Genomic DNA, 69,519 nt, shown 5'->3' with positions numbered 1-69,519 from the left:
AAAAAAAAAAAAAATCGTTTCTACACTTATATCGCTCTTTTCCATGTCAAGTTGGTGCAGTGGGCGCTAAGGCGCCCCTACTATCACGTCAACTTGCTGCTAAGAGTCATGTATACAGGTCGTGTGTGTCAGAAGAAAAGGCAAGGGGGAGGGGGGCGTGGGGGATCAACTTGCGACTGCAGAGGCTGTGCGCAGGTTGTGAGTCTCAGGAAAAGCAAAGGGGAGGGGGGCGGGGGATAGACTAACCTCTGATATGAAAGATCCCAGGCCAAACAACACAAACTGCTGCTTCCAAATAAATTGTATTTCATTCATAAAATTAATATAGACCCCTTATAGCTACATGTAATTTATTGGGTTATGTGAAAATGCCAAACAACAACAACAACAACAACAAAAAGTCAATGGTGTATCATGGACAAAAGGCCAAAAAAAACAACAGGTGCCCAGTTCAGAAAGAGAAGGAGAGAAGAAGAGGAGAAACGTTCAAAAGATAAAGGTATGCAAGTCTCTATGCGTGACGTTAATTGTGCATGTAATGAAACAGTAGCCTATACCCTATTTATTAGCCTCTTGCTAATATGTTGCCACTTAGCCACAGAAGTTTTTTGTTGTTTTTTTTTGTTGTTTTTTTTTTGTTTTTTTTGTTTTTTAGTTTTGCTGAACTAGCAACTATTAGAATTTTAGGCATCATGTCATGGAATTAATTTCACCCATAGGCTAGTTTGTGTTTGCAACACAACAAGTGCAAGTTCACATTGGCCTGTTAGTCTGTGGATTTGGTAAACAATACGTCCTGACTGTGGAATTTTTAATTTTTTTTGCTATACGTGGGTCTATGGTAACCTAAATAACTTCCTATACACTGACATGACATTTTGTAAGCTATATGTGATATAGCTTTATGAGTAATTTCGAGTATGTTATTCTTAGTTAATAGGATGTTAACAAATGATAGGCCTGATGTGGTGGGGGTGGGAGACGGTTCGCCCAGTGCGCAAAACTAGCCAGGACCGCCTCTGCCTGGACCATAAAGAAATGGTTCACACAGAGCCCAGATGTGAACCCGCTGATTACCTTTGTGGTGAACCGGAGCAGCCGACCTCATCAACCAGCATCAGTGCCTGACCTCAGCGATGCTCTTGTGTCTGAATCAGAGCGAATCCCCACTGCCATACTCCAAAATGTGGTTGAGAGCTTCCCAGAATAGTAGAGGACCAACTCCTCAGTAATGCCCGTGGTGCGGAAATTAAATGTCCAACAGGTACATGTGGGAGCGGTGTTCAAGTGTCCACACACATACAGCTGTTTTGGATTCTCCTTAACACAGAGCACACATTTATCCTTGGGCAATTGTTTTTTTTTTGTTTTTGTTTTTTTTTTTCTTGTCTTAGATGTCAAAAGCAAGAAAATTTCAAAGCTGGGGAAAAAAAAACTATCTCAGAACTCCTGTTTAGGTAGTTAATCTATCAGAGACACTGTACAAATATTGCTGTGACACTCACAGCAATATTTTACATTTTACAAAATTAGCTAAGTATGATATGTTTCATAAACCAGCTTCACAGCATGCAGCTTCACCAGATGCAGGCAAAATCTGCATCTGGTGTAAGTTGCATGATGCAAATGTGGCATATTATTTCAGTCCAAAGTATATTCCTAAAATATGATGACTGTATATGATCATATTAATCAAACTGCAAAATCAGTGTGTTCAAATAACAGTTCACATATATTAGCAAGTTGGATGTTTATTTATTGTGGCAATGGAGTTATGAACGCTGTGTGAGAGAATGTGAGAGAATGAAGGAAGATGTTTTTCATGCAGAAAGTGATTGGATAAAAATTGGTACGCTGAGTTCAGTCAGGGACACAATGTGAGCTTGTAAAGAATAGTTCACAAAAAACCCATAAAAAACTCAAAAAAAGAAAAAGAAAGAAAGAAAGAAAGAAAAAGAAAGAAATAGGTGTTCAGTTGGCTTCCATGTTCCAGTGTTATTTTGAAGAACTAAATAGTTGCTATATTGAATACAAGAAAAAAAAGCAGTATGGATGATGGACCCATCTGGCCCAGCTAACAGACAAAAAAAAAAAAATAAATAAATAAATAAAATATATATATATATATATACATATATATATATATATATATATATATATATTATTGTTATTATTTTACCAGACCTACAGGCTATTTTTTTCCTAGATTTGAGAAAACAGATTAAATTAAACAAAATGGGAAGCACATTACAGGACTGACATTTTTTGTTTTTCTGTTCTGTGCTTCTGCCTGATTCTATGACTTCAGTTATACTTCCTTATCTCTCTAAAGCACTTTGTAACTTTGTTTTGAAATGTGCAATATAAGTAGCATTATTATCAGTATTATTACAGTAATAAAGCCAATTTTAATGTAATTTTTTGTCATCATTGTAAAACATAAACACCTTACTATATTTATTTCAAGTGTAAACAAAGGTTACACAAACAGAATTGGATGGTCTTTTTCTCTGAATGAGCCACAGACATTTCATAAAGACACTGGATAAGAGAAGGAGGCAAGTGTCTTATGATCTTATGGAGGAGCTGAACACTGAATTATGCAGCCTTGAATGATCAGTGCTGACCATTTTATGCTGTTAAAGAAGGTTAAACCATGACGTGTGCCAGATTTGAATACATATGGTAGAAACAATGCTGTATAGAAGCCCCTCAGATTGGTGTTAAGTCCCTTCCAGCTTGCAGTTCCTGTGGTAATCAGCGTTAGTGATCCTTGAGGAAGTCTACCTTGGTGTTTAGATCTAAGAAGGACAAAAGGGCAGGAGCAGTCTTCCCGTGTGCAGGCCTGCACCTTGACGTTTTGATAGCTACCTAGCAGAGAGTCTTCACCGGCAGGCTCAGTATTAAGGATCCAGCTCCTTGATAGCCAACCAAGGTGTTGACAGCACTGATCCACTGTGACCTTAGGACCTGTAGGAGGCACCACTCCCAGCAGAGAAGACAGCTGAAGCTTCGCCGGAGGAATTTTGCTGTCTGAGTTGGCACAGGGGAGCGGCTGCTGCCCTGGCAGCTCATGTATGACACTGTCGACATGATGTCTGCGTCTTGGTTCTCGGGGCAACCAGGGAAAGCCGGTGGTGTTCCCAGCATGCCACTGACTGATTCAGGTGAAGCGTGAGTCTGGGCCTTCTGCTTAGGGGAGGCTTTGGCTGCAGGGGGCCTTCTTCCTCCAGGCAGTTACAATTTGTAAAAGATTTTTAAAAAACAAATTTTGTCCACAAAGAGTTGGAGCATGTGTGTATGTTTGGGGGGATTATGATTCATTACTGCAGTCAAACAACTTGGGATCATCGGAGACTTAATTTCTGGTTTAGGCATAGAAGTCCAGCCTGAATGGCCACTGAACAGATACAGTGCTGATTTGCTTTGTGGTGATGACAAGCTAAAATATTGAAATTTGACCAGTGTTTTAACAGGTGTATCTCGTGTCCTATTTCACGCACAGACATGAAAATGTGTGAATCTCTTGACGTGAAACACTTTGTTAAAGAAACTATAAAATGTTCTCTGTGGAGACCAGTTTTGTTATCAACTGAAAGGTGTGAGAGTACATTTGCTCACCTGAAATATATTTGATTTACCTGCAGTCACTCATGCTCTACATTATTATCGAAAACATATTTGCAAACCTCTACTACAGAAGTGTACTACAACTCCTTTTTTCATCTGCTGGCTTGAAATAAGGAATTCATCTGAAGTGATTACAGTGGGACATTGAAGACAGTGCAGCGCTTTAAGGGAAGATGAAAACTCAGATCAAACTCACATCAATCAAAATTCTATTGAAGTTTCTTCCAAAAAAAAAAAAAAAAATCCAACACAGATCAAGTTTGCCTCTGTACCTCAGTCGCAGCTTTCTCCCAAACTACTGAACTTCACACAAAATGCATCACATCCACAGCAACAGTGACAAGGCTGCTGAACAAAGCGACGTTGCTGAGGAAACTATGGATGATAATGAGATAAATATCATACTTTTGGACTTGTGGTTTGTTGATCCTGCAAACTTCAGTGAAGTGGCAGCTGACACGGGGGTGAGAAGACAATGACTGAATGTCCATTTTGGGGTGAATCATGTCTTTTAATTTACATCACAATAAATCTGTGCAGAATGTACACCAAGTGATGACTGTGTGGTGAATAAGAGTTTGTGCCGTGATAGACAGATCTGTCTTTGAAGAAAGAGATCCATATGGATTTCAGGTCCTGCTGTCTCTGTACTATGTTATTCAATCTCTATTTATTCTCTGCACTAATAGCACCAACATAAATTCCTACTCTTTTTTTTTTTTTTTTTTTGCATTCAGTGGATAAAATGATTCTGGATTTGATCACATTTGCCACCATACAGCTAACCTTATGTATAGCGGAATGGAAGTGTTGGATAATAGTGATGTATTTTGGAAATTTTCTTCCAATTAGGTTAGCAGGGGATAGGCTAACAGGATGCCACCTAGTAAAACACATGGAAGGCAGCGTCCCACTGTGTGATATTCAACAGCAAGGGTCACTGGAGGTATGACTGCTAGCAAATGGCACCATCTGCCACACACCTAGCCAAGTCTCCAAGGCCCGGCGGGGAGAAACCCAGGCACTGTGTTTATTTGCACCTTACATCTGAGACTCTGTATAGCTTGATCACTACGCATGACTTACATTTTTCTCTCACTTTTTCTTCTTTTTTCTAAGTGCTTAAATGTCACTTGATTAAAGCACAGCATTATGTGTTATAGTCATTGTACAGTGCTGTGTACATTACTGTGGTGATGCAAATGAGTTATCATTTTGTTATGTAATGTTACCGTGGAGATAATAATACATTGAAAATTTCTATCTGTTATTACCAAAAAGATATACAAGTTGTCATTCTTATGTGTTATCACTATGGATGGTAATCACTACAGAGTAGATAACAGATTAGTATTTTCTATGAATTATTGCAGTGGAGGTAATAATAAATTGTGATTTTGTGATGTGTTCTTACAATGAAGATCATAATATTCATTTATGTATATATTTATTTATTTTATTGTTAAGTTATTATGCGTTATTGCTATGGAGGTGACCATGATTGTCATTTTGTCATATGCTGTCACCATGGTGATGACAATGAATTGCATCATGCTCCTCTATATGATGTAATTTGCATGTGGAGTGCTGATCAGCTCATCTTGATTTTACTTTTGATTTGATTTGAAAGAATCATATTTGTTAACAAAAAAAAACAAAACAAAACAAAAAAAAAAAAACTATATATGTATGAATCCGCTGAAAAACACTTATTTACAACACAGTAAACAGTTAAGCAAAAACATTGCTTATTCGGTGACTCCTATAGATTTGAAAATTTGGGATTATGGTGTAACCTCCAGTATGAGGCTGTAAATAGATTTCCAAGTCTGAATGTTTGATGACACTTTTGTGGCACTAGGTGGCGCTCCAAACAAAGCAAAGTCAGAAGAGTGAATCTGGTCCAAGTAGCCTCAGGAAACAGTGGAAGCAGCATGAGGAATTTCATTTTCAGTATCTTATATATTCCCACACATTTATTTTTAACCGCAATTTACAACAATATTTCTATTGGTCTATTTGCCGATTTCCTCTCTGGATTCCTGCTGCACACGAGCTTGCTGCTGCACAGAGAGGCTTTCATTCAAACTTTAAAAGTGGATTTATTTGTCATTTGTCAACAGGATAGAACAAAAAACACATAGCAGCTTTTGTCACATTAAAAACAGGTTTTAGTGTTTGAAAAGTCAGCATTCATTTAGCAGTTACTTTTAAAATGCGGGCACCCAGGTAGTTCAGTATATAACAAATTTTTCCATTTTTAATAAACAGGATTTTTCTGAGACAATTATTTGCATTTGATAAGTGTTGAGTTACAGATAGTTTTGGCTCTGGAGCTCAAAATGAATTGACAAATGGGCGGGCACTGATAAAAACCACGGGCAGTTTTGATTTTTACTCCGAGTAAGATTAAACGCGCTGTGTGCAGCATTTTCAAACATCGCTATATCACTGTCAAATTAATTGTGATACCCTTGGCACAATTACCATAAATCAATGAAAGCATGGTGGAGACGACTCGTAGCATTGTATCTCACATGTGCCGCTGCTATCTCTAATTCTCAAACCAAGATTTTTAAAATCAAGGTCAGTTATTTTGCTTTACTGAAGAGGATAAACACGTTGGAAGTGGTTTTTCCATCAGCTTTTCTCTCCTTGGGTTATCTGCCATTGCCAGAAACTCTACAAGCTTTCGCTCCATTTGCTGAGGAGGAACAGCGCCCTCTACCTGTTTCATGAAGCAAGTTTCCAGCCAAACGACCACGCAATTGCATTATACAGTGCAGTATTGAGGCCAGTAGAGGCTACCACTCTGCTCGATGATGATGATGATCTTATTTCTTTACAATAATTACACTAATGTCTCCAGATTAATATTACGGTGATACTGAAATGCTATGCATGGTACCTTTAATGCTTGCTATGTTTCACTTCTCGCTTTAACAAAGAACAAAGGGTCACACGGCGGATAGATAAAAACAAAAGTGCTCAACAGTCCCAGTGGCTGCAGTGTGTGTGTCTCGCTGGGGAAACTGGGGTACTTTGAGGGACAGCACATTACCTTCAGCCACAGGGAGCTGCCTGGTGGTCTGCCTGTGAGCCCAGCTGTTATCGCTGATCCTGGGGTGAAGCAAGAGGAGAGGGCATAGGAGCTGCATGGCAGGAGGGTTGAGTGGCATCAGAACACGACATCTGCCAGTCCTAGGGGTTAGCTAGCCCACGGCTGGGCTTCTTGCTGGCTCAGTAACATGCTCGACATTGTCTGACAGCATTTAGCTGGGTGTAAACACGCAGCTGGAAGCAAAAGGCTTGAGGGAACCAGAATCGTGGAACTACTGTAATGTGAAGTTACATGCTGCTGAGGTACGGGGAGTTTTAGAAAGTCGGTTCAGGTTGTGAGGGAAAATTTGGCACAGGGATATATATTTGCTTGGCATGTTTCGTGACCTTGTTTTGGTTCAAGTTAAGATTCAAAATTAGAATGTGCAGGATCCAGTTTGTCACATTTGTCATTTTTTTCAGTTACGGGTTTATGTTATTTCTTCTCACGCTCAAAGACCTCTGGGTATTTGGGGTCTTATATAAAATTAATAATCTGTCAAATTAAGCAGAAAATATAATAAAACTATTATTTCTTTGTACAAAAATAGACCTTTTTCCCACAGCAGCCATATTGACATGACATAGCAGGGTAAACACAGTGTTCCTAATAAGGCTCTGTTCCATTAATGTTGAAGGGTCAGGTACACACTTAAATGGAACAGAGCCCTAATTTATGTCATTGGGAACACCTGTGTTTACCTGCTCTTTCATGACATTATGAAAAGTGAGATTTTTTTTGTTATAAAATTCAAAATAGCATTCAACTGACCATGGCTTGAGTTCCATATTCTGTTTGAGTTTTGTGCTATAATTTTGTAGGAATAGGTATCACTCTCTTCAGATGGCAGGTGTCTTGTTTTGAAGCAGAATGGTTCACACTTAAATGAAAAACCATAAGAGATCACATCTTCTGCAGAGCCTTGGCAATTGATGTTTTCCTAAAATTTTGCTGTAATGGAGAAACATATACTCACCACAGGGAGCCATAACAGCCAAGATAGCAAATCAAATTAACAAACGGATATGAATGTAATTTTCCTGTTTGAATGCAAAATGCTCAAAACTGTCTCATATCTATCTGTGCCACTGGATCAAGTACCTTCTCTTAAATTGTAGTCCCAAAAATCCTCACATTCCAGGAAAAGTCACCTCTGTTTTTTCAATTCAAGGCATGGCAGGGCACAGATTAGGGTTTGCTGATACAGGGCTGCTCTTTTCATAAATACCAGCCAGGGTGTGTTTTCTGGAAAATCTGAAATGACGCTGTGTTTTATTTGTACATTTTAATTTTTAATTCAATTGGTCGGTTGTGTAATTCAGCTTCTCCAACACTGAATTGGTGTTTTGTGTCAGTCCAGAGTTTTAGTGTCTAAATACTGCCTCAGAGGCTTTTCTACTTTGACATGAATAAAATTCTGCAGGAAGCACATGTCATATTCTGGCATAATAATATTCAGATTTAAATATATTGATTAATGACACGTAATATCTGCTGTCGGCCACTGTGGTCTGATGATATTTGAAAACAATAAAAGCAATAATACATTGTTTGAATCGGCACTGACCTTCAAAACCCCGTATCAGTGGAACCCTGGCAAACAGCAAAAGTGCCTCCTCTGACGTCATCAGTCACATACGGTCTCTGCTGCAAACATGGATGAATATACAGGGTGAAGGCATCTCGCTCGCCCCTCATTTGTGTGCCGGACAAACATTCACACAGTATATTCTCTACAAAACTGTCCATTTTAAGAAGTTATTTCGTCTCATACTCAGCTTTTAAAATCACCTTTTTTTCTCAAAAAAGGTGAAAAAAGCCTGTCAGTGGGAAGAGCTAATCCCACGTGTTTCCAATGCTGGTTTTCAGTCTTTTCTTGAATCATGTGTCATTTTCTTGATACTAGTGGGGTTCTCTTCCTTATTCTGCCTTGTTTCGCCATATTTATATTCCCTGAAAGAAGTTGATTGGAACTTGGAAACAAGTGGGATTATCTCATCCCACGGGCCGATATTTTTGCACTTAAGAAAAACAAGATTTTACAGTTTAAAGTGAGATTAAATGACTTGTCATGGATTTTTTTTTTTTTTTGCAGTGCAAATCTCACAAAGAATTCACAGCACTTTACAGTACCAGCGTGTACAAATACCAAAATCATCCAAGTTTCTCCACTACGCCAGTGTTTATATGAATGCAGCTCTCTCAGATTTAATTTTTCTGAACAGCAGAGCCCGGAGCCATATCACCAATCAACACTTGTCCACTCACTGAGACTGTCAGTTTAAAATCAACATTTATTAACACTGGAAAATCTGCTGTGCAAGTAGGACTGGACCCGACAGGATCAAAGCTGGAACCTCATAAATCAGTGCTGTGCTCGACCCTCCCGACCCACAAATTTACCTCCTGCTTCACAAAATGTCTTATGAAACAAAACTAAAGCTGCAATCTATTGCACAACCACACTGTTTTATTACAGAGAAAGAAAGAGTTGAACATAACACGTTAAGGCTGCACTCCTCCGTGCTGACTGTGGGCCTCATCCCTCGGCCTTCAGAGTGGTGAGATTTATTTAAACTGATCAATACCTTGTATTTCCCTCAATCATTGTCAGTGTTGCTCTATTGTTTTAGCTCATGAATTATTGATGGCTGTCTCCCATCACAAATGGACGTACACATGCACACACATGCACACACAGAGGAACCATCAATGTGTACACACTCACATACACACATGCTTTCTTTTTCCCCACTGCTAATCAATATTTCATGCTGCATACTGGGTGGCTAGCTGGCTCGACCATGTGAGATTTCTTCACACACACAGCAAAAAATTGTCAGTGTTAATTTAAGTTTGATCAAAACAGTGTCAGTGTTCATATAAGTCCACACCCATCTTTTTTTCTCCATTTTTTTTTTTTTTTTTTATTTTAAAAACATTTTTTTAAGGCTGGAAATTTTTATTGTGCATTCAGTCTCATGTTGTCAAATCGTGGCTGTAATCAGCCTGAAAGTCGCATACTCAACAATGTCTCCAGAGTTGATTTTATTTTTAGTGACAAGTTACTAGATAGTTGATATGGCACATATGGCTCTGAGGCGCATTTTTAGGACTCTCTCATGTGTTGAATTAACTCGGATGGATGTGGACTGATAGAAACTGTTGATTTTAACACTAAAAATACATCTGACAATCTAATAAAACTCTAATAGCCAATCAATAACTTGCTGAAGTCCTGGGAAGCATATGCACCGTAACACTTTTGGACGCAGAGCACCAGGTGTGGAAATGCTCACAATTCACCACCAGTTATTACTACGATACTCCTGATGCCATAATGACTAATAGACACACATGAATATTGTGCAGAAAAAAATACTTTGCTGAAAACGTTTATGGAAAATACACCAAAATATTCGGCGAGGACCTCGTTCTCCTGGTGTTCTCCACCGGGCTAAGTGGCCTGCTCACATGGAAGGAGCATTTCTGTGTTTTGCACAGAAAAGCATCATCGTCTTACAAGCCGCTGCTCATGAAACACGGCCTCACTTTTAATATAGCGGGAGAGATTACACTTTCAGTCCAAGTTATTGTAGAATGTGCACAGAGCTTAGACTGATAGGCTTTTCTTACACATTCCCCATGTTTGTTGCTGTCGGCTCTGCAAAATACAGGATCAGGGCAAATCCCCCGGCTTCAAAAGAAAACCAACTAGATCTGAAATTTACACAATTAATTCCTCAAAGATGCCCCAAGAAAATGTAAGCCTCTTAACTGTTGATATTTTCTAAGAGTCTGGGTAAGGTTTTGAGCGAGGAAATATATCGGCCCGTGTTGTGATGAAATTGAACAGCTTATGGCCTATCCTTCCTGTTTGTCAGAGCAGCAGTTTGAGCTAAATAGATGGCTTAAGCTATTTACTTGCCCTGCGCTACACCGCTTTAAATTATATGAGGGGGGAATGGCAGAAAAGGCAGCATTTTGTTTGATTCATCTGTTTAATGACAAGGTGATGTAAAGGGCCTTGTAGGCCTGTGTTGCTCGCTGCCCTCTCTCTTTGGCTTGTGCTCCTGCTAGACCTGGAAATTACCTTTTATATGAAGCTAAAATGACTTTCTTGTTGTTAGAAATGAATGCTGCATGTGAAGACCATTTTAATGTAATTGGTAAAAAGGAAATCACTTGCAGCCTGGATTAAAATTGTTGGCTTGGATAGGATCCAAATAAAAAAAATATGGTAAAAAGAAAGAAAGAAAGAAAGAAAGAAATCTGTTGAAAAAAAAAACATCATGATTTATGCACGACCAGTTACTCCTGAAGTTACAAATTAAAGCAAAGCATTCCTTTCTAAAATTCATTAAAAATGGAAGGTGGTCAATTCCATATTCATAAAACTAACTTTTAATGAGTACTTCATGTTCTGTGCAGAAACGCACTACAAAGATTACATCTTTATCAACATAGAAAAATGCAGTCTAAAATTGAATATTTGTGTTACTAAACAGTAGTCTGTAGCCTCTGACGGGGCTTTGTCCTTTCTGAGAAGGTTTCTTTGATATCCATTTCAGAAAGGCATCCCACAAATACTGTACGGTCCCAATAAATACACGTCCGCTCCCGTTCAAACATCCCCACAAGCCTACACATTCGTCATGCCTTTCTTCAGTTCGTGGTGTGTTAAGTCTTTACAAATATCTAACTGGCTCTGGCTTCGTAGTTTACTGTCCCTGGCCATGGCCTCAGCTCTCTGCAGCATAGTCTGATGTAATCCGTTTAAATGCGTTGCGGAGGCCAAGTTTGAGCCGGGGGTGCCGTGCAGGGGTCCCAAAGTGCCATAGTTAGAGTAACCGGGGATGAAGGGGGAGCTGTAGTAAAGGTGTCTGGACAGCGCTGTGCTGTGAGGGAACTGGGTCCGGGATGTGGATGTCGCGTGGGCTGGGATCTGCTGTCCCGCCCCTACACCCTGCGAGGAGTCACTAGATCCTTTGCATTTGTCCGATGAAGTGGCAATCTCAGCGAGGGACCACAGTTTGGGTTTGGGGGCCGGGTTTTGCACATGAATGGCGTTGCTGGAATCACTGTTGCGCTCCTTGGACGCTGGGCTCGCTGTGCACTCTGACTCTGAACCTCTGTGCGTCCCGAGTGGCGCCTTTTGGTGAGGGGCCCCTGTGGCGTTTGGGTCCGGGATGTGGGGCATCCTCCTGTCCCCAGGGTCTTTAAAATCCGAATTGCTTAAGCCTCGGTCTGTGTCGCTGCTGCTGCCGGTGTCCTCTCTGTATATTATTCCGCAATTTCCCACTGAGGCTGGATGCTGCCCAGCTAGACACAATGGAAGAGAACGGGTCAAGAGGAGATTAAGAACACTTTAAGGTCAAAGGCACACACTGGCACACAAACACACACACACACAAACAGAGCTGGTGCAGAAAGTGATAATTGCAACCCAACCAAAAATCCTGCAGAAGAACCAAAAGACAAACACGCTTTTCACTCCACTTCACCCACCAGATTCATTCTTTGACTCTGTGTCATTATTCGGCTTCAGCGGCTCCTCGTCGTCATCGTTCCTCTCCAGGTCGATGTTGTCCTCTTCTTCCTCATCCTCGCTCCTGTTCCTGGGCGTCCAGGTCATCTTGTTTTCTTTCTTCAGCCTCCGGCGGGCGTTGGCGAACCAGGTGGACACCTGGGTCAGGGTCATCTTGGTGATGATGGCCAGCATGATCTTCTCTCCCTTGGTGGGGTAGGGGTTCTTGCGGTGCTCGTTCAGCCAGGCTTTCAGCGTGGCCGTGGCGTCCCTGGTGGCATTTTTCCTGTAGGTGGGGTCTCCGTACGGATAGGGCCCCAGGGCTCCGAAAGGGTGGTAGTCCAGGGACCCGGTGATGCTGGAGGAAGGGTCATAACCAGGGCTCTGCAAAGTGAGACAGCTTTTATTTGGATGCAGAATACAACCAAAAAACTGCTGGTGCGCTGCCTTACGGTGTACTTATGCAGAAATCTTTAAATCTCTTGTCTGTTTTATCTGATTTTCATTGCATTTTCGATTTTAATGCTGACACTCTTCTTTTATGTAATTCTAAACGTATTTTCAGTATGCACAATTCTGTTCAATTTTGACTTTATACACAAGGTTTATAATAATCCTGTTTTCTTGGCAGGTGTCCCTTGAAAAGAGATTCTTAACCTAAGTGGGACCAACCCTTTAAATACAGACAAATATATATGTTTTCATTTGTTCATTTCACTGGATATTAGGCTATGACATCTTAATAACAAAGTTGTAATATTTCATATTGAAGGGCTAACATCTACAGCACGTTTTCACACACCCGCAGAATTTAGGGAGTCTGGACAAAATGCGTTTTTAATTGTTAAGTGTACTTCTCTAATATATTTTCTCTGTATTCAAATCTGGAATAATTGTCTCTGGGATTTCCTTGACAGATTCTAAGGGCTACATAAATAAACATTAGATCAGGTTTGATGTAATTTTAATGATCCCCGTGGAGAACTGGCTACATTTTCTGGAAAAGCTATACAAAAATAAAGATTTATAAAAGCACAGATTAAAAATAAAGAAAAGGAAACTAAACTGACAGCGTGGACAAACGACGCGGAGGGAAAAAAGAGTTCTCATTTGAATGATGCTATATTTAAACATTAGGGGGTACACGCAACACCCAGGAGGGAGGCTCTTGTTTTTATGCGGTGATGTTAGGACTTTTTCCGCGCTTTGTGGCATCAGTCCACAAAACACGACTTTGGCAAACTCCCTAAAAATCTGTTTGACACCAAAACTTCGAAACCAGCTTTTATTAACCAAACTTCTGCGGATCATGTGGCGCAAATACGGATGACTGACATGATGCTGCTATTTGTTCAAAGTTATTAAATGAAGGACTCCAAGCATGTTTTTCTTCCTTTAAAACATAGTTGTTGTTACTTTCTGCTTCATCTTTGCTCTTTACATCAATGATAAACACAAGATCAAATTTCGACTCTGAGGTATTGCGAGTTCCAGATCTTTCCCAACTGATGCAAATAAGTTTTATAGCAACATCCAATTTCTCTTGGCAATAACGGGAGACGCAATTGTGCGCAATTACGCACGCTGGGACTTTTTTTTTTTTTTTTAAATGTATAGTATAATTTCAATAGCAAAACCTCTTCCGAAATTTACTCAGTAACATTTTCAGTCTACTTTGCTGTAGATTCAGATTGCTGGACACTCACCACAAATGAGCTGAGAGTCGCTGCGGCCCTGGGCTCCCCGCCGTACGGGAGGTGAGAATTGAAGCCCGGTGAGGTCGCGGATCCCGGGTAGGGAGCGAAAGCCGAGCCCGAAGAGGAGCGGCCGAGCTCCTCCGTCCTCGGTCCTAAAATCACCCCGGAGCTGAAGGACGGGCAGGAGTGCAGAGCCAGAGAGACAGACGGCTGGAAGAGGAAACCCTGAGGATAAGCCATGACGGTGCGCTTCGCTCAGGAGACGCGCACGGGACCCAGAAAAAAAAAAGAATGACGCACGGCTGAAAATCACATCTGAAAAGGCAGCAAAGTTTTCCCCGCCAAGAGAAGCGAAAGAGAAGCTGCCGCCGCGTCCAGGAGCATCGCAGGTGGTTGAGTTCAGCTGGGTTTCTACTCACTGATTCTACTGAGCCCGAAGTTACCTCCGCCTGCTGAACTGGTGAGAGAGAGAGAGAGAGAGAGAGAGAGAGAGAGAGAATGACAACTCACTGTAGGACTGTCAGCTCCACCCCCGTTAACACAAGCACCGAACACACATCACACACACACACACGCACACGCACAACCCCCTTCCACACACAAACACACTATTTTTTCTCTCCATGTCTCTCTCAAATACCCCCCCCCAACGCACGCGTGTACTTGTGACTCAGGTGTTGGCGATTGAATGTATCACTGTCAGGATCATTTAGTTGATTCCATTGATTAATATGGACTACAGTGAAGGCATTAATTGCTCATTATGAAGCTGATCACCCGGAAGATTTGCTATCTTCCATTTAAGAAGGTTTAACACTAACACAGCATGCAGTGTGGATTAGCTGGGAGGTGGGCCTCTTGATCTGCAACTGATGAGTTTTGTTTAAAAAAGTCCATATCAACCATTTCCTTATTTATCTATTTTAAAGGACTGCAGATAATTGAAGACCCTGGTTGGCTAAATGCAACACTTGAATCCTCTAGATTCTCAATAATCAGCTTTGGATATAATGGATTTTAATGCTCCAAACTGTTTTTTTTTTTTCATGGCATGTTTACATCTGTGGTACCCCAGCTTGGCGGACCTGCAGATGATATGCGGTGATCTGTAGTGGTGTGATGCCCTGAAAGCAGCTTAGGAATGTTGTAGGTCTAATGGGATAAATCTCCTCACACTGCAGACCGGCCTGCATGCTTTTGACCACCTACTGCCTTGTATTTCCAATTGGGCTACAAAAATGACTTCAACTGAAGGTAAAATGGGCCTATCAGGTGTGTTGACTGTGTTGCTGGGTTAATACAGCCTCTTCTTTTGTAAACTGAGCGTGTGTTTTTAAGCTGGACACACACACCCTCAGTTAATCTTATTTGTAGGTCCTATAATTAGAAGGCCAGGGCAGACTTCTCTCACAGTTGGAGAGAGAAAGTGGTGTTGCGTTAGTCTTCCCTCCTGACAACAGCTGAAATCCATTTTTTTTTTGTATGTCTCTTAATGATGATGATGTCACGATGCTGTCTCCTGTCTGGATGAAAAGCACACCAACGTATCGTCCAGGACGAGGCTCTGTGGAAGGGATTTCCAGGTGAGTGCGGAGGAGCAGGCCCTCAGGTCACAGGCTAGGCTGACGGCTGCTGTCGAGAGCTTCATTGATTAATTGTTTCTGATGCTGATTACTAAACTATCCAGTGGCTATTTAAAGTAGCAGTCTAGTCTGTCCTGCTTCTGTCGGTTAGGAACATTCTCTTTTTTTCTTTTTTATCATAAACTCAGTTAAAATACAGCACGTTTTACTATGTCCAGTACATTACCAGTCCCACTGAGCCAGAGGGCTTTCATTCAAATTTTGATTGATTTTAATTTGAATTTATTTATCTGTTTATTTCTTATTTTATTGTGAGCGAGTGGAGATATAAACAGGATTTTAAAAAAAACAAAAAACAAAAAAAAACAGAAATTCAGCATTCAGCATTCATTCAGAAGTTGCACCTAGGCAGCCGGGTAAATTTCCAGTGTTACTCAATGTTGATTTTCCACTGACAGATATTAGTCAGTAGATGTGGCTCTGAGGCTGTTTACTGGGAAGATGTGAGTGTATTCCATCCTTTAATTCAAACGAACTAGCAGTGATTACTGTAACTTAAAAAAAAATAACAACACAGTGCAGCTGTCAGTTTCTATCTTATAACAGACCTGGAGTAATATTCTCCCCTTAATGATACAATTTCCCTGAGCAGTGAGTGGCGCCCTGAGAAGAGTGCCTTCATTTGAGGTGAAGACTATGACCTGAGATGCTAAACGAATATTGATTTGGCATAATGAAGCCTGAGTAATGTGAAAACATTCTCCTTAAGGAGTCTCTCTAAGCGCATCATGGGCATGACTGCACTGACGGCAGCGGGATGAAATGGTGCAGGTGATGAGCAGAGCGTCGGTGAATCTCAGGCAGTTTTTAAGCTGCTCCCGTACAGATGGGTCGAGCAGATTAGGGATGGCATTTTCACGCTTTTTTAAGCATCTTTCATTTACACACTCCACTGTGGGTGAGGTGAACACACCTCTTATTCTACACTGCTCATGAGGATACTTGAGTGGCTTCTCTTTCAGTGTGCTGTTAAATATTGTGTGAGCTTTTCTGCAGCATGAAGTAATGGCTTGAGAAGCTTAGATGACTCTTTCATCAGCTCTGAGTCCAGACCCCCAGTAGTCATGCCCAAGGAATGACACTGTACTGTGGTTTTATCATATCAAAAAGTTATGTTAACAATTTGCATGTACAAAGTTGAATATTCAGGGAAATATGCAGTACAGTTCCCCCCATATTCTCTATGGTGCTTGCTCTTTTGTGAAGATTTTCACATGAAAGGAGCGCTCGTTTGTTTTCCCCCTATACCTCATAAATTAGCTTAGCCCGCAGGGCAAATGTCCAGAGGTTACTTAAAGACAGTGTGTTTAATTAATTGGAAAATACTCTTTTTTAATAGTTATTATCCAAGTATGAAATGTAGTCCTTGTTATCTGTGCTCAAACATAATTACCACCCATGGGATTTTTCTATTAAGTGTTAGAAATATTGCAGCGTTTTGTTTGGAAGTGAAGAGACTTCACTATGTGGCTAATGGAGTCAGATGACAGGGAAGAAGAAATGAAATGAGTTATATTACACATCAAGCATATTTTTTCCCATTAAAACCAGCCATTAAAGTGCTACATTTTTTACAAATATTGCTCATTTCTAGAATATTACACATCCATTTTGGGGAATCAAAATCATTATTGGAAGTTCTTCTCTGATTTTATTTGAAATATCTCCAGTCTGTAAAAGCAGCAACATTTGCTCAGCTAATGAATCATTTTATTTATACTATCAGTGAAAGAGTCAGCTTAGTTTGTTTGGAATCTCATCAAAAGTTACAGCTATAGTATGAAAAGTAATGTAGGGGAGACTGGGGACAGTTGCAACACTTTTTACATTACCCTCAGTTACTCAGAGACTATTTGGACTAGGCACACCAAATTTTTACATATTAAACCTACATCTGTCTGCTATATACCCATACCATTTAAAGATGGCTACATATAACATATCAATCACAATATTTATTTGAATAAAGGAATTCAAACGTTGCAACTGACCCCAAACCTGGGGACAGTTGCAACACGGATCAGGGACGGTTGCAACATATTAAAAAATCATTAAATTTCACCAATTATCTTCTGATTTTTGCCTGAATAAGCACAGTATACAGTATTAAAGTATTTACTAAGTTTTGTTTTGTGTAAAACATAGGCCTACCCTGAGTTAATGTGTAGATGTTACTGAAGCTATAAAAACTCAATATTTCAGTTTGGGACAAAAAGAATGGAATAGTTTGCAGTACAAAAAACATTTATTAAACATGTTAACAAACAGTTAACAGTTTTAGTTAACAAAATTAACAAAATTAAAATTAACATATACAACAATAACTAATTGCTCATTTTTGCTCAACAAGTTATTTGGGGAATTATTTTGTTTATCATTAGCATTAGTTTCTCATTATGATTGCCTGTTCTGTTCATCATGAGCAATGAAATATATTAATTGTGCCTATTTTGAGCTAAAAATCTTCAAAAATACTGTTGTGTGGTCTGTTTTGATATTAGCATAGGGACAGTTGCAACTGTTGCAACCGTCCCTGTGGTATCAGTCATGACAAAACACCATGTGCTAACTAGCCACAGTGACATTGACACATGTAAACGGTGTCACTGAATAGTCAACAAAACAGTGATTCAAGCTAGGTAGGTTTGGATTAATTCATACAAAAGACCAGGACAGTATGACAAAAATACAGCTCATGAAAAAATCTACTTTCATACCTCCAAAACAGTTTTGCCTTGATAAAAGCTGGACCAGATGATCAATATGGCCACTCTCTTGTTTGTGGGTAGAGGGTCTAACTGAGCATGTGCAGTGTGAGTGTCATCACTCTAGCATGTTTCTGATTGGAGAAATAAGGCTTGTTGCAACCGTCCCTTGTTGCAACTGTCCCCAGTCTCCCCTACCATATTTTAATGTAAATATTCCATAACATGCACAAGGTGTACCAGCCTCATTTGACCACTCATCAGACCTGTTGCCTTTTTGGACACAGGCCTGGACTGATCAAATGATGGCTGGGCTGTCTGAGGGAAGGGTGTGTCGTGTTCAAAGACCTGAACCATCCAGTGATCCCGCAGGGGACCATAACTGATGAGATGTGCAAATTCTTTAAAGCAAAATTCAAAACGAATGCAACTCATGCCTACCTAAAGGAAATAATCACATCCTGTTTGACAAACAGTGATTGGCCGTGCCTTACTTTTGGACTGTATCATTTGAGAGTTACAGAAGCAGTAATGGGTTTGGGGCTTTAACCACAAAACTGAACACTAGCTTTTACCAAAGTGTAGGTTTAATGCATAACTTTGCTTAAGATACATTGTATGAGATTGTGTTGATCATTCTTTTCTTTTTTTTCTAATGGTGGAAATCTAAAAGAAAAAACAAACAAACAAAAAAAAAACCTCTTATTTTGTCTCCAATGACAGGCAACACTAAGCACAATGGCAGAGGCTTTCCAACAGTCCACTCTGGACCAGCAGGCCTTGAATAGGGAGCCTGACTCTCCTAAAGACAACAAGCTGCCACCCTCATCACCTGATGTGGCACAAGATGATCATGTGCCAGGTGTGGATGCACCACAAGACGAGGAGCTAGAGAGTGTAATCCAAGATGAAGGTGGTCTACAGTGCCCCTTCCAACAGCACCAGAACCCTGAATGTCTTGACAAGGATCAGGGTAATCTTCATTGCACAGACCAGAATCAGTCGTATCTTGGAGGTCCAGATTGCCTGGATGATGGAAACTGCCTTAGTACACATCATCGTGATCCAATGCAAGGCCAGTGTTGTAATATAGACCAGGATGCTAAAGAACAAGATAATGTGTGTAGTCTGAACTCAGTTAAAGCTCAGAGGCATGACAGCCCTCTAGAAAATGAGGTTAAAGTGGAAGCCAATGATTCACCTCAGGACCCACAGGGAGTAAATCAGTGTCCAATAGAAGTGCAAGATGGTTATGACCAAGGATTACCTTTACCTGTTCCTGTTTTTGTCCAGGATCAGCTAAATGATGATTCAGCCCAACAGGATCAGGGCCAAAGTACTGATCCAGGTCTACATGGAGACCAAGACCAGTTGACCGCTGACCAAAATCCACAACTTCTTCAATTAGGCTGTGATAGTTCACACAACGTCCCCAGTTATGTTACCTCAGAGAAGCGGGTTCAGCCTGCAGGTTCACATGATGATTTGATTGAACAGCATTATTCCCCCCGTTGTGTGTACCGAGGCTTACCTCAGGATCAAGATCAAGCCACATATCAGGGAGAGGACCGCAAGGTGCCGTTAGTTCACCAAGCCGGTTCCAACCCCGAGCAGCACCTGACTACTGCCGCAGCCTTCGAGGATGGAGCCGGGGAGTCAGGTGGCAGCACCCCAACGCTGGTAATCACTCAGGCAGAGGAGGTGAGTAAAGCGACAGTGCCTGATGGGAAATAATATGCACATCACCCTCTCATCTATATTCATGGACTTCAACTGCTCCACTCCACTCTAGTGCTTGCAATGCCAAATGTCTTCTCTTCCTCAACCCCTTTGTTTTCACGACTCACAGGTAGCCCTTTCTTCTCCGTATTTGCCAGCTTTGTTCTTTGTTTAAACGATGTCTCTGATCAAGTTCAAAGCCCAGCTTTCCTGACAGCTTTTTTCATCAATCTGCTATTTTTCTCTGTTTCATCAAAACCCTTTTTCCAAGTGGAATGATTATTTTCATATTTTACCTGGGTTTGTGGGTTTAGGGTTGTAATTATGCATTCCTGTCTTGTTTCTGCACGTCACGTTTTTGATTTGAGATGTGCTGAATGTTTTCAATAATGTATTTGTTCATTGTGAACTATTTTAAATATTCTTGTTTCCAGAACAATGTGTTTTGAATGGTAAAGCCTTCCCAGAAAGATAAGAAACGATCGTGCTGGTACTTTCTTCTCAAAGTCCTGCATTTTAACGTTTGAACAGTTTTCCCTTTTGGTTTCTCCAATACATTGGTAATGGCACATAAATTGCAACAATCGAAAATCTTCTGTTCTGTCAATAATGGGAATTCCTCTTACTAGCAGCACAATCTGTAATGTGTTTACTGTTATTAGTTAACATATACAAAAATATTTAATTTTGAAAACAACAAACTCCAGCATGCCTCTATTATCACATCCAGTAAAATCAAAACTGTCAGATAAACATAATTGCTTGAATTTGGACAGATTTTCCTTTAGAATGCAGAATGCAAAATACAGTAAAGGTATTCTTAGAGGATAAAAACATCTAAAGTGAAAGGAAAATATTTATGTGCAAATGAGTGAAGGAACTCCTCTTAAGTGGGCATACGCTTACTGGCACAAAGCACTTCATCACATAGCTGTATTTTTAATACAGGGAGCCTCTGAGGGGGGTAAACGTGAGAATTTCAACCCTTTACAGCGTTTCTGTGATAGATTCCATTACCCGCCCTCATGTGTACATGCTCACTGATCCGAACCGCCTCCAAATAAGTTTCCTCAGAACCTCTGTGGCACGCGGCAGAGGAGCACTTAAACCAAATTGACTTTACTGATCTGAATTATGAAGATACCGATATCATGCATAAAGTTATTTACCCCTCAGAAGAATTCAAATAAGTAATTCCCTCAGATCGCGATACGGGGAAACTAATATGAATGCAAATAGGATTAGGCTAGTGCATTAGTGTCTGATAAACAATTTACAGGCCTGAGTGTTCACTGGGGGATACGCACTCCGCTGCATGGGAAATGGGGAGATGCCAATCCAGGCAGAGAGAGTGGGGGTCCATTCACCACCTTATCATGGTTAACCCTCGATCTCCTGCTATTATTAGCCTTCACCATCCTGCTGTTATAGCGTCACATATCTGCCATGCCTGCTGTAGCCATAACAAAAACTGCAACATCCACCAGATTACTGAATGTCATAAGCAACTGAATTTCATCCCATTGGTGAACTGTAATACATTCAAATCAATTCCAGTATGTACAATCCTGTAAGAGAAATCTGGTTCGAAGACAAGCAAAATAATAATAATGAAAATAATAAATGAAATAATAATCATGATAAACCATCCCCCACAAACAATGCACACCTTGGGCCTTACTGTACCAAGAGTCATCATTCCTCCAATTTAATCAAAATTGATATCATGTTTTAGCTTGAAAATTTGACATTATTTATAGCAACCACTTTAAGACAGACAGAGTAATACATAAACTGTTAAACTGATATGCAGATTATCAAGAGTTATCCAGATTTAAATTGTGTTTTTAGGTTGGGGTGTATCCCCCTCAAAAAATGGGGGGAAATGGCCAATTAATAGCCTGTTTGTATGAATAAATAAATAAATTAATAAATAAATAGAATTTAAATGATTCCTTGCCAAGGCACCACAGCACCACATCAATTTTAGTAATTAACTGAGAGGAAAAAAAAATACACTAAATTCCAGCCCACAGTCGCCAGGAAAAAATGTTCTGTGGCAGTTCTGCATTATTTGATAAAACATTGACATATTTCTTGGTTTGCACAAATGTAAAATGGCAACATTATATTCTGGCAACTGGGTTGCTATATTCCCCTACAACACAAGATATAATAAAATGTGCGAGTTAAATCATGTTAATACAGGCCACTTCTCTCTTCCAGAGTGTTGTTGTCCTTTCAAGCTTTTGACAGACAGTTTTTGATTTGCCACAATCTGCAACCATTTGATCTGATCTTGGTTACAGTGGGCTTTTGAACAGTTAATATTTCATTCCTTCTCACCATGCAGAAAAAATAGCTAATAACAGTTGTGAGGTTGTGTTTTGTTTCCTTTTTGGCGTTTCCAGCATTGCTTGCCATAACTCACAGACTGTGGCCTCTCATTTCCAGATCAGACCATGATCAAGGCCATAATAAACAAGAACATAATGAGAGGCTTATTAACATAGCCTCAAACACATCATGCCTCAAATCTGCCATTAAAGAAGCACTTTAGATACACTGAAAAAGTTTTGTTCTTTTATTTTTCTTGGCTGGTGACATGCAGTGGACTTGCAGCTGAGTCGACTTAATTGTTTGGTCCCCCCTTCAAGCTTTCTTTTACGTATCATACTGCTCACATCTCTGACACATGGCTCTTCATTTTTGTGTGCTTGCTAATGGCATGTATATGGCATTTAGGTAGCAGGGCACTTTGATGATACACAATGTGACAGTCACCAGCACCAATTAAAGTCCGCTCCATATCATGTTATACTGAGATCTTTTCCTCTTCTAATGACAGCCAGCCCCCGCCAAACAAACCTCAAGAGGATCCCAAACAGATCATTTGCCATACATCCCCACTATAGAATACAGCAGGGTATCATGGTGTCATTTTGAGAGCTTGCTCATTAAACACTGTACATCAAACACATATGCTTTTAGATGTACTCTTACTGATCCTTATTACTTCACTGTCCCATGGAGTGCTTATCATTGTCATTTGTTGCTGTTGCTGTCCAGTTTTAGTTTAGTAGATGATTGGACAATCTTGATAAAATTGATAAACACTGACATGATAAGGGACAACACAAAATGTTTAAGACTAATGTCCACTGGGGTCTATAGTCTCATAAGACAGACAACAGACAGAGACAGAGACAGAGACAGACTATACTCACTTCACTACTTTGCTGCTTTCATTTCACTCAAAACTTGTATTTTCTGACTTCTGAACTGTCATTTCAGCAAAAATAGATGCCAGCATGAAGAAGAAATTCTGCATTTTCCTGTAAGTGGGAAACCAAAATATCACATGCATTTTTTTTTTTTTTTTTACAGTAAAATGACCAGTTGCAATGTGGCAGTTATCACTGTGGGTCCTCTTTCCACCATACAAATTACAGCCAGCCTGTTGTTATTCCCTGCTTTGAGCTTTCTAAATTTCTGCAGTGGCCCAATAACAAGCTCCTCCTCTGCCCTCTTCTTCATCCCCTCACTGCTTCAGCGTCATTAAAAGTGCGTCTGAAATCGCACGTTCTGCACATAAACGTATCCAAATTTGAGATCAGTCGTGTAAGTGCCTCTGTCGCTGCAATCAGCACTGCGGTCACGGGCCTGTGCTCCATTAAGGGTGTTAGGGTGCCACCCCTCCAGCAATTCCAAATAATGAAAAATTTTGTTTGTTATTGTTGTGATGTGTGTGTGTGTGTGTGTGTGTGTGTAAATTTTATTTGTTACTCTCACATAAAAGTGTAATATGTAACACTGCACATCAAAAATAACTGGATCGGGGGTGGAAAATTTCATGCCCAAGCAATGTTGCCAGATTGGGAGATTCTCCACCCAGTTTAACATTAACACCACAGTGGGGCAGGCACTACAGGAAATAAGGTCGATTTTTGAAGATACTGCTATCATGTGAAACTAGATGACCTGAGGAATCTGTTGGTGCCAAGCATGTCATGCTAGGTTGTAAGCAAGGGAACTAAATATTGCTCCAAAGTAAGGTATTTTCAAGAGGGTCCCTTGACCTCAGGATTTCTGGGTTCTATGGGCACCCAGACATGCAGAGATGCCCACCCTATGCTAATCCCATGCAGATTGGAGCAAAAGCCATGGAGCTTTTTGCATGCAGTACAAATGTGTTATTTTTGCCGATTCTAAAATGGGAGCCACATACTGGGGCCTCAGCAGGCTTGGAGTTGCATAAATTGGGTTTGACTGGAAAGCTGAAATTCTTGTGGTTTCAATGAGCCACATTTGATTAATGTGTGTTGATGTTAGTCCCACAAGATAGTCACTGCAATTTCCAGCTTGTCATTTAATCGCTGAGAAATGCAGTTCTTACAGAAAACTCCAAATGTGAAAAGTTTTTGGTACCAAATCTGAGCAAATCTTGTCTGTCCCAGTGTGGTATTTTGGAGGGGGTTTTGACCATTTTTGTCAGTTCTCAAATGGTCATATTTCGCAAACAAATTGTACTTTCAATCTCATTCAATAGATTTATGACTACCTCACCTGTTCCTATAAATGTATTGGTTTTCATTACACTGATGAAGGCTTATAGTTGAAACTGAAGGGAAAATTTCCAACCTCTTCCCATATGAAGTCAGTGATGCTGTTATAAAACTCAGCTCTCCATTCCACACTTGCTCAAAGATAAAGACCAATCACAGATGATGGTAATGTAACTACAGCACCATACATGTTTTTTTTTCACATTTCAGATGGTGCACAACCTACACCTCCAGTCATTTGGCCCTGATCACGAGGGCCAGTATCCGCTCCTGTGTTGTCCCCAGAGTGTGTAATAATGCAGTTAAAAATTCTTTTTTCTACACTGGGATCATGGCATGGAATTGTCTGCCCACTGCTATAAGACTCCTAACATCTAGAGAAATTTTTAAAAGGCAGGTCAAGCAGCTTTTATGGAAGAAGGTGAATGTGCCTTGATTCTAGATAGTTTTTCTGCTTTTTAATTGTTTTATTTGTGTATTTGTTTTATTGGGATGTCTTCTGTTCCCACCAATTTTTGTATGACCTCTGTCTTGACTTTGTCTGTTTCTTGTCTATTTTGTTTCTTGTATGTAACACCAAGGACCATGCTGGAAATAAGTTTTGTACTTTTGCATGTCATCCGATGGATTGCTGTTTTATTCGTCTTAATCCATAAATAAATCTATCTATCTATCTAACATGTCCTTTTCTACTGGCACTTGTATCCACTAAGTGCAAGCTACGGAAACCGTTCAACAGATATTTCACTTCAGATAAAAGGTCAGAGCTGTACTTTTCATCTCTGGGCCTTATCAGCCCCTCTGCCACACTGAGCATTTTTTTTTTTTTTTTTTCCTGACATTGCTGGTGAAAATGTGCATGGTGACTCCTGTAGATGCTAAGTGACCATTGAAAACCTTTAAATGCGGCAGTTATTAGCTAAGCATGTTACTATCACTAAGTGCACTAAAAATGCTCAGGTTGCTCTGTAGGTAACACATTAGCAGTGCAACTTTTCCATTGAAAATAAGGAACAAAGGTTACTGAGAGACACAGAGCCTTACATACTTCTCCATCCCTTTTCCCCGGCTCCTCTGCATTTTCTGAGCACTCGTGACAACACCGAGTCGCAGTAGAGACTGCACCTACGGCTTGGGCACCACTGTGCACAGTGAAAAAGCAATGTAAACCTGAGGCCTCCTTGATAACCTCATGTGTTGATTAAATCTGAATTAATAGCCATGCAGGAACCTTTTTTGAAGTGCAAAGTAGTGTCATTATTATTTACAGCGAAAGCACGGTAGCACTTGAAATAATTAGTTGAAATCAAAATGATAGGTGTGCTGTATCAGGCTTTCTGCTTGTGCATGTGTGCCTCCATGTGCGTGAGTCTAGTATGCTTGCCTTTGTATGTGTGTGTGTGCCGTCGTGCGTGCATGATAGGGACAATAGTGACTGGAGAGGTATAATTAGCTCTCTTGGGACGGCAGTCCTAAACAGTTAAAGGACAATCACGGCTCTATGAGATGTTAAACTGCCGCTGCTGATGTCTGTTGCCAACTGGGGCCTAATTGTACTCAACAGGCCCAGGCAGCCAATTCATTTTGTTACCCACATGAAGATGAACACTACTTTCAGGGAGGCAGACGGACATTTTGTTGAGTTGTAAACACTCTCTCATATGCTAATGCAGTGGCACCTCGACGCTGTTTGAAAGACATGGGCACAGATTGGAATTGATATCTGGTGGTTTATATCTTGTAGAGTGCACACTGTGAAGGTTTATTGTTTGTATTCGGAGGATTGCTGGGGTATTGCTCTCATTCAAGTCTAACAATACACATAGGTAAGAAGGGTTTGCTCATATTCACATCACTTCATCTCATATTTAGATTACTGTACCGCCAGTGTGATAGAAGCACAACAATGTGAAAGTGATTGAATTAGGCAAAATGGAATTAGAAAACATCCTCAATATATAGAAAGGAGCCAGTGCACTGATGGGTCAGTGAGCAAAAGCATTTCTGACATCTGGTTTGGATCGCCTCATGTTACTCCCCACTGCGTAAACCATTCAAAAAATAAGTTTTAAAAAGAAGTGCACCATAGAGTATATATCTATACCAGATAGAAACTTACTGATATGGCAAGTTTTTGTTGGGGTAAAGGGAACTTGGAAAAAAATGCTGTCTTTTCTAGATATCTGTGTTCTGCACAACTAGCGCATGAATTTCAAGGTTATAGGTTATAGGTATATATAGGTTATATATTTTTATTTATGTTGAGTCACATTGATATAACAGGGGTCCTTTAAACATCATCAAGTCATCAAAACAAATGGAAATGAGCAAATGAGCATTTCATTAGTGATCAAATAGGTGTAATAAATCTATGTATTGGAGGCTTGATATTTTATGAACATTAAACTTCTTAAGTGAATTGTGCCAACAACCTTTTTTGCAGGTGTACCTTTTGTCCAACAACAGTGAGGTGCGTGCTCATGGCTTTCCTGTGTGTCTTTGGCAGTCTTGGTCACTGCCGCTGACCACACCAGTTGGGCTGCCAGTCACCCCAGCAGCAGTAGCAAAGCCTCGGGAACTGCAGAAGCCTACAGACCTGGCGATCCCAGCGGCAGCAGCCGTTCCCACAGATCCCAGTCCCAGTTCCAGTGAGGGAGGCGACACTGCCTGCTCGGACCTCCTGTCTCTAAAGAGTGACTCCATATCCCTGGCCAGCGAGCAGACCATTTCCAGGAGGGTGAGTCAACTGCAAAACTTTTCGTGAACCCACTTCACCTCAAGCTGCCTTATCTACCTCTGCTTCAATCCACTCTTCTCTAAGATGCCAATATTAGGAGACATGAGAGGGAAGTAAGATAGTTCACAATGTTTTCTTCATGGCATCATGTTCTGAGGTCATATTGGGACAAACCATTTCTGACTGAGAGGAGTTTTATTTTTTAGATTTATGAGTAACTTAGTTGACAATAATTTCTTGGGTATAGGCTTAGGTGTACATAAAATTTGGTGTACAGTTGTGTACGCGGTTCACCTTTCGCGGCCTTGCAGTTTCGTGGATTTTTTTTTTTTTTTTTTTTTTTTTTTTTTGCAGCGCATTGTGTTCTGCATCCTGATTGGCTAAGGGACTGTAGACCATTGTCAATCAATCTCCTCCGTGCCGTGTCTCCTGTACAGTACCGAATGCGTTCATTCTATAATACTGGACTTATTTTTCTACGAAGGCTTGAACTTTGAGAGTTTAAACAAGAGAGAAAAGTGAGAAAATGTTGATGCCTTTCTGAGAAAAGTGTATAAAGTGTGTAGTGAGGGGTTTTACAGCCTGAAAACATCTAGAATAATTGTTAAAAAATAAAGATGACTACTTCGCGGATTTCGCCTATTGCGGGTTATTTTTAGAACGTAACTCCCGCGATAAACGAGGGACCCCTGTATTGGCAATGAATGCCCATAAGTCATGATTATTCCATGTTCAAAAAAGCAAATCACGAAAACAGTTTATAAGTAAGCCCGTATGTTTGTTTGTTTTGCCAGTTAGAAGGGTGCAATGATTGTACAATAATAATATTGTTATTTGCTTTGATAAAATGTATATGAGTTAGGTTGCATAGGCACAATATATTTGAGAACATTCAAAGTTCATTCAAAGATCTTTCAGAAATCACTGTGAAACCTTGAATGTCCAGTAAACAATATTCCTGTCACATTTAGATAACAGCAAACTGAGCTTTTTTTTCCCAAAAAAAGAAAGGAAAACAAGCAAACAAGCAAGCAAACAAACAAACAAAACAAAAACCCTGTTGTTTCCATGCAATTCCACACTCCCCAGCATGACTCAATCCCAATAGCTGGAAAAATATTTCAAGCTACATTTATGCTAACTCCAGCTGCAGCTGACGAAAGCCATGAGGAACCAGCTGAAGCTCCTACACAAAAAAGACCCCCATCTTGTCAAGATGAACCTCCTGAACCGAACAACACCGATACTCCCCTCTTAACAAAACATTCATGTTCCTCTGCAGAGCTATCAAGTTTCATTATCAGCCAAAAAGGACCGCTTTATCGAGGGGTCACTTGAGGGAATATGGAACCTGACGAATGAGCGGCGAGGCTGTAGCGTAATCATAATTCCCTTGACCTCTCGTGACCCCTGCGCGCTTTGACAACGCAGGGCATGGTACAGAACAGGCGGTTCCTTTCATAGCCGCTGCCCGCTCCAAAATGGCTTTTTCATTTCTCAAACAATCATACGGCTGCGACTCTGAATGAGAGGGCAGATTACATAAGCCAGGGGTTCCTGGGGTGAGATAAGTGCTTTTTCTCCAAAAAGCCGGCGACTAAGTGCACATACTGACAAAGCCGTTATCTTTCTCCGCTCTCATTAAATTTCTCCCCTGAATGAAAGCCTGAATTGAATGCATCCATTGGCAAAACACCATTGTCGGAAAATCTCAATTAATATGTTAATGTGTGCAAGATTTTTCATTAGTTACCACAAGGCACATTAGCATCATCCCTCCCCTGAAAGGTTTCATTGATTTTGGTGCTGTTGTTGCCACCCCTGTATGATTGCATTTGTAAGTTCAAAAAGTGTACAATTTTGTTTCGAAATGAGAGCTAAAAAAAAAAAAAGTGACACCTACTCTTTCAAAATAGAAGATAATTTTAGCCCTTGGTTGACAAAATGATAATCCTTGAGACTGAACCTACTGTATTTTAGAAAATACAGTATACACACACACACACACACACACACATACATACATACATACATATATCTATATCTATATATCTAGATAGATAGATAGATAGATAGATAGATAGATAGATAGATACACATACATATAAGGAATAAAGAAAATTCAGATTCTATCATCTGCAAAACAAAACATAAAGTGCAAAACAATTTTTACAGCAAAGGTCATAACTTTAATAGTACAATGATATGTTTTACCTTTTGTAAGAGTATCTCTCAGCTATTTCAAGTGAAGTTGGAGTAAAACTCTTTATGTATAGTGTTTATCTACTTTTAGGTCTTCTTGCGAATCCACAGTGGTGTGATCCCCCCCCACCCCCCACCCCTCAAAAAAAAAAAAAAAAAATCAACAAAAAAGAAAGAAACCAATATGGCAGTTTCATCACTTTCAACCAAATTCATATGCTGGAATGGGATTAAGGAGTCAAGTGTCATTTTAAGTAATATAGCTTAGTCATGCCTCAGCGAAGCACACTTCATCAGCCATCAACAGAGCTGGTCTTTAATACATTTCTATCCGTCTCACTAGACTGTTTAGGAACATTTAATTTTCAGACAGACTCACTGAGTCATGACTGCAGGGCTGCCACTTGATTTGAGAAGAGTAATTAAAAGGGAAGTCTTGCCCTCATGGATTTCTGCTTCACTGTAATAATAAATCATTTATTGCTAGAGGTGTTCCCTATGTAAATGCCTTAGACAATTGGCTAAGGCACTTAAGACTCCGAGATTTTCAGAAAAGACACTAACCGGAACAACATACTTTAGTTTAATCTTTAGAATTGCCTTTTTTCTCATTAATGTTGCTAATAACCCTAATCAAAAGAGCTGAGAGCACCATGACAGATAAGACGGCTTATCAAATTGACTGGATGATCAAGAGCTTGTCTTTGCAGGCTCCTGATAAAACAAAAACATACGGGACCCAAGATTATTTAGTCTATTAAAGCGCTATTTTTCTCGTGTCTTGTTTTTCAAAAAGGAGGTGGCAAAGATGAACGATTACAAGGATGTTTTTTTTTTTTTTTTTTTTTTTGCTTGATGTTATCTTTCCTTTTATTATGCGAGAGGCTAACATTAGTGATTGTTGTTTTTTTTTTTTTTTTTTTTTTAATAATTAACAACAGACATTTGAGCTTTCAATGGTGACTTTAAAAGGTTAATTCAACCAAAATGAAAATGTCAGCGGACAAAGTTACAGTCATTCACCGAAGCCTATTCTCTCTTTTTTTAATCGAGCATCTCCTCCTCCCTCTAACTAGCCTTTACACCAGCCTCTCTACACAGCCTCCCTTTTCAGTCTCATCTCTCATAACCACTCAGCCACTATGCAGAATTTCACCGCTTGGCAGTTTGACGGAGTAGCTTGTAAACGCGACCAATTAGGAGAGGCGATTGCCATACAAAAGGGCCACTCCTGAATGGCAATGAGAGGTTGGACGCTTTCCTCCCGCCTCCGTAGCTGTCAGTGGATCTGAAGGGACAGGGGGGTTGGGGGCGGGTGGGCTCATTGTGTTGGAGGCGAGGGAGGAGAGACAGATGAGAAAGAGAAGGAAAAGCCAACAGGCCGTGTTTTGACAGGATGAATAGATAGAGGAGTGGAAGTGGCTGGGAAAGGCTTTTGTTATGCTAAGGGAAGGCTACTTTGTTCCAGGGGGCACAGGGGCCCATTCATGTCGCCTCAACACGGACTAAGTTGATTTTATTATCTTGTTGCCTTCTTCTGTAGCTGGGGCAGTGAAAGGGTACGGGATGGTGAGTCGGGTGGATGGGGTGACGGGGGAGAGGTCATTCTGAGTGGGTGAGATCCACATTCCACTGTATTGTGCATATTTCTCGCCACCTTCAGAGAGCTTTAAACACACCACGATAACCTATCACCCCAAAACCCCCATCACCCTGAAACCGAGCTAACAGGAAAATCTGCCCAAAAAAGGATTTTTTAAGGTTGTTATGCAGCAATTAAAAGCTAAAATGACAACCACAACGTCAAATCTGTTTCCGTTTTCTTTCGATGCGAAGCCTATATTGTGGATAGCGACGGTTCTCGTTTCACATTTACCTTTAAGGCATTTAGCTGACACTCTAATCCAGGCTAATTTACAATGAATGCATTAACCTTGAATTCCTAGATTACCATTAATGCAAACAAACAAGTCTCATTTTCTTGTACGGAGCATGTATGCAATTATAATATCAATTATACTAATGCAAATGCACACTACCACTTTTGTTTTCCCCTTATTTCAGCTTTATTCGCCTATGGAAGGGGGCATTATCACTTTGCTTCTTCACAGATATGGCTGTTCTTCGATTACTAATGAGGGAAATCGTAGCAAAGTTCGTTTCTCCTTCTCTCTCTGCTGGGATTCATGTTCCCTCCTCGCCAACAAAGCGTTGCTTGTCCGTCCATTTCACACAGCGAGTAAGTGTCCATCATAACACCAGGAGTTTCCACCATGGAGCTGCCCTGCTGCGTAGGGATAAGAAGACCAGCGAGGAGGGAGCAGACCTGCATCAAGTCGTATTTGCACAAAAGTCTTGGCGTTCTGCCCCAGAGGACAATGCATCGCAGGCCCAAAGGTTTGGACAACCATAGGAAATCAAAAGCTCACCTAACATTCTCAGAATTATCCCGACACAGAAAACACCACGCTCGTACTTCAGGAGGATCTGAGGAAAACACAGGTGTTTGGTCCAGGTTCCTCTCTGCTCTGTCAGTCTCTGACAGTCAGCACTGCTAGAGATATCAGGGCTCAATTTGTCACATCCATGTGTTTTTATTCTCTGTGTTCCCCAGGACAGACCTTCATTTCAGGCTGGGTTTGACTCTCAAATTGCCTGTTTGATACTCAGCTTGCCTTGCCTGGGGGCCCCTTTTGCAAAACGACACAAACATTAATAATATTTACCAGATTATACGAAGAACGGCTGCAACTGCATTTTAGTTTAAAATGCTTTGGTGACATTTGGAAGAGTTTATGCAACATTAAACATGTAGCTGGAACCTCTTCCATCATGTAATTACTCAAATGTTGGAATGACTAATAAAAAAAAAAAAAAAAAAAAAAAAAAACATAAACATAAACTGCATCCACCAGGGACAGAATGAAAAGCAGATTTAAGCTCTTTGTGTGAAATATACATGTGAAGGATCAGTGTTATCCTTCTACATAACGTGTAACTGCTTTTGCACACTGCACACACCGCTGATAAACTAATATGCAACTTCCCAAGTAACAGCAAGGGGACACTGATGAACATTTACTCACTGATATGAATTTAAAAAAAAAAAAAACCCAGTGGGAATAAATTTATTTTCATTGTACTTCAGAAAATGGTCAGCGTGCCACTCAGCAGTTTATAGAGGACCAGATTTGGCCCACGAGCCGTAAATTGAGCAGCACTGCCAAAAGACTGCATATTCAATATTACAAACCAGGAAATCTTTAAAAAACTAATAACAGAACACATGTATTGCAAAAATGACAGCAGTAGATGAGTGATACTAATAACAGAAATACAAAGATGTCTTTTTTTTTTTTTTTTTCAATTTTGTTTTAACACAAATTCCAGATCTAGTGGACTTTCACTCCTCTTGAGAGCAGCTCTCTTTCTGTTCATCACTACAATAAGCTTAACGCCCAGAGGAAAACAGAGACATGAGAGTAGTTCGCCGTTTAAAAATCCCCAAATTCCTTGCTGAGTGCCACCCCTAACAAAAGCTAACGTGTAGGCTGCTGTACTTTGTTTTCCGACGCCGGGAGAAGAACACGAAATGCTAATTGCGAATCGGAGAGGACTTGAAACGAAGGAACGGGGGAGACGATGACGGAAAAAAAAGGAAACATGAAAAGGATTTATTCATGTATCTGGTGGAGAAAATGAAAGAATAAATCAGACAATTGAGCGCTCCTCATTAACAAGTTGAGAGAGGACCTTTGCAATCTGCTAGACTGACAATAGACAGTAAATAAAGATGTCAGGTTGAGAGATGAAAGCAGCCTCATCTTCGCCAAGTCCTCTGAAGTGTGTTTTAGGAAGCCTTTGAGAATTCCAACAGTCTTTTTAGGGTTTTAATGGATTCATTATATATTACCCCTTAGCACTCCTTCAGGGAGGTTCACTCTCAGTCTTCAGGAGTCTTATATAATGACTCACAGTGCAAACAATTACACAAGGGGGGTTTGTGCTAAATTACCCCAAAGATAATTATAACGCTGTTAGACCCAAAACACTGCATTTCCACTGTTCCCCCATCACATTAAATACACAAACCATTGCACTTAATCTCTCAATGACAGACTGAGCAGGTTGACCAGGATGGGGGCCGAGATCGATTTCATCTATCAGCTCCATTTCTGAATTCTAAACAAGTGAAGGATCTTTTTCATTAGGTGTTTTTTTTTTTTTTTTTTTTTTTTTTTTTTATGAGACTGCTTCACTGGTCATTTTTGATCACAAACACCCAAATCAGTGTAGATTCATAAATTTAATGAATGAAATAAGTTCTTTTGTGCTTTTAAAGGTGGGCAGGTCGCTCAGCTTCCCGTCACAGTCTTGATTCAGGCCTGTCATGGCCTATTTTTCCAATAATAACTTATTTGCTACTCATTATTCCCTGCATTCAACACAAAATTGCTCATCACAAAAAAGTTCTCATCATGTCGCGTTTGAGATCGCTAACCGTTGCTCAGTGTGGTGGATAACATGTTAGCATCTAGAGTACTATCATTCAGCATGGTCCGAGTTATTCACATTAAACTCAGTGGCAGGGTTAGCAGATTGGAGTGGGTAATGCGGTAATGTTAGGGATTTTCGTGGTAATCCCTCATAAACAGGGATTACCACTTAAGTATTACGACTTGATCTGTTTTGGCACCGGAGCTGTTTTTCTTTGCGTTAAGAAACAAACATCTCTTAAAGGAATGTCTGATGAAAAAAGTTTGAGTTGCGTGGCCAATGGAGAATTATAGCTCCAAAACACTGGAGCTGTTTCTGTTGGAGTGCAGATGATCAGTGACTCGGACCAGCAGCAGCAAAAGGACGTTAAAACATCTCATTCAAAGTCTTTTCAAAGTCTTTCTTCCAGAGGTGGTGTATTTAGCAGTTTCTTTGCCAATGTATATTGCTTTGGGATGTACTGAAAATATGAATGCAGAGTGAGCACTTGCATCACACTGCGTAAAGAGTTTGAGAATCTGAAACAGGCGTTTTCATATCGCTGTTGTTTGTCATATTCGCTGATGATCTCCATTCTTAAATGCCTTGCAGTTTCTGGAAAACTTTATTCTCCATGACACTTGAGATAAGAACCAGTGAAATGATGATGAAAACAGATTTTTGGATGATTTCTTTTTGGGTGAAGTACTTCTGTAAAAAGCTGTATAGTTTGCGAACACTTTTGCATCGTGTGATGCAATCTTCATCTTCTCTTAATAAAGGCCAGTGGAGCTTCCCGCTCTCAGAACTTCAGCTTCCTTTGCCTTTCTGACATTTGTAGTTAGCATCCATTGTGCTGCTTGCATATGGAAATTGTCGATCAAGGAGTGTTTAATATGCATTTTCATTGGCTTTCACCAACAATGTGTCCCTGCAGACAATAGTGTCTCGGTAACAAGGTGATTTCTAACTTTAGCCACACCACAGCTGTTCCTCTTGGCAATAACTTGGTGTATTCCATTAAGTCTTGAGATGACTGAGGCACAGCTTGTGAGGATTTGGGGTGAAAGTAAATACTAGGAAACAGTTCCTAATGTTTTGCATGAGTGTAAGTTGTTGCTAAATGCTAATAATATTTGTGTTTCAGAGTGAGGAGTGCCAAGAGGATGATACTAGAAGTGTCGCTGCATCTTCTGTCATGGTAAGCCCATTAGAAAAGAAAAGAAAAGAAAAGAAAAGAAATGAAAAGAAAAGAAAAGAAAAGAAAAGAAGAGAAAAGAAAAAAGAAAAGATGAGAAAAGAAGAGAAAAGAAAAGATGAGAGAATGTGTGTATGTGAGGCTGTGTTTGTGTGTGCGCACGTGTCTGTGTACTCATGTGTGAGCAACAGAGACAGCATGAGTGTGTCTGTTTGTGTGTATGTCAAACTGTGCTTTTCTATATTTGTTTGTGTATGTGTGTTTATATTTGTGCTTGTGTGTGTGCAGGCCAGAACAGACGTGCTCTGTGTGTGTGTGTGTGTGTGTGTGTGTGTTTATGTGAGCACACATTCCACCACCCTGCAGTCACAGTGTGTTCACTGAACAGGGGAGAGCCGTCAGCATCCAAACAAACCAAGATAAAATGGAGCCATTCCCCCAACGCCGTTCCCATGGCGATATCCCATAATCACTGCCGTCCTCCCCCGTGGCCGGATGCTGAGCCGTCTGCTTATTGGCTGTGACGGCCTCCTGCTACTCCCTGACTAGACCCAGCAGGGAAAATACGGAGCGTTAACTGGGATTAGACTGATAGACCTGTACAGGGCCGATATTGGCTTTTTATTAAAATTCAGATATCCGCCAGTCAGTGGCATCCACCTTCGGTTATGATATAGTTGTATTGATTACATATTGATTGTAGCTTCGATCAATACCATACTGTACCTGAATTGATTCCAGTGAGATATTTTGATCTAATACCACATAAGTACGAGTGATTATTCTTCTTATAATTATTTATGAAGAATGACAAACAAAAAATCAGGAACAGGGAGTTGCTTGGAAGCCATGATGGATGATAATTATAAAACTGATTTCCAGATCTGCCACTCTCTGTTGCTGTCATGTTTTTGAAAGCAAAAATGTCTGCCTGACAGCTCAAATATCAGTGTCAGGATTCATAAATTTGACCCCTGTGTTTCTACACAACCAGCTCTGAGGCCCGGCCACATCTCCTTTGTTTTCATCTCGGTATAGCAAGATGCTTGTTGTGCAACTCTGGGAAGCCATGTATGAGAGAAATGAGCTGCTCGTCCTTAGCTCTTACCAATGGCTATGAGGAATACACGGCCATGTTGGAGGAAAGAAAGGAATGTCTCTTCCTCCCTGACAAAACAAAGAAAATGCTTGGTTTTTGGGCAGTGGTATAATTTTCAAACTAAGGCTCGTCCTTTAATGGCCTCTAAGTCAATGATGTGGAAATGTGGTGAGTCTGAGCACTGACTTTGAGTGTGTGCTGATAAAGCTACACACAACAAATGTCTCACCAGGAATCAGTCGTGTTTAATATGCACAGCGACTGCAACATGACATACAGTTCCAGCTAAAACTCCTAATATCAGGGAACAAATATGCCTCATAGCGACTCAAATGTGCATCTGTCCAAATGAAGTCGGAAACTCAAACGGCGGTACTTGCCACAAGTGTATTGATAATGTATCACAAGAGGACACAATGCAATATATTGCATTATCAGTTTATTCTTCCACCTCAAATGCAATTCCCAGAATGCTGTTTGGCACCCCCAGAGGACAGGTTTAAACTTGTTGCAGGGTTCTACATTTAGATGGAGACAGAGGTCTGTTGTCAACGGCTGATTTTTGTCTTTCTTCAAGTTGAAGGTGGATTTGTCCTTTAACACGCAGGCTTAGACAGTGTACGTGGCTTTTTCAAGTCAATGTCAAGGCACCCAGTGACCCCATTCATTCACACTATTCCCTTCCTCTCTCTCCTGGTCTATCCCTTCATCATCTCTCCTCCTCTCCCCACTCTGTGTGTTGTCAGGCTGAAGGACAGCCTCCCTCTGTGAGTGGTTGAGGCTGTGTAATTAACGTGGCGCTATCAGGTAAACAGTGAGGGACGGCCTGGCAGGCCTCTGATTAAAGGCATGGGTGGTGCTTCACAGCACCCTGCTGGCCAATAAACACCACTAATGGCATGAGGACCCCCGCCCTGGTACCCTGCGCCAGGGCACCGAGACTAGAGGACATCAAGGACGGCTGTTATTTTGTGGAGAATGCCAGTTCATGCTGCAGCACGAGTGGGAATATTAACCTCAGCTGAGTGATGCTGAAGTCGAGACAGCTTGCCAGAGCCTCCTCTGATCATCTTCGACTGCACTGCTCTACCATTATTAACATACCACTGCACTCCTGCCCCAGTCATGTGATGAAAGAATTATCCAAAATAACTTACAGCAACCGTGGGCCAACACAATTTCTTGCTCTTTTTTCTGATTGTACTTTTCAATCCCAAACAAAGACAGGTAGAACAGATAAATACTGTAAATGTTATTATTCCTCTGTGCTAGTTTTGTTGCTCCCACTGAACAATTATTTGAAGTGCTGTACTCACTCCTTTGCTAAAAGTTGTAAATAATAATAACATTAGAGTGGGAACATTTATTTCGGTTTGTTTCTATGTTGTTTCATGAGATAACAACCATAAAAAAAGGTATTTTATATGGTTTTATACCGGCTGCATTCAGTACAGAAAGCACAATATTTTTGGATGTGATCACCAAACTGAATCTGCTTTGCCTTAACAAATATAACTGGTAGTTTATAGAGACCAAAATGTTTTGCTATTTCTTTCTTTATTTATTTATTTTTAATTAAAATACAGCAAAAGATTTACATGCATAGTATTTTGTAAGTAATTCCGCAAAAAGCACAAAAGTATTTTTTTTAATTATTTGTTGTTATTATTTGTATTTTAACTAATTTAACTGTTAATTGCGAAATAATTAAAAGCCACAATGCAATGCATTTGTGTCAAATTCAATGTGCAAAATTTCATTCTGGTTGAATGAAAGTGAACTCACCTGTGATACGTCACCTTAAAATCAATCAGAAGCTGCAACCCGCTAAAGAAAAATAATGATCGACATGGATCTTCACCTTCCTCCACCCTCGTCCTCCTCCTCTTCCTCCCGTCCCTCCAGTCTTTGTTCCACAGGGTGCAGCTGGACCCCGTGGAGAGGGAATGGCTGAGATACTCAGCTGTGGGAAACATGGCCGCCCAGCGCCGGCTCCTCGCCCAGGACTCCAGCCTCGCCTTGAAGAAGGTACGGCTCAGTCCACCGCGCTGAGAGAACCAGTCAAACAGCAAGAGCACCTCACTTCCTTAATGTGATGTGCTTCCTGTTACAAGTTCATTCCAAAGTGTCAACCCAGAGGGGCACTTTTCATTGGTTGGAATTTTTATGCTGCCTCCTGGTACATGAGGATGTCACCATTAAAATGATGTTGTTTCTTGGAAAGTTAGGGATTTCAGCATCAGTTATTATAGAGTTAACATTATCACATGAAAAATCAGCTAAAGACAAAAAGTAATTTTTCATTTCATTGTGACTTTAACCTCTCCTGCTAAAGAGATCTTCCAAGGTGAGAGTTAAAAGTTAATTAAAGTTAATTAAAGCAATTGCTGGTGTATAATTTTCTAGTCTCTAGTGCAAAAAAAAAAAAAAAAAAAAAAAAAAAAGAATGTCATTACATTGCTTCAAAAATTATTATTATTATTATTATTATTATTATTTTACATTTATTGCTCTAATCACATGATGCTGAGTAGGTCTTTCCTGGGAAAAACTGTCTACTACAAAACCTTCCTTTCTGTCTCTCTCTCTCACACACACACACACACACACACACAAATCATAGAATCATAGAATCATAGATACTCTCTCTTTCTATCTCTCTATTTCTCACACACACATACGCGCACACACACACAGACTCAGACACAGACACACACACACACACACACACACAAAACAACCACCCTCCTGTCAGTAAATTCCGTTACTCATGCTCTCTCTCTTTCACATACACAAAAACATGCCTGAAACATACACCACCACCACCACAACACACACACACACACACACACACACGCATACTGCACCTGTGTAGAATCAGATAAGGTGTCCCGTGCTGCTGAAGGTTGATGAGCGTCCTGCAGGGCTGCTGAGCTCAGAAGGAAACATGGGACAGCAGAGGTTAAGCAGAGCTCTTATCTCTCATCGCGCCGTCCCGTCCGGTTTTGTCTCTCTGCGCTGAGAGCTGCCAACTCTCCCTTTGTCCAGCCATCCACCTCCAGAGAGCTGCCAGATCCCACACGTGATATCGCTGACCTTGCTCATGCGATGTTCACATTAAAAAACACGTGAAACGCGTGAAAGACGCCACTTGGGCCAGTTACTCACAAAATGCATCATCCCTTCAAGTTTCATTAAATTTGTAACAGTGTTGTTGATGTTATGGAGAGTTGCGCCCTCATCAGCAGCAAAAAGCATCACCACTAATGGCAGATGATAAGACAGCCAGACACAGCATGATCAAAATTAAAAAATTAATGCGTCTGTCTGTAGTCGCCATTTCACACTGATGTTCAGCGGAAGAAAAGGGGGAGAAGTCTAGCCTAAATACGATATGGAAATGGAAGTTCATGTCTCACATTTGAACTCACTTTCCATCTAGCCACCCTCAATACTGCTGCATTTGCACCTGTCCAGGCTGTGGCTGGACAATCTGATTGGCCATCTGTCTAAAGGGCCTAAACTAGATGGTGGCACCTTACCTGATGCACAGATCAACACTACACTGGTGCTAAACCCAGTGATAAATGACATTCAATGAGCAAAACAAAATGTTTGGGATTCCGTCAAAGAAGAAAACAACCAGGCCCACACTGCAAAAACTCAAAATCTTACCAAGATTATTTGTCTTATTCCTAGTCAAAATATCTCATTACACTTAAAATAAGACATGATCACCTCAGAAGTAACTTGTTTTTAGACAATTGTCTCTTGTTTCAAGTGAAAATTTGCTTGAAACAAGTGAAAATTTGCTTGTTTCATTGGCAAAATTTGTTTCTTGTTTCTAGCTAATTTTCACTTATTTCAAGTGAATTTTCACTTTTTCCACTGACAAATTTTGCCAATGAAGCAAATTTTCACTTGTTTCAAGTGAATTTTCACTTGAAACAAGTGAAAATTGTCTAAAAACAAGTTACTTCTGAGGTGATCATGTCTTATTTTAAGTGTAATGAGATATTTTGACTAGAAATAAGACATTTTTGACTTGAAATAAGACAAATAATCTTGGTAAGATTTTGCGTTTTTGTAGTGCACGTTCTCCTCCTTTTCATTGGATTTTTGTCCAAACACATGAATACCTCTACTGAAAGGCTCCGCTTTTGCCTAGCTTCATAGTTTACCACTATCGAGGCGCACATGACTGATGCCCGCCGATGATGCTTTCTTGTGTATTGACTTGTGTCGTAGCCTTTGACATTCAGAAGGCGTACAGCAACATTTACACTAGAAGCCGCCATTGTTGTCTCTTCTCACTGTTGTCACTCTTAAACCGTGCCTGTAGCTTCCAGTGGGACGCTGACTGGTCTGAACCACCATGGTGAAGCCCCAAAAGCATTACTTGTAGCCTGGCAAGATAGATTCTTGTGTGATCATGATCTCGCAATTCCCGCTGCCTCGTAAGGTACAGTGACGCGGCAGGGAGGAGCGCTGCCGTTTGGATACCTCAACTCGAAGATTCAGATAAAAAAAAAAAAAAATGCTGTTAGCGTTTTATTTGTTTACTTAGAACAGGTGGGTTGTCAGTGACTCGTATCTACATTGCATATTTCATTACTCTGTGGTTGCGGGTTGATCTAATCCATCACAGTGGGCTATGCTCTTTGACTATGCCCCTTCCACAAACAGCTCCAGACCTTATCTCACATGTCACATCTAAATTATTTATTTATTATATATTTTAACTTATTGGTTTTTAGGTTATTATTATTTATCTATTATTATTCACTGGTCCTGGGTGACACTTTTCGTTCTTCCATGTTTTTTAACATGTTTGAATGACATTAAAGTATATCTGAATCTGAATCTGAATCTGAATTTGAGATATTACAAGGTCCGGTGACACCAGGCAAGGAGAAATCCTACAGTTTCTCCATTGACAGAGGCTGCAACACACCAGAATACAATGCAGCCAAAGGCATGTTGTGTTTTGTGTAAGGGGCAACTCCCATTTTTCCTTTTTTTTTTTTTTTTATTACAACATTGCTCTTGCTCTCTAACTCAAGGCTGAATGAAACTAACTCATGCCCATTCCCTCTGTGGGATGTGAGAAGGCATTCTGGGAAAAGCAGGAAGATCACTAACTGAAGGAGGAGTAGCTGAGGCGGGAAGAGGGAAAGGTGGTTACAACGTGCCATCACAATGACTCCTGGAATGTATTAAGCATTGCAGATTGATGATATTCTACTGTTGGTGTGGCTGAGGGGGAATATTCCTTTAATTTACAGACAAAAAGTCAGTCAATGAATGAAGCTCGCTGCTTTTTGCTCAAAAAAACTTTTCTCACTGTTCTTCCTTCTTGCCTCCTTAAGGATTTCATCACTGTAAGTACGCAATAGACTAATATGTTACATATTAAATATATTTGTGTATGTATTCGGACACTAGAATGTGGATTTAACTGTTGCTCTTGGCCATGAGCTCCCAAAATATCTCTTGATTTAGTATCTTTGTATATCACAATACTCCAATTCCAGTGCATTTTATGTGGCAAGTGACAAAGGAAATAACTGATTAAAGGTTAATAAGTCATTTGTTTTTATTTATCTATCACATGAGGCTCGAATAACTCCAACCTGCTAGCTGTGTATCACTGTGCTGCCAATGAGGAGCTGGTAGCCGGGAAACCAAAACACTCTCATTACTGCTGGTTCCAGAGCAGTTTTCTATACTCGGACTGTCGTCATTAAAATACACAGTTTACCCGAAGCTTGGTGATGAATCTCACTGTTCTCCCACTTATCTGCTAACATGTCTGTGTTAATTCCAATCCCACCGGCCTGCAGGCTGGTCAAATCAATCTGACGGCGGCGAAACCCGATAGAAGGCATTAGAGTGTTGAGCAGCTACAAAAAACAATGGGCTTAAGGAAATTAAATGTTCAAAGAGAAGTAAACAAGTTAGTAATCTCCTTATTGAAATGAATGAAAGGGAGCGAAAGACGGGGTGAATGGGGGGTGGTGGTGGTGGGTGGGTGTCCTTCCACTTCCGCAGGGAAAAGTAATGATCCTGTTAGTTTGAATGAGAGTCTGCTGCGCATCAGACAGCAGGTGAGGATGAGGAAGATGGATTAGATAGCCACAAATCCCATCAGGAGCTCTGATTCCTGGAACAGAGGAAACGGCAGGTACACATGAAGGATGTGTTGCACAAATTTGCCTCCAAACCACATCGTTTTCTTATTTATCTTATCTTACTTATCTTTCACGTATATCAAAATGGTTGTGTGCTATAGCACTTTTAAAAACCACAAAGATTTATTCTGTAGAATAAACAAGGATTTGTAAACACGGCTTACAGGTGGAGGTCAAACTATTAAATTCACCAAAACTACAAACAGGACTTCAAGAGAGAAGTGTGTTTGAGACATTTTCTTCATTTTATACAAAATTAAAATCATTTAGTAACCTATTGAATGGCATGGTAAATACAAATTGGACATTATACGCATCTCTGTAAGCATGATATTACTAGGACCAGATGCCTCCTACAGAGAATTTTAGTATATTTTGATCCTTTAACATTTATGAATGTAATTATTAAGCTCACAGAAGTTTTATATGGTTAACACTCAGATTTATACCCTGACAGAAAGCAAAAGGAAAGGAAAGTGTTACCATATTCAGTGTACTGAGTCTTTGTTTCTCTTTTTCCAACTGCTTCACCATCTGACGACCTTGTGTGATGTAAACCTCACTGTATACAAAGGGGGTAAGTTGTCTTTCTCCTTTTGGCCATGTTCACACTAATCATCGCAATGCAGGCTGGCAACCGGGACAGAACAACACACTTCTACCTCAATTAGGAAAGCGCTGATATCGCACAGAACAACTCCTTCACCTCTGTCTTGTCGTCTTGATAATAGTTTTAAAGAGTTGCGGGTGTTGGACGGCCGGACGTCTGCTCGCTCTTTGAAGCGCGGAGAATGTTAATAAAAAATGTAGCTCATGTAAATGGGATTCACACCGATGTCCAATTTTCTGGCATGTTTGTCTACAAAACCAGCAGAGAGCTGGCATTGCTTTGCACGGCGCGTAGCCCTCCTTTCAAACACCCTGACAGGTCTGAGCAGCGAAACACCTTCCAGTCTACTGACACTATGCTAAACACTGTCCTACATACACAAAATCCTTTTTCAGCTCAGACAGTGTTGGGTTATTTTTATCATCTCTCATGTTTTCTTCTTTTTTTTTTCTCCTCTCTTGGTGTCTGCGTTGGGTTAATATTAGCGGTCGGACGCCACTGCAGGATGTAGAATCCATGCTCATTAGGGAATGGTGTGATTTCAGCAGCTGACGTGGCCGCACAGCCCAGACAACGGGGATGTGTAATGATATTGTAATTACATGGTAATTAATATTTGAGCAAACACTCACCCTCTCTGTTAGCCTAAAGCGAAGGCGCCCAGCTCCCCGCTCTCTTAACCAGATGGGAGGTGCTGATAATTTCCTCACAGAATCAGCTAGAAGATCTTTCACTCGCCTGCATGTTTCAGATGTTTTTTTTTTTTTTTGCATGTGTGTGTGTGCTTTGACTTTGTGCATTTTGAAGACCCGATTTCACAGTTTGGAATTCAGGATCTTGAAATTAGCTAACACACTGATAAAGTACAGTTTGATTGTCCTGATTTAGGCAGCTCGCACAGTCAGGGAGCTTACAAATCTGTGCAGATTGGCCCGCAATATTTGCCGATTGATCTGTGATTTTTTTTCCACAGAAGCTTGTTTGAGAGCCGTTTACCCAAGTCCCAACATATGTTCTTCAGATTCATTGTTAAGTCAAAGTGTGATTCTACACCCAATAAAAGAGATGGTATTTCAAACCGGCACATATGGTAGTACTGTTGCGGGCTGGCTTTGAAAACTCCCCGTCGATGCCAGAACTAGAATTTCACACGGCATTGAGGGAGGCGGTGTGGACTCTAAGCTTCCTATTCAAGAGCTTTGCAAAGGACCCCTCCATATGGCCTTGCCTAATGCGCTGCCTCAGTTTTGTGTACCCCCCCTATTAGCTGCATGGACCTCCCCATGCAGAAATAACAACATCAATGGTCTAACCCTCGCGCCACTTGAGAGTATTACACTCCTTTTCATGCTTCACTTGATCAAAACGGAAGGAGTGAAATTTATGCCTTTTTGATGTGCTTTTTCCCTGCTGCTTTCAGAGGAGCTGCGCTAACTCATTCTGCCTGTCACTCTACCACCCACTAAAGGGCCAACAGATGCCCGTCGCATGGAGGCCGACTGTTGGTAGGCAGTTGCCAGTTTGTGCTGGGTCACTGTCATTGTGCCCCGTGACGCAGGGCTATGGCGTTTTCTCTTGTTTAAGGGACACCAGAGCTTCCCATTGAGACAGATAGGTGTCTATCACATCCACAAGAAATGTGTTAGATGGAGTGCTTGTAGCTCTTTTTTCATAACTCACGTGCTTCAGTATTCTGATGTTGATTTTTTACTATTTTTCAGCAGTATTTAACCCCTGAGCTCTGATTTCCACTTAAATGTCCCCTTCAGTAGCTTTAAAGTTTTTTTTTCATCATACAACAATGTCACACATACATATTCTGTATCTGCTGTTTGTAACACTTAACTGAAGCTACATCATGGTTATATTGAGTGAAATATTCAAGTCCAGATGCTGTTGTTTTATGGCTGCAGCATCACATCATTTACACATATTTCCCTGGAATTCAGCAGGACATATTTGGTATCTTTAGAAACTTTGGGATCTCCACTAGAATTTGGCATAAAGCTTTTTGGGTTTGAACAAAGCTGGGCCACATAGCATGCATCTGTTGCTATGTTACTATGCTACGGTGGTGTTACTATGTTAGTGCTACTGGTCCTTCCCATTCTTGCTGCTGGTGACATTTCACAGTCAGCATAGTTACGGATATCACAGCTCAAAGGTCATATTCTAATAAATCTAATAACATGTTCTAGGAAATGTAAAGTAGATGAGCCATAAGTCTAAATCAGTGGTTCTCAAACTTTTTTCAATAATGTACCCCTTTTGAAATATTAAAAAAGTTGGGCAAAAAAACCCTAAAGTGGTCCAATACAGCACCAGCAGTGCCTGACACAACAACCTGATACTGAGGATATTTTATCGATTCTGTTTTTGCCTCATAGTCACTTCATATCCCTTGTTTTTCGGCTGTATTGCTGCTACATTTCAACCACAGATCCGTTTTATTGATATTTGGTCTTGGCGTCCCGGTCATAGTGAAAAATGTCCTCACTTGACAACCACGACAGCAGAGTTAAACCACAAACACACACATTTGACACCTCCCTCTGAAAACCTGGAGTCAATACTGGGTATAAAATGTGGTTTAACAAACCAATATTTACATTTTTATTGAACTTATTGCTTTATGCATGACTCATATTTTTTAAATTAACATTTAAAAAAAAAAAATCTCACATACCCGCTGCAGTGCTCCAATGTACCCCTAGGGGTACACACCATTATTTGAGAGGCCATTGCTCTAAATGACACTCATGTTCTCCTTTAAAGGATGGTAAACCTAGTTAAACACTGGGATTTTCTTGTTTGATATTATTTTTGAGTATGAGCTTCATCATCCACCAGTGTTTGAGACTTCCTAAAAGTCACTGGCTGTAATAAAACGGAGTTGTATTTTCTGCAGTAATCCATTTCAGCAGGGCCGTATGGGTTTCAGTTAAGCTTGGTGGAGGATAAAAGGTACAGCTGAAGTGTCAGTGAAATGGGGTTGGGATGAATAAAACAGGTCTATTCTGATTGGATTGCTCCACTCTTACATGTGAAACTAACTTTTACTCCCCATTAAAATCACTTGTTTGACTCAGGAGAACTAAACCAATAGGCCTCTCTGCATAGAGAGGACTTCAGATTCTATACACCCAATGATTACAATAAAAACGATTTTAATAGGAATTTACATATTTTCCTTTACCATCCCTCTACATGTGGAGCTACATGTGGGAATCCGGGGGTGGGGGGTGGGGGTTCTCTTCTTTGTCTGCTGCCCGCTCTCTCAGTAAAGCATCAAACCAAAGTGGACAAGTATCACTTACAGTTTCTCATAGCAGTGCCATCAGCGTGTGTGTGTATGTGTGTGTGTATGCATGACGCAGGTGGAGGCCCAAACAGTCTCACCGAGCGACGGAAGACGCCACCGGGCGAGGCAGGCTTCAGTTAGCACCTTCTAATGAAAACCGCTGCTGTTAAAGCAGCTTGGCAGCACCCCCGCTTCTCCAGGCTCAGTGGTCAGTCTACATTAGCACATCAACACAGGGACGCCGCCAAAATAACTTCCATTAACCATCCCGGGGACAACACGTTTTTTTTTTTTTTTTTCCCTGACGACTGTGTCCTGCTAGATTTTCACGCTCGCAGTTGTTGGCTGAATGGGAACCATCAGTGCAGCGTAATTAAATGGCCGGAAAAACAGCAGAAAACAATGTTCCATTTGTTTGATCGAGTTTACAGTGGCGCAACGTGAGCGGCGACAGTGTGAGGGAGGAGGAAGCCCGGTTACAGAGAGCAGATTGGCTTGGCTCGGAGGTCCTGTTCCCAAAAAGAGATGGGGGACAACGGGGAGAAAAGGGGTGTTAGCTGGCTGGTGGAAATACAGAGACTGAGGGGAGTTTTCATAGGCACAATGTTAAAAGATACAAAGACTCCGTCGACGGGACACAGAGATTATGGTTACTATGGTTCCCTCACTTCTCAAAGGCAGCTATCTTAATCTTAAAAAGGCAGATTACAGCAGACTGATGTTTACTCGAGGCTCAGTTTAAATCCAGGCCAGATCTGGACAGAATAGGGCCAAAGGTGTCAATAGATGAATGTGTCAGGACAGCCTGCCACATCAAAGCCTGCTTCTGCCCACTTTGATCAGGGAATGTGGCAAGAATCAGAATAAGTAATGTACCAGTTTTAGTACAAATACGGTCCATTTGAATAATGAGGAATGCTGCAGAGACAATGCAAACTGCCACCTTGACTTGCAGCAGATTAACACATGCATGTAAACATGTTTCACCTGCCTCACAATCCTGATTCCCTCAAAAAGTCATTGTAACAGTGTTAAAACCTCTAATGACTTGTTAGTTGTATGAGGTGTTGGCTGTATTTTTTTGTTCATGTCATAAAATATGTGAGGATTTGTATTCCCAAATGAGGTCACTGACACAACTGCTGAAATTATAAAGTACATAAAGGAAAAATATTGGCACTTTAAAACACCCAATTAGACCTTTGTATCTTTATATATGAAATAATATTTCTAACATTGTCTCTTCTTCTTGTTTTGCCTCTTCTGATCCAATGGATACATAAAGTTTGTAAGTACAGTAGCTCCAGATAGTGATGATGCTAAGAGATAGAGGGAAATTTATTATGAGGCTGTTTTTCCTTGTGATTATAGCACATGTAAGCTTTGACCCACTCATGGGAAGTGATAGAAAATCCTTAACTCTCCTCTTCCTCAATATGTTCCCCTTAATTTACTAAATCTCTGCAGCAAATTTGTCATCAATATTTTGCATAATTAGCAACTCCTTATTATGGAATTGGTGCCAACCCCAGAGAATACTGTGGATTTATTCTGCCACTACTGTATACGAGTTTCTCTCCAGAATGAGATATTTGAATAAAAGTAACTGATGAGGCGAAGATAATTGATAACACAAACTTAAAACTAATTTTGTTACTTATTAAAGCATAGTAATATCTGTATATTTTACATACATTGAATGATAACCATCAGGAACAGAAATGGATTTCTCTTTTGGAAATGAACTGCTCATATCCTCATGTCCTCTACACATACGTGGTTATTCAGATTGATCAGAATGCATTAACCAATGTAATTAGCAACACATTTTAATGCAGCACAATGGCAATGGGATAACTGTCCTTGAATGTGGCTCTTTAGTGGAGAATTAACTCCCATTGGGTTGAATTAAATCCCATATTATTACAGAACAGTGTCTGTGTCTGCCTGCTGCACACAGCTAAATCTGTTTAGGCTAATTAACCATGAATTTAGTTCAAAGCAAGGCTTTATTCAAATGAGCCAACTCTCTCTCACTCTCTCTCTCTTTCTCTCTTCCACAAGTCTGAAGACTTTAATAAGAGGGTTCTAAGATATTTTAAGACATCTGTGTAATCCATAGAAGAAATATTTAATGCTTAATTTAATTTGATTTAATATTTATTTCTTCCACGAAAAGCTAAGGAAAATATTGAGCTTCAGTTGAATCCGGAGAAGAGAATTAATTTTTATACTATAAATCACCAGTTGTCATTGACCTTATAAATGATTTTGAAACATCAGCTTTCAATTTAGGATTCCACCACAGCCTGCCAGTGTGTATGTGCGTGCATGTGCACTTGTACTGAAAGTGTGTGTACATCAGTGTGTGTGTGTCCATGTTTGTGTGTTTCTAGACGGCGCTGCACTGGGCAGCCAAGCAAGGCCGTCTGGAGGCTGTGGACATGATGCTTCGCTCCGGTGTGGACGTCAACGTCAGATCGGTGAGTGCTGTGCTGCTGCTGCTCTCTCTCTCTCTCTCTCTCTCTGTGTGTGTGTGTGTGTGTGTGTGTGTATGTGCATACTCAACCACTGGATGCCCATTCCCTTTGCAGATACTGCCCACAGATTGAATGATTGAACAGAACGATTCAGACTTTTTTTTTTATTATCATTACAATAACTCAAAATAGATGTATATGTGTCTACTACATCAGATTCCCACTGTGGGTCTCTCTGGCTGGGTATTAGCTTGGTTTCAATACCATTTAAGTGGTAAACAATTTTTTTTTTATTTTTTTTTGTCAGGTTGGGTGCTTGTGTATCAGAAACTTGTGGTATTGATTATTGTATTCCTAAAGGAAACATTTTGGAAGTCATTTTGTTGTCATTATGTGCTCCCATGGCAAGGCATTATTAACCATCATCATGTCAATTACCACTTTTATGCCGATGACACACAATTGTACATCTCTGGGCACAGCAACAGCTCACCAGAGCACGTACCACGTATCAAAGCTGAGTCCTGATCGCAGCGTTCTGGGTTCAAATCCAATCCAGTCTCACGTCATTTGCAACAGGTCATCCCCTCTCTCTTCGAAGTCTTTCCTGTCTTTTCTACTGTGACCGTCAAATAAAGCAGAAATGTCAAAAACAAATAATTGTCCATCTCTGTTTCGCCAAATGACCCCAGTGCACTGCATGCTCTTACTGCCTGTCTCTTTTACATTTATGTATGGATGGGTAAAAACTTTTTAAGACTAAATGAGATAAAAACAGATTCTGTTAATAGGACCCAAAGCAGTAAAAGAGAAACTGCTCTCAATGCTTGGTGGCCTTCACAAACAGATTAAAACACACATCACAAGTTTGGATGTGAGTTTAGACTCTGAGTTAGATTTTCATTCTCATTTTAACAAGGTCATGAAAACATCCTTCTTTCGTCTTAGGAATATCACTAAAGTCAGACCTTGTTTAACTCAGAAAGATGCTGAAAACCTCATTCACACTTTTACTACTAGCTGTTTAGACTATTGTAGTTCTCTATTTACAGGATTACCTAAAAAGTCTATAAGAAAACTAGAATGCAGGGGCCAGAATCTGGACTAAATCAAAGAAAATGCATCACATCACCGTGCATCTTTTAGAAGTGATTTTAAAGTGCTTTCACTTGTTTATAAAGCTTTAAAAGACCTTGCTCCTCCATACATCAGAGATTTTCGCTCATTTTATGTTCCAGCCAGATCATCTAGGACCTCCACAGCTGGTGAGGCTGCCTTTTGGTTTTAGACCTCTAAAATGTGGAACACAGTGCCCCGGGATATCAGAATGATAAGCTCAGTTGGTACATTTAAAAGGAAACTAAAACACCTATGAAAGGTGCTACATAAATAAGGTTGAGTTGAGTTGAGCTGAGTTGAGTTGTGTTGGTTGATTTATTGCTCTATGCTGACCAACAGGGGGTGGGGCCAAAGTCTCTGATTATATTTATTATATAGTGGTTGGCAGCTACGGCATTTAAAACAGGCAGATTGTGGTTCTTTTGATTTTGTCTTTCACAACATAAAGTTATTTTGATGGGTTAAAGGGATTGTAGACTAAAAAATGTAATTTCTCATTCAAATGATTTTATTGTAAACACTGGGTGTAGAATCATCATGAAACACAGAATCTGAAATGCTTTCTATGCAGATGATGTTGATGTTGATGTTGATGTTGATGTTGATGTCAAACAAGTGGTTTTAATGGGAAGTAAATGTTACTTTCACATGTAAGAGCAGAGAAATTCACATTCATATTCATATTTTATTGTCCTCTATGGAGAAGATTTGTTTTCATAGTCTGTTCACAAAAATAACATTGGAAACAAAGTATAAACAACAATAACATCATAACACAGGTCTTTTGCAGCATGCCCAGGCTGTTTAAAGCAGTGATAGCTGAGGGCACCAAATTCCTCCCAAAGCATCTTTTTTTTGCAGACTGGTTGTCTGTATCTGTGTCCAGAGTGATTTTCAGGAGCTTGTTTCTATTGGTAAGGGTGAGCATGGTGAAATTGCAAAGTAATACTTTTATTAAGCTATTGTAGCCTCTATTATTGGGTGATATACTTAGTATAAATTCGGGAAGGGTAATCAAATTATTTTCTTATTCATTTAAGTCTTTATTTGCTTATTTTGTCGATGCATATATATTTTTATTTATGTTTGGTCAATTTTGTTGTTTTAATGTTTGGATTGTTAATTGGCCCTCTTGCCGGTCATTCATCACCGAAACAGCGTGTGAGTTTCAGCAAAGTGCATGTCATCGCCTCTCTCCCCTGCCGTTGCTGTCTCTGTGTTCTGCCACTATCAAATAAAGCTAAAATGCCAAAAAAATATCTTTGAAATGAAAAAGTATCCTCTTCATGCCATTCTTGGGTCATGAACGCCAGTGACTGCTGCTATATACATATATATATGTGTGTGTGTGTGTGTGTGTGTGTGTGTGTCTGCATGTTGTTACAATAATATTGCAACAATAAATACAGAAATAAGAAACTGAGACTATGGGGCGCCCCGGTGGCTCACCAGTTAAGAGCACGCACCATGTACCAGGGCTTCGTCCCAATCACAGCGACCGGGGTTTTAATCCGACCTCAGGTCCTTTGCTGCACGTCATCCACTCCCTCTACCCTGCCTTTCCTGTCTATCTCTACTGTGACTGTCAAATAAAGCAGCCAAAAAAAATAATCTTAAAAAAAAAAAAGAAGAAACTGAGACAATGTAAAAAGTATACCTACATACATATACACAGGGGTATTGCACTGTTGAATCATTGTAAAGTTCTACAGATATAAAATGATTTCACCGTTAAACACTTAAATATTTAAATAAGCAAACTGTTGATAAGCAAATAGTTATAAAGCTCATGGAAGAGGGTGAGGTTGAGTGTCCCGTTCAGGATGAGGAAAGAACACATTTACCTGTGGCAGCATTGAGCCTGTGACCTCACCATTACAAGACCATCTCTCTCTGAGGTCTATAGCCTGTACCATCACCACTGTGACACACACACACACACACACACACAAACACACACACACACACACACACACACACTTTAATTTGTTGCTCCAATATGCACATGTGCACACACACATACAGACACCACATCTGAAGCCTGTAGGGGCTTTTTGATTATCCAATTATATCGTTGCTGCTCTCACTTAACCCTGAGGTTATGTACAGTGGACTCCCCATGAGCTCTTTCCCCTCCAATTACTCCCTCAGCCTCCGAGCTGCCGCCTGGCCACACAAGTTCACAGTATTAACCTCCGCTGGCCAAAGGCTACTGACACCGAATAAACAACGGCCGAGTATTGTTTACCTCCAGAGAATTCCCCCATCATGCTCCGCTGCCAGCGGGTCCAGTCGCAGGGAATAATATTCACAGCCTCTCATGTTAGTTTTTATCTGTTTGAAGCTTCCCACCAGCTTCATTCACTCCACACCACTGCATCCGAGCCTTTTTAGCATTTCATTTTGGGAATCAGTTTAGGCATTTGTTTGTTTCTCTCTCTCTCTCCCTCTTTGCCTTCACAGTCAATAAAAATGAAAAATATGCTGTTTGACACACACTTGCACACATACACACACCCACACACACTCACACCCACACACATACGCACAGCAGTGGTGGTGTGCAGTGGATTGATTCGAAAGGGGCAATGTTGTGATTACTTAATGGCTTCCCAGACAGCCGTGGGCCTGGAGAATTCAATTTAGTGTCTGCCTCTCTAAGTGTTAATCTCCTCTCCTCCCTGGCTGCCTCTCTGCTTATGATGTGCACACAGGAGATAATGTTTAAGCCCCACCAGAGCAAAGCAAAGTAGACAAGTCACTTATTGGCTCCATAATTACATAATTAACTTTTTGTCTCTAATCGTTAAGGGGGTAATGGCTCTGATAAAAAGGCCCTCAGCCAGAGCGGCAAGCAAATCAAAAATCAATAATCCATAGAATGGCATTAGGAGAAAGAAAAAAAATAGCCCAGGTTTCAGCTAACACTTTGGATTCGCCAGAGGGGGTTTTTAAATGCTTTTGCAATGGATTTTACCCGAGCCTGTGGATTGCACTCCGAGTCGGTCTGGAATGGTTTAAATAAGGAAGCGCTGTCAATTACCTGAACTTTACCTGAGAGTTTCATTCCGAGTATAGTAAACTGAAAAACACAAGGAAAAAAAAGCACACACAATTGGGGATTCATATCGTGCACATCATATATTTTTTATAATGTTTTGCTCATGGTAAAAACAACAACAACATCTATTTAGTCCACATAATGGTCGGTGTGAAACTGAAATCACAAATATTTTCTTATTGCACAATGAAATTAACAGCTGACTAAATATCTTTCTGTCATTTTTCATCTCTTCATCTTTTGGCCCCGTTGCCGGTCATTCATCACCGAAACAGCACGTGAGTCTCTGAACCATTGTAGCTCTAGAAACCTCTACAAAGACGAGCTGTCATAACAAATTCCCTTTAGATGTCATGCTACTTAGTAAATAGAGCTTTGACAAATATTTACTTCAGTCAAATTACCTCCGGCGGTGGTGTGAAATGAGTTTGCTGCCTCTGTCTGTGATCTAGTGTGCTTCACTCTGTATTTCTTTTGACCTCTCACATGCCTGCTTACCGGCTCACAACACGCGTCTCTGAAGGGGGTAAGTCGTATTCTAATGTATCTTTAAAATGTATACCAGTGTATATGAGGTAGAGATATGGTTAAAAAGGGAACTGTAATGCACTGAGTAAATATTCTACAGTCTAACATGTAAAGGGAAAGGAGGTGGAGCAGCGTCAACAACTTTCTTCAGTTCTTCCACATTAAATTCTAAATTAAGTCTTTGTTGAATTTTACTCGGTAGAACCAAATCCATTCGGTCTGGAAACATAGTATGCCTCAGCTATTTGGTTAACCAGCAGTTCCTTGTAAATTCTGATGGTGTAAAAAAGAGATTTCTCCAGATGCATTGTTGCAGGGTCGTAATGCATTGTACTTTACTTTGTATTTTTTTCATTATCAAAATATTTAATGGGAGGTGTCAGCCAATACAGTTCTGTTATATCATATTGTGTTGCATCGCGACACATTGTATCGCATTGCATTGTATCGTATTGTATCATATTGTATCATATTACATCATATGGTATTACATCGCATTGTATCGTATCATATTTTATTGCACCGTATCATATCGTATCATATTGCATCACATCATATATTGTATCGTATCATATCGTAACGCATTGCATCATATCGTATTGAATTGTATCATACTTTATGCTGCATTGTTTGTCTATATCAAACTATTTACTATGTCTAGTTGTGTCTCCATCACATAACAATTTCCTGGTGGGGAAACACAAATCTCTCATTTTTCATGTACGTGATATATTAAGAACCATATTCACCTTCCAAGTTTCATGAAGCGATGGGGTTTCATGTGCTACTTGCGAAGACGTTATGCTTTGGGGGCGAAGATAATGCTGTCCGTCAGCTGTGATTTTGTGTATATTGAACACTGTAAAATCTTGGATAGTGTTAAATCTCAGCTGAGGCCTTGCCTTGATCTTACCTCACTCTCAGGACCCCCTGGTGAAATGGCCTTTACCTCTGCTATGAAGCTCAAAGTGCATTTGAACACATTAAAGCGCCTCAACCTTTCAACAAATGTCAAATACTCAGTTTACGGGTAGAGGGTTGTCTCCGTTTCACCTGCCGAGAGAAGCCTTGTTTTTCTTGTGGAAGACACATACCACAACCCCCTGCACTCCAGTGTTTGAATAGAAATATCAACAGAGGTGATTCACAGATTTCCAAATGTGAGCATTGCAAAACCTCTGTTGATATTTTTGTTGGCAGCTCTGCGATTATCCCAGGTGTTTACCTTCACATCACAATCCATAAAATTTACAGAAAAGAAAAACACACAGAATGACTCTTCTAATTAGGTGAGTCCGGCAGTCACACTCAGCTACTCAAGATGTACCCATATATTTTTTCTGTCCCCACTTATTTCTGACACCTAGATGTAATAGATAAATCTGTGGCTTACTCAAATGGCAAAGTCAGTGACAAGACAGAAGCATGTAAGGATGAATATGACAGCATGGCTTTCAGTGCGTTTGATAGCTTCTTACTGTAACTCAGATCAAAGAGCCTCCAGGGCCCATTTTCAGTCTTCATTCTGATAAGAGTTTAGCATGCCGCCGCCGCAGAACGCTCTGTAAACTACAGACCCATTTCCTTAATGAACAAGGACTTCAAAATATCTTGCGTTTCTTTACTGTCATTTAACTCCCACCTCGACTGACAGTGTTGTGAGAGTTGCGTTTGCTTGCTGTCGACACTGACAGGAGCTCAAAATGAATGGCAGGCGATCCATTGGGATGTACCGGTGTTAATGTGTACAAATGATAGCCTCCGTAGCCCACAGTGAGCTTTACAAATTGACAGGAGAGAGGAACGTAAAAGCTGCATGTCAAAGATGAATTTCTGTCAAACTGGTCGGGATATCTGACTGGAGAGGCTGACAGACGCACAGATGGATTCATCCAGACAGACAGAGAGGGAGGCTGAAGGAGAAAATACAGGCCTTCTAGTTGGTAGTCACTTCGCTTAACACCGAATAATTATTTTCCAATAGATTCTTTGTTCCTTACATTAGGTTTGGGAACCAAAACTAAGGTGCAACATACTAAAAAATCCAATCTAAAACACTGTAGACAACTGAAACATCATCCACCATTAATGAGGGGGGCACCCCTTGAACCAATCAGTAACAAGGTGCATCATCCTGCCAAGTTTGATTGAACAAGAGGTAACTTTAAACATTCTGATCTTCAATTACAGCATCCCTTTTAATTACAGTCTCCCATATCAGAGGTAATATAACCCATCAAGATGCATCAGCTTTCAGACAAACAGACACAGCTTGATCCAGTTCACCCCCTCACCTCTGTGTGATGCACAGAATACATTGTAAGCTCTCCTTGTATTGAGGATCTCTGTTATTTTCAGGGATACACAGCGCTCCATCTCGCCTCCATTCATGGCCACAAGCACATCGTCCAGGCTTTGATCAATACTTACCGTAAGTCTTACCACCTCATACTCTCACCAGTCAAGTTACATCAAAATAAAGTGTTTTTTTTATAAAGAGGTTCATCCTAAAGTCCTGCAATGACAACAAACCACATACTGTAAATATAGCAATGTATGAATGAATTAGTTAAATAATACATAATAAACACGTTTTTAATCCATGGATCACAACTAAAATGACCAACACAGACATACATTTGATATGGAAAAGCTTTTTTTTATTATTATTTGTAAGTATGATGAATTGTGTGAATGGTCTACAAATGGCTTGTGAATGTTTTCTATTAAAGTGTTGACTCCTTTTTCATTCTGATTGTGCTAGGATTATGAGTAAGGGTTTGACTTGGGTTCAAAATTCATATTCAGAGCCAAAAAAAAAAAAAAAAAAAAAACAGCCAGGGAGATTCTTCTTTGCCATGCCTCAGAGAGCCTTTGAAAGCCGGAGAAAGCAGTGATGCAAATCGCCTCTGCCAGACAAAAGACCCACCCATAGGCTCAGATTGACAAGTCCAGTCATCCAAACCTACTGACAATGGATGATTGGACCCCCTGCACAGCCCTCCCCCAACCCCACCCACCACCAGCACGCCTACCCACGAAGGAGGAGAGCCAGAGAGAGTGCATATTGCAGCTAATGAGGCACACCCAAGATTTAAGCCAATGGGGCGATTCATGATCAACTCTTGATGATCCCTGCAGAGAGCCGGCGGGTCCCTCGACTTCAGTTTGATCCCCCTGCAAGTGCAGACGGCCATATGCTGGCAGTCAGTGTGGACAATTCACAGTCGACACATATGGTCTTCAGGGTCACTGTCTCTAGACACTCTTCTGTATACAAAAGCATGTTTCCATATGGCCAATGAAGAGGGCAAGGCCACGATGAGCCGAAAACAGCCTTTTGTGTATTTCGAGTCGGTGAAACAGCCAGTAAGAGCTGATGTGTTTTGACCTGCCAATCAAATCTTACTCCTGTTGTGGTGTCTCGTTAAAACTGTTCAAAGGGACTTTCTTCTTCCTGTTCTCTCCTGGATCTTCTTTCTTTATCTGGTGCATCTGCATAAAGATTTGTTTTTTTTTTATTTTGCAAGACTACAAGAACCCTGCAAAGATTTTAATGCTGACATTGATGTTGACAGGATAGCCTGTACCAGTGATGAAAACCAGCGAAAATATGGTGCTGAAAGTTGACACCGTTGCAGTCCATAGCTGCTGTGTGCATGCCTTCATGAAATTGAAACCTAAATATTTTTCTGAGAAATCTATTATTTTTCTATTTTCATAATAATACAGGTTCTTGCTATGCCACACACACACACACACACACACACACACACACACACACACACACACAGTCGTGTTTCCATCACTTCAGAGGACATTACATTGACTTACATTCATTTCCTGGAGATTTATCCTAACTTTAACCCTAACCACTACCTGCCTAACCCTAACCCTAACCTTAACCTAACCCTAAAGTTATCTTACCTTTAAATCGAGTCTTCACCCTAAAATTAATGATTTTCACTAAGGGGACTTGCTTTTTGTCCCCATAAGGGAGGCGAGTCCCCACAACATGACTGTGTAAACAGATTTATGTCCCCCACAACATTAGCAATACCTAGACCACATACACACGCACGCACGCACGCACGCACGCACACACACACACACACGCACGCACGCACGCACACACACACACACGCACGCGCACACACACACACACACACACACACACACACACACAATATGATATGTTTTTAATGATTTGGATGAAATGAAAACTGATTCTGCGATCACTTATTTTGTTAGCATCACCTTATCCTCCAGATTATTATTGTGTTTTTAAACTGAACTCTGTGTAATTATTGTCAAATTTTGGATTGCTCAGCCATCAGAGAGCATCATCAGAGCATATTGAGATCATGATGTGTATAGTGATGTGATTACCAGGAGCGACAGGAGAGACGATGAGAAGGATGTGGTGCAATCTGCATCAAAAGCTTCATGCAAATTCACAAATACACTGCCACAAAGTTTGTCAGATCACTGATAGAAGAGCCATAGCTGTGACTTTAAAGGAAAAACCCGCCCTATGACACTCTTTACTAGAATGCACACATACCTTAATTTTGCAAAGCATAGCATACATTTTTTAGACTTTTGAATACACTCTCAATTTCTCTTTTTCTCTTTTTATTAAAATGTTTATATGATAAAATCTTTAATTCTGCTGCTCTTGCATTTATACCCAGGCTTAGAAGTCATGCACATTTGAATTTAGTTTGTAAAACAATGCTTTCTTCAAGGACTATTTTCTGGCAGAGATGTTGTATGTTGCACATGCTTCAAAGTGGAATGGTGCATTCATGTGCTATCACATAAATTGAAAAGTGAATGCCCTACTTCAGTCAGCCAGACTAAGTGTCATGATGTTTTTGGAGCAAAACGAAGCCAGGCCCATGTCACCTTTTTCCACAACAGTTTGTTTAGCTTTTTTCTGATTTTCTGACCAAATAGTGCATGAATACAATGCTGTTTGGCAGTCAGTCAACTTTTGAAGTCCTGGATATCAGAGCTTCCTGCAAGGTTTCCACCACTGACAGTGTGTTTTTCTTATTTCCATGGATAACTGGCAGAAAATATTTAGCAATCTAAAACATCAACAGTGAACGTCAGGTTTTGTGTCAGTCCTTCAGAATCAAAATGTTTGCAGCGATAACACACAGAGAAATCCACTGTAGGAGAAGCAGAGACCGACAGAGTAAGAGTGAGTGAGTAGCCCATTGTTTTCTCTTGACTGGAAAAACTCCATCTCTGCTATCTCTATCACTCTCTCCACCTAAGCAACACAAAGAACCCCCTTCTCTGAAGGTTGTCAAAAGCCACGCTGGGAAATGTTGAAAAATACTATTGAAGTAGAAGCAGACAAGTCAGGTTGAGAGAAGGTGGGCACACCAAAAACAAAATTGCATCACCAAATCCGAGGGTGGATTTTCCTTTAACTGAACTGACTCGGAGTGAGGATTCTGTTACATCAAAGTTTGTTTGGCTGACATGAGCTCTCCTCAGCGCTTTCGTGGCGAGATTTTATTTCTTTAAGAAGCAGAGGTGGTCGTCTAACTCTGTTTAACACCTGTGGGTGGGAGGGTTGGTGGGAGTTAAGCTGTCAGTAATGACCAGAGTCAGTTACGCTGTAACCATTAGCTTCTTCTCGTTGTTCTTGTCCTCCTCTGTGCTGCAATGTGATGACTTTGCTCAGAGTCCAGCCTCCTCAGATGGGAGATCGAGAGCAGCATTTGTCCTGATTCAACTCACCCTGGCTTTGAACATTTGTGGATGAAAAACAGAATGGGATTTTAACAGCATGTGTGTTGGATGGTATATTATAAGAGATGAACAAACAAGAGCAGAGAAGTGTTTGCACTCTTTTCCGTCTCTTGACCGAAACATTCACCGTTGCTTTCATGATGTCACCTTATATAAATATTCTTTTGCAAACAATGATTTTTTTCAGTGAGTGAGCTTTTTCTCAGACATTAATTGAGTCCAAGTCAATTGCATTTTGCAACTGCAGATCCAGTCTAGTTTGAGTCAAGAAACAGTCCAAAGGGGGTCAAGACTAAATCAAGACACAGTTTTGGACCAAGAACCAAAGACGTTAAACAGCATACATGTCTTTCCAAACAAAATAGAGATTTACTTATAGACAAACAAAGAGGTAGATCAGTCTATTAGCCCACTGCAAAACCCTTCATTATCAAAGTAATTAATGCATAGAAGTTTGATGACTACGTACAAAGACTTCTACAGGTGTAACCCCTTCAGTTGCTCGGAGAAAATTGGGACAAATTAAACAAAGGTAGTAAAAAGTGTCTTTGAAATATTTTAGATAGCTGGGACGGGAAAGGCAGGGGAGAGAGAGGGCATGGCTCAAATTAGAAGTGAGGATGTTCTGGTAAGGACACAGCCTTTAAAAATGGTACATGTTCTACCAGGTGACCTACTGGGATGCCCCACCCTAAGGCAAATTTTACAAGATTAAAAAAAAAATGTCCAAGACATCAGAAAAGTGGTTTTGAGACCACGCTCAAGAACTACCTGGTATTTGTCATGCATCAGCTCACTCAAATTAAAGATGCTTGCATCTTTGTAATAACCAAATGGAGCCAGCCTAAAGCAGGGATATATGTGCTGAGATGTCTGTGCATTTTATACCTCAGCAACAGTGTGTTTATTGCTGCAGTGCCTCAGTCCTGCACGGGTTAACCTTGATGTTCATCAAGCAGGCAAAAATGGCAATCAAAACAGACAGCGCGTGGTCCTATTCAGTCAGATTGGACTGCCAGGCCAGCAGATGCGAGCTGTCTGTGGAGAGCCTGCATACCGAATGAGATGTTCTTTGGGAAACACTGGACGTGGTGTCATTCATTCTGAAGAGGCATTACAGGCTGTTGACTCCCCTCAGTAAGAGCAGGGGCTGTTGACCTTTCTCTATTTTCTCTCCCTCTCTCACCCTCTTTTTCTCTCTGCCTTCTCCCCGCTCTCCTCTCAAAAGCACAATTCCCTCCCCTTCCACTGCATGTTATCTCAAATAATTACCCGCTGCCTCTCTCCAGGAGTCTCCTGGGGCCTCTCCAGCCTCGTACTGAGCCTCTTGTTTGCAGAGGGGGAATGGAGGGGAAAGGGAGGAGTTAGGAGAGGGATTTAAGCTCCTCCGTCAGGCCTGCAGTCAGGAAGCTGTTTGCTAATTAGCCACCCTGGTACCGGTGAAGACCCCTGGATGATAGAGCGGAGGTCCATTGGTGTCGAACGAAGCGTCGATGATTACCATGAGGGAAGGTGCAGCTGCAGAAGCCGGACTGCAGTGCACATCCTACCTTCATACGGCCTATCACAGAGTGAGGAGATTATTTTTAATGACCCCCATAGGTGAAGAGGAGCATTTGTTTCGCTGTGTCAGTCGGAGCGCTGGTCGCTTGTCTGGCCTTGACGGCTGCTGTCTTACAGCTTCACTCAGTGGACACAAGGCCGGTGATGCTGCGATGCTAAATCACCTGATAGTTTAACCTTGTAACCTGTGAGCCCAGGCATCACCAGGGGTGTGTTTGAGTGTGTGTGTGTACTTGCAGAAACTCACACACTGATGTGGCATGTGTGTGTGTTGTGTGGACATGAATGTTGAGGCAACAAGTCATAGGTGTGTAAAGAAATTATTTCCTGCATAGTCTACCATTACATCAATCAATCATCAAATAAAAATAATCAAAGAGCTTTTGGAAAATAATGGTCATCAGATAGCAAATAATATTTCAGGGTGAATTGGACTAGCAATAATTTCATAGGAGTGTGTTTTACATTTTTTCGTCTTCAAATGGTGTATTTGTGATCATGTAACAAAAGTTTGCATAGGCACATGTTATGTATTCTTGAGAGAATTTTCTTAATTGATTTCAACTCAAAATTCAGTTGTGCTCAATTGATTTGCATTACAAATCAAACCAAATCTGTTGAGCTTTTGAAGTCCTAACTAAAATCATGTTTAACAGTCTTCTAGCATCAATCCAACATAAGAGCCTTTATCTAAAGCTCAGATGAGCGATGAGAAGAGAAAAAAGTCTTGCAGTCATCCAGCAACGGGTGATTCAGCAGAGGGCGCTACTCTGTGGATCGGGACTTAAAAATGTTGAACACATTTTTTCTTACTGTCATCAGATGCTAAGACCAATGTCAGAGATTATCATGGGAAGATGGCAGTCCACTACTGGAGCGGTAATGCTGACATCTTCAACAAACCAGAGGGTCAGACAGGTAAATGTAACTGCAGTCACCATCTCCTCTTGTGCAACATGTTCTACATGTTCAAGTTTATTTAGAGTCCAGTATCACTGTTAACAGTCTTAACTACAATCAGTTGTGACACAAAGTACATTACTGTAGGATCGATCTAGAACAGGGGAGTCTGATTCATATTATGTAGTGGGCTCCATTTGTTCAAATAAGACCTCATGAGGGCCAGAGAAGGGTTTTTTCCTTTGTTTTGCTAAAGTCAGTATGACTCAAGCCAGTACATGGATATTTTACACAACTTTCTGAGTCATTATATTAAAATCAATCAATTTGTAGCTTACTAATCAATGAGAAATTGCGTGTTGGCACATGAAAATAACACATAATGTAGAATTAGATAAAGCAGAAGAGAGAAATGAAACAAATACAGAGCAAACAGGTTTCCCATACACTTTACAGTAGAAAATAAATGCTATTTCTTTCTTTCTTTCTTTTTTTTTTTTTTTAAAGTCTGCATTCCATGTTGACCTTTTGCTTTTTTGATATCATGTTTACTAAACTAACATAACATTGCAATGGTCAGTGGTTTTGCTTCGTGGTTTTGCTTTTCTTCCAGCTGGTTTAATTTCTGGCCAATGGATAGTTTGTAGTGTTAGGTTTAATTCATTTATAATAATTTATCATTAGCCTAATCATTAATTTATCAATTTATGATAGAAACCTGTTATTTGGCTAATAACCTATAGTTGTTAATAATTGGATGCAAATATTTCAATTAAAAATAATGATATTTGATATTTTGAAAAACATTTGTGGTTTCCCCCCTTTCCCTCCAAAACATCTTGGGGGCCACATGAGCGATCTCTAGACATCTCTGATCTAGAACAACAAATGTTACAGCTATTTTGAACTGGCTATAGTCTGAATCATTATTATATCAATCAGTGCTAGAGAGTATCAAAATGGTTTAAAGTTACCTTCACGGTTACAGAACCTGAGGACGCTTTATTCACAAACAGGTGGGAAGTTGTTTCGGGGAAGACGGACCCAACGCTACGCCTTGCCTTCCTTACTGCTGTCCCGCTCGCGGAGCCAAGGCCAACTCAACCTGGACTTTGGGATGGTGGCACAATCCCCCCACGAAGCTCTGGACCTCCAAATATAATGTTTCTTGTTGGACATATGACTTCTCTGACTTCAGAGATGATCACAAATCATCTGAGGCTGGACGTCGATATCAGAAGTGTTTCTCACCCTGAGCCTGTCCGCACAAAGATATAAATGCTGTCCAGCAGTTAACTGCTGCAACTGAGCTGATATACACCAAGAGGCACGTCTGAGTGGGCAAAAAAAACATAAGAAAACATATTAAACAGTACACACTCATTCCTGGCTATGCATGTAGAGATTTAGCAAACAAACTGCAAATACTTGACATCTCAGTGACTATTGTGTATTTTGATTGTTCTGGTGTTAGCCATGTTGATTTTCAGGTATAGCAATAAAACTTCTTATACTAGTTAGTTCAAGTGACTGTATGAAATTGTGTATAATGTGGGATTTAAATGGCCTTCAAGAAAAGCTTACTCAGTAATGACTGCTAATTTACAGTGTAAAATGTCTAATTTTTTCATGATAATCAATTGCATCGCTAATTACTGTAGATAATTCAAATGGTATGTCCAAACTCTAATTTTGCAGATGAAGTGGCCAACCAGCGGACGTTGTTAAAGGGTTTCAGTAAGTCGGCATGTTAATGTCTGGTTTGAACTGTACCACTGTCAGTATTTGTTAAGCTTGGGGTGCCTGATGTGTGGGATTTTGCACTTACATTAGGTCAAAACAGCGAGTGGAAGAAAGTTTAGACAATAACAGAAAAATCTTTGGAAATCAATTTTTTTTATTTAACAATTCTGTTGGACCTAGGTTTGAATTTAACATAGTTTCATGTCATTCTGACTCTGATAAGTGCAGTGAGAAAAGATGTTTGCAATAATAATAATAAAAGCTATTTGACCCGAGTCTTTGGGCACGCTGGCTCTTGGTCGTTTACATTAGGAATTAATAGTAAATGTTTGACACAGTGAAACACGTTTCACCCTCCCGCTCTCATTCACAAGCTCATAAATGTCTTCATTAACTTCCACACCACTGGCTGGCTCATAGCATAAAGCTCATTATCTGCCTTAATAAGCTAGACCAGGACCATTTGTGTAAATGATAAGCAGGAAATGAGACGATTGGTGGGAGGACACACTCAACAGTGATAATAAACGCTCACTCAAGATAATGTGGAAATTAGCAAAGCACTGTGGCTATCAAGACTGTGATTTAGTCCATGTGTGACTAAAAGCCATTGAGCATACACAACTGTGTGAGTTAATGGGAACATACACATGGCAATCTGGGAATTCAAATGCAAGGTTTACAGAAAATGATCCATAGCAGACTGAACTCTTCAAATCTGCAAATTCCGCAACACTTCTAGGTTTTTCAATACTGCAATCAGTGTGTAGGTTATACACAATAAAATTGATTTCCCCCACTTCTTCCCTTTTTATCTTTTTTAGTCTCACTTTTACAGAATTAATTTAAGAGCATTTTTAACATAAACCTGACAGTCAAACATTATTGTGATGCAAGATTCCTGCCTCCTGCTACAAATGACCAAGAGTTCATAACATTGCACTGTTTCAGAATTACTTCATTTGAGGAATGAGGAATTATACAAGTCTATATGACATCAAGATATACTTTTTGATTGACCTTCGAACCAACTAGCAGAGCAAAACCTCATTCAATTCATCTTCAAATAGAAAAACCAAGGATGCTGCTCGTTATGGCGTTGTGTTTTGAACGAGTTTAATGACTGTATGTCACACAAAAACCATTTAAAATCCATCGTACAAGTTAAGAAATGCAGGATCAGTATTGAAAGATTTCCTGAAGATGTTTCTGGATGTGGTTTTCTTCTGACAGCAGCTACGATAGCACATGAAAGCTTTGACCATTTGGACTGACTGAGACATACCAGCTGATAAGGAAGCATGTGATTAATGAAGAGGAGAAGGAACCTGCAGTGTGCAAAAGGAAAAAAGGATTCCATTGTAACACAGAGCTCATTCACATTTCAGACTTAAGTTCGTCCTGTGTCGCTCAAGGGGTTGTCAGGTTAGAGCCACCAGGTTGCAGGTCTAATTCCCACTGACGGACATAAGCCAAGGCTTATCTGTCTTTTTTTTAACCCTCAGTGAGCTTGCATACTAAACAGAATCATTCATATCACCCAAAGTTTTGTGTCACTGCCTTGGTCCAGGTCGAAAGAGCAGCTCACCCAAAAATGCCTGATGATTTTGTCATCAAAAAACTAAGGTGCCAGTTGAAACAAAGGTGAAATGTCTTTGTCCATGTAACACACAGTGAGGTAGTGAGTCAATGAGTCCTGCTTTTTAGAGTTTCAAAAAGGACAAAAGTGACAACAAAATTACTCCACTCCGCGTGATCCAAGTCCTCTGAAGACACTTAGCTTCACTTTAGCCTTATCACCCGTTACGACAATGTGTCTCTTAGTGATCGCTTCTCTGCAGGAAAACATGTCCCCCTCCATCCTGAGTCATTGCGATGTTTCCAGGGTTCTATATCCCCAGGGTCCTATGTTCCCAGGATCTTATTTTCCCAGGGTCCTACGTTCCCAGGGTCCTATGTTCCCAAGGTGCTATGTTCCCAAAGTCCTATGTTCCTACAGTCCTATGTTCCCCGAATCCTATGGTCCCAGGGTCCTATGTTCCCAAGGTCCCGTGTTCCCAAAGTCCTGTGTTCCCAGGATCCTATCTTCCTAGGGGCCTATGTTCCCAAGGTCTCATGTTCCCAACGTCCTATGTTCCCCAGGATCCTATGTTCTCAAGGTCCTATGTTCCCAGGGTCCTATGTTCTCAGGGTCCTATGTTCCCAGGGTCCTATGTTCTCAGGATCCTATGTTCTCAAGGTCCTATGTTCCCAGGATCGTATGTTCTCAGGGTCCTATGTTCCCAGAATCTGATGTTCCCAGTGTTCTATGTTCCCAGGGTGCAGTGTTCCCCAGCTCTATATAGCATACAATGGGAACCTAAAAAGATGCTCTTAGGGTTTGTACTCGGGGGGTTAGGTAAAGGGTTAGGGTTAATGTGTGTTTGCAGAATACTGAGCAGGGGAACATATATCTATGGGAACATAGATACTTGCCCTCCACATCCTCTTGTTTCAGAAAGGATCCATCATCGACTTCTTCAAGAGCAAACACAGCAATAACTTTCTCTGGTCCGTTTGTGTTTCCAACAGCGTTATCTCTTCTGTCACTTCAGGGTTGGTGGCTGACTAGATTGCAAGTTGTTCTTAGACTCTGTGTTACGTAGCAACCAGCATAATGAAACATTCCCTCCACCCTTTGACCTCTAGCTCTCCCTGCTTTCTAGTGACAGTGAGCTTTGTATTGAAGCAGGACAGAGATTTGTATCTGATAATAACATATTAGAGCTAATGTAGAGTTAGGACAACTAAAGCACACACAAGAGCAGAAAAAGACATAACATCCAGGCACATTAAACAAACGGCTTCAGAAATATATATTTAAGTAGATTATTCAAGTGGAATTTGTTTAAATATTACATCAGGTAGTAAATATGTATTTAGCTACTGTTTAGACCATATGTGGGAGACAAATATAGTTTGTCTCTGAAGGGTCCTCTATATATTCACAGGTATCTGATTTTCCAGTGTGATGCTATCTGAAACAGACAGTGAATAATGGGGGAAGCGGAAGGTAATAGACAGCTTCACTCAGTCTCTTTTTCACTGTCCTGGCCTTAAGAGATTAGACCTTTCTCTTGATGTCAAGGCCCTCCATCAGCCTGATTCATTTAAGATTAAAGGAAGAAACAGCATGCACAAGGGAAAGACAGGGAGGGAGAGAGAGAGAGAGAGAGAGAGAGAGACCGGTCGAGTCATCATCAGCCAGATATTTGTGTCCTCTGTGGTCACTGTCACAAAGGACATGAGATCTGTCATTGCGCCTGCTCCTTTGCTTACAGTAACAACTTTGTCACATATGTTGAGCAGATTTTGTTGTGTGGCGAGGTGAGGACAGGCTGTCCCTTTGGGTGAACATTATCTCGACAGTATCAATGGCCTTATCAATGGACTGGAGCCTTCATCAGGTTTATGGACTGTAAAGTACCTTAATGGATAGAGCGTGGCACTAACAGGGTTACCAGGGTTAAGCAGGTTGAGTCCCACTGGGGGTAACCGTGCTAAAAATGAATTAACACAGTCTCATAATATTTAATGAAATGAGCATGAACTGCAGACATGTTGTCAACACAAATTATGCAAAGATTATGCAAGGATTATATGACAATAACATGAATTGGATGGAGTATTTTCATGAATATCATGTGAGGACAAGTAAAAATCTTAGATTAAGATTACGGTTATGGTTAGGCAACTGAAACAGTGGTTTGGTTGAATTGCTTTGTTAAATATGAAACATGAAGCTAAAAAGTACAATTTCACTCTCCTTAGAAATGTTTGTATGAGTTGGACATTGGTGTTGAAGGTAGAATTAAATGCCCTTCCACCACCCTGCTGTTTCTATGTTAGACTACTGCCTGTTTTTTGTCGTGCCGCCTTCACATTCTTTTATGATGGGAAAACATTTTTGTCTCAGTTTCTGCCCATGAGGCATGTTTTTTGTATTTGAAAACACCATGTGCATTTGACAAATTTCAGAAGACCAGGCTCAAACCAATGCATTCACAGCGATTTGAAGTGCTGCGGATAAAAGCATCCTCCGAAAGTCATCATGCTATTTTGTGTAAAGTCTCAGGGAGGCATCCCTTTCTCTTTCGTTCTGTTTTGTATGTGTTCAGCAGCGTCGCGTCATTATGAAAGAGCTGTCATGTCCATAACAGACTGGAGTTCCAGAGTCGGTCATGACCTCTTTGACGAGATTCATTACCAAGCGCTTGCTGAATAGCTGTGCTGGCATCAATCTGCATTTACAAGCCCATTTCCCAACATGAAACACCATTTTACAGCCCTCGGTGGCCATTAATTTCGCGACCTCAGCTAATCAAGGGCTATTTAGCAACAAAACATATCAAAATTGACCCTATTCAAAAGCCAAGTGGGCACTGGGAGTCCTCATGTTGTGATACAAAGAGGCAGACTGGGGATGGGAGGTGGCTGGAGGGGTTCAGCTGTAGAAACCAATGGGATGAGTAATGTTTATGGGCCCTTCAATGCACTCCTTCACGGTGGCACAACAATGCGGTGACCTCTGAACTTCTCCTCGGCCCTGGTGAACTCTGACCCCGATGTTTTCCCACAGCTGTCACCTTTCACAATGCCTGTTAAGGGGCCGACCAATGAGGATGTGTCGGTGCTCCATTGACGACTGGCTGCTTAAACCCTGAGAATGAAAACAGAGCCGTTAACTCATCGGTGGGTCATTGTTTGGGCCAAAATGGCTGTCACCGTGACTCCCAGTCAATGGGAAATAGGGCCTAATGAGCTGAAAAGCCACATCAAAGGCGTACACAATGAAGCCAATCCCAGCAGTGCTCTGATGTGTTACTCCATGCAACGACCAAAGAATGCCCCTATTGTCCACAGATAGCGGCGGTGGAGGTGTAGTGTCTGTATGTGTGTGTATGTGTGCATCTATCTGTCACGGTGCAAATGTAGGCTTGCATAAATGTGTGTCTGTGTGTGTCTGGGTGTAAAAGAGCAAAACCAGACAAAGGTAACGCCTTTTTTGTAACTTCTTTTCCACCCAGTCCCTATTTTCCCATCGTTTTCCACAAATAGAGACCAATTCTGACCAAAATCTCCTCAGTTGATTTGCTTCAAAGAGCTACTTATGTCCGGTTCACTTGGGAGTGTGGCCAGAGCCGGATTAAATGGATAGATTACACTGGGCAGACTGTATTTTCTAAGCCCCCTAAACACACATTTTGATATTTGGTAAACAAACAAACTTTTAATTACCACATGCTGATTATGTTCATTAATTTAGTTATATATATGTATTAGCATATCTATTTATATTTTGTTATTCAACAATAGCAACCATCCACAACACTAAAGCAATATGTAATTTGTTAGTTATGTATTTATAGTGAAAAGCAGAGCCTTATATTATACATTTGTTTTGTATGCGTTCTACATTTAATTGTATTATGTGTCTTTATTTATTCAGATTTAGGTATTTATATGGAAACCTTACATTTACAGATGCTTTCGCCTGACTTTGACGATGAGGTGAAGTTCTCAATGTTGTCATGTCATCAAAATCCAGGGAGGCCCTAAATCCATTCTCAGTTGCCAGCGGCTTTGAAACTACTGGGCCTGAGAGAAACCACTTCTGTAAGACCCACTTCTGTCTTTTTCTCCCTTACTGTCTCTTTCTTTGTGCCTCCTCATTTTTTTCACTTTGCTGCACCAGAAACCATACCGCAAAGCTGCCAGCCAATATGCCGCTGCTGCTAACATACGAGTATGAACTCAACTAAAGCGGAAATAACCACAAACACAAACACAAAAAAGAATAAATAAATAGAGAAATGTTGAAATAAAGCTCTAGATCACATTAAATATTTTAAAATATATATTCAAATTTTAGAAAGAATATTTATTTTATTTAATAATATCTAATTAACAATATTTA

The 69,519-nt window shown here is 40.5% G+C and overlaps 2 protein-coding genes across 6 annotated transcripts; one reads left to right on the top strand and one right to left on the bottom strand.

Annotated features, from left to right (window-relative positions):
• Positions 1 to 11,175: 11,175 nt before the first annotated feature.
• Positions 11,176 to 14,347, bottom strand: irx5b (iroquois homeobox 5b). Its single transcript, XM_030053480.1, has 3 exons — positions 13,964 to 14,347; positions 12,239 to 12,641; positions 11,176 to 12,052 (listed from the first exon to the last, which is right to left on the bottom strand). Exons 1-3 carry the CDS (start codon positions 14,192 to 14,194, stop codon positions 11,373 to 11,375), a joined length of 1,314 nt encoding a protein of 437 aa, XP_029909340.1. The 5' UTR covers positions 14,195 to 14,347; the 3' UTR covers positions 11,176 to 11,372.
• Positions 14,348 to 15,120: 773 nt separating this feature from the next.
• LOC115360505 (uncharacterized) lies at positions 15,121 to 64,362 on the top strand. 5 transcript variants are annotated; one of them, XM_030053456.1, is made up of 16 exons: positions 15,121 to 15,208; positions 15,490 to 15,537; positions 19,026 to 20,003; positions 27,093 to 27,323; positions 35,149 to 35,202; positions 38,204 to 38,326; positions 38,634 to 38,645; positions 41,668 to 41,679; positions 43,064 to 43,066; positions 44,620 to 44,622; positions 48,797 to 48,883; positions 49,379 to 49,381; positions 50,339 to 50,341; positions 55,947 to 56,019; positions 61,743 to 61,838; positions 62,837 to 64,362. In XM_030053456.1, the coding sequence occupies exons 3-16, from the start codon at positions 19,041 to 19,043 to the stop codon at positions 62,980 to 62,982; spliced, it is 1,809 nt and encodes a 602-aa protein (XP_029909316.1). In that variant the 5' UTR covers positions 15,121 to 15,208; positions 15,490 to 15,537; positions 19,026 to 19,040; the 3' UTR covers positions 62,983 to 64,362. The 5 variants fall into 5 exon arrangements, 2 of the variants coding, with proteins under 2 accessions (XP_029909316.1, XP_029909317.1); XR_003928346.1 differs by lacking the exons at positions 38,634 to 38,645; positions 44,620 to 44,622 and adding exons at positions 44,520 to 44,604; positions 47,686 to 47,688 and having other exon boundaries at positions 15,134 to 15,537; positions 62,837 to 62,855; XM_030053457.1 differs by lacking the exon at positions 38,634 to 38,645 and having other exon boundaries at positions 15,134 to 15,537.
• The last annotated feature ends 5,157 nt before the right edge of the window (positions 64,363 to 69,519 follow it).

Source organism: Myripristis murdjan, chromosome 6 (genome assembly GCF_902150065.1).
Source record: "Myripristis murdjan chromosome 6, fMyrMur1.1, whole genome shotgun sequence".
Classification (NCBI taxonomy): domain Eukaryota; kingdom Metazoa; phylum Chordata; class Actinopteri; order Holocentriformes; family Holocentridae; genus Myripristis; species Myripristis murdjan.
This window is presented reverse-complemented; position numbering and strand designations above follow the sequence as displayed.

Excerpts from the sequence above, each read along its gene's own strand:
- irx5b (XM_030053480.1), bottom strand. The coding sequence starts at position 14,194 with ATGGCTTATCCTCAGGGTTTCCTCTTCCAGCCGTCTGTCTCTCTGGCT. Across the intron at positions 12,642-13,963 it reads CGACTCTCAGCTCATTTGTG|AGCCCTGGTTATGACCCTTC; the intron begins GTGAGTGTCCAG and ends CTCACTTTGCAG. Across the intron at positions 12,053-12,238 it reads AGAGTCAAAGAATGAATCTG|CTGGGCAGCATCCAGCCTCA; the intron begins GTGGGTGAAGTG and ends CATTGTGTCTAG.
- LOC115360505 (XM_030053456.1), top strand. The coding sequence starts at position 19,041 with ATGGCAGAGGCTTTCCAACAGTCCACTCTGGACCAGCAGGCCTTGAAT. Across the intron at positions 27,324-35,148 it reads AGCAGACCATTTCCAGGAGG|AGTGAGGAGTGCCAAGAGGA; the intron begins GTGAGTCAACTG and ends TTTGTGTTTCAG. Across the intron at positions 61,839-62,836 it reads CAAACCAGAGGGTCAGACAG|GTGGGAAGTTGTTTCGGGGA; the intron begins GTAAATGTAACT and ends ATTCACAAACAG.